General features: G+C 43.2%; 1 long non-coding RNA gene across 1 annotated transcript; it reads right to left on the reverse strand.

Moving 5' to 3' along the window:
• Positions 1 to 24,501: 24,501 nt before the first annotated feature.
• LOC145867274 (uncharacterized) lies at positions 24,502 to 36,307 on the reverse strand. Its single transcript, XR_014383283.1, has 3 exons — positions 36,036 to 36,307; positions 29,756 to 29,967; positions 24,502 to 25,719 (listed from the first exon to the last, which is right to left on the reverse strand). It is a non-coding gene; the product is annotated as an uncharacterized LOC145867274 (long non-coding RNA).
• Between the last annotated feature and the right edge of the window lie 35,782 nt (positions 36,308 to 72,089).

Below are 72,089 nucleotides of genomic sequence, written 5' to 3' on the forward strand. Positions count from 1 at the left end.
CCTCATGGGAATCTGTCCATGGGAGTGAGGTGGGGGAATCTGTCCATGGGAGTAAGGTGGGGGAATCTGTCCATGGGAGTAAGGTGGGGGAATCTGTCCATGGGAGTAAGGTGGGGGAATCTGTCCATGGGAGTAAGGTGGGGGAATCTGTCCATGGGAGTAAGGTGGGGGAATCTGTCCATGGGAGTAAGGTGGGGGAATCTGTCCATGGGAGTGAGGTGGGGGAATCTGTCCATGGGAGTGAGGTGGGGGAATCTGTCCATGGGAGTGAGGTGGGGGAATCTGTCCATGGGAGTGAGGTGGGGGAATCTGTCCATGGGAGTAAGGTGGGGGAATCTGTCCATGGGAGTGAGGTGGGGGAATCTGTCCATGGGAGTGAGGTGGGGGAATCTGTCCATGGGAGTAAGGTGGGGGAATCTGTCCATGGGAGTGACGTGGGGGAATCTGTCCATGGGAGTGAGATGGGGGAATCTGTCCATGGGAGTGAGGTGGGGGAATCTGTCCATGGGAGTGAGGTGGGGGAATCTGTCCATGGGAGTGAGGTGGGGGAATCTGTCCATGGGAGTGAGGTGGGGGAATCTGTCCATGGGAGTAAGGTGGGGGAATCTGTCCATGGGAGTGAGGTGGGGGTTCGTTCTCCCTTTTCATGCTTCGTAATAGGCCCATTCCTTCTTCTTTAAACATTTTTAATATTTCATTTTCTCTTTCCCGTTTGTCCTTTCTTTTCTGTCTTTTGTCGTTTGGTTTATAGTTCTTTATTAAAATCTCCATTTCCTCACACACAGAGACATCCAATGTCCCCACTGCAGGCCACTTAGTGTTCAATTTTCTGGTGCGTTTTTTTCCCATTTTTCAGACGTTTTCTTTATTTCATCTTTACTTAAGGGGTGTCTGGCCCCCAAGGTTTCTACTGGCGTCCTATTCATTTTGAGGGTTATCTATACCTCAGCTTTACTTTATTCAATCCTTTTTTTTTTCCTTATAATGTCTATTCTTTTCTTTTTATATTTATTGCTTCTTATTGCTTCGTTCCTATTTTATTCTGTCTATTTTATTATTCTATTTTATTATTCTGTCTGTTTATTTTATTCTGTCTATCTTAGTCCTGGTTCCTATTTTTCAGGGTTTTTCCAGCTCCTCTCTGTCTCTCCTAGTTATCGTAATCTGATCCTTTTTCCCCTAGGCTGCGGCCCCCTAGGGAACCAGCAGCTCTATGGTATTTTATTCTTTACTAGTGTTTCTACTGCGCTATGCTATAACTTTATATCGCGGTTGGGTGTTTTATCTTAGAATAAAATAACTTGGCTTTATTTAACTACTCTCTGTAGTTTATATTTTATTCTTTACTAGTGTTTCTACTGCGCTATGCTATAACTTTATATCGCGGTTGGGTGTTTTATCTTAGAATAAAATAACTTGGCTTTATTTAACTACTCTCTGTAGTTTATATTTTATTCTTTACTAGTGTTTCTACTGCGCTATGCTATAACTTTATATCGCGGTTGGGTGTTTTATCTTAGCTAGAATAAAATAACTTTATTTAAATCTGTAGTTTATATTTTATTCGTATGTTTTTCCTGCCTACACACTATGTGTATGCGTTTACTGCTTTTTATTGTATCCTATGTATTTCCCAGGTTTATCAGTTCAACATACTTTATTATATCAATGTTCTATTTTTACATATAGCTTTCCTTATCCGTTATCTATTGGTTTTGTCGCCTTTTCCCCAACGAGAGTTTAACCCCACTCTCCCTCCTATATCAAATATCAAGTGGCTGTCACAGCGCCTCACAGTTCCTCCTATGTCCCGAAATAGCGCACACACACACACACTATTTCTTCTTCTTGCTCCACACTTCTGGCTCGCTTGGATATACCTCCTCAGCCTAGAGAAACTTTCACTCATCAGCCTGAAACTGAGGGTTTGTACATTAAGTGTTTAACAAATTGGCCCATAACTTCACCTAGCAACAACATAGACCTGCTGTAGGACCCATAACTTCACCTAACAACAACAACATAGACCTAGAACTATAAATCATTTAATATTTCAGGTGAAACATGGAAACTAAAATGTCTTTGTCATGACAATTCATAACCTGATCACCAGATAATTTTGTGAATAATCCCACTAGGCTACTCTGTAATGTGTTGTCATTCTAAATGTCCTGAATAAAGGAAAATAGCTCTGTGTGTTGTACAATAGCCTATCCACCAAGGAACAGTTCTCTACACATTATGAGCTAAGTATCTCCGTTTCCAAACGGACTAACGAGACCCTACTGTAAATCAAGTAAACAATAACACATTATAAACATCAATTTGTTAGGAATGTTGGATCCAACATGGAGCACGGCATAACTGTCTTTACCAGGGTAATGAATGAAGAAGCACTTTGGTTAATTTTTTATTTCACCTTTATTTAACCAGGTAGGCTAGTTGAGAACAAGTTCTCATTTACAACTGCGACCTGGCCAAGATAAAGCAAGGCAGTGCGACAAAAACACAACAACACGTGGGATAAACAAAAGTAGTCAATAACAATAGAAAAATCTATATACAGTGTGTGCAAATGGAGTAAGGAGGTAAGGCAATAAATAGGCCATAGTAGTGAAGTAATTACAATTTACAAATTAACACTGGAGTGATAGATGTGCAGATGATGATGTGTAAGAAGAAATACTGGTGTGCAAAAGGGAGAAAAAAATATAAATAAAAACAATATGGGGATATGGTAGGTAGTTGGATGGGCTATTTACTGATGGGCTATGTACAGCTGCAGTGATCGGTAAGCTGCTCAGATAGCTGATGTTTAAAGTTAGTGAGGGAAATATAAGTCTCCAGCTTCAGCAATTTTTGCAATTCGTTCCAGTCACTGGCAGCAGAGAACTGGAAGGAAAGGCGGCCAAAGGAGGTGTTGGCTTTGGGGATGACCAGTGAGATATACCTGCTGGAGCGCGTGCTATGGGTGGGGGTTGCTATGGTGACCAGTGAGCTGAGATAAGGTGGAGCTTTTACTAGCAAAGACCTATAGATGACCTGGAGCAAATGGGTCTGGCGACGAATATGTAGCGAGGGTCAGCCGACGAGAGCATACAGGTCGCAGTGGTGGGTGGTATATGGGGTTTTGGTGACAAAACGGATGGCACTGTGATAGACTGTATCCAGTTTTCTGAGTAGTGTTGGAAGCTATTTTGTAAATGACATCGCCGAAGTCGAGGATCGGTAGGATAGTCAGTTTTAGGAGGGTATGTTTGGCGGTGTGAGTGAAGGAGGCTTTGTTCCTCTGAGGAGATGGGAGAACCTTGCAGAAGGACAACCATCTCTGCAGCACTCCACCAATCAGACCTTTATGGTAGAGTGGGCCAGACAGAAGCCACTCCTCAGTAAAAAAACTGTGTTCTGCCCCTCCCAAAAGATAGAATTTGTAGATAATTGGCCCTCTTTCTGGGACTCACCCACAAACAGGACCAAGCCTGGCCTGTTGAGGAGTGACGGTCTCCATCCTAGGTGGAGGGGTGCTCTCATCTTATCTACGAACATAGACAGGGCTCTAACTCCTCTAGCTCCATAATGAAATAGGGTGCAGGCCAGGCAGCAGGCTGTTAGCCAGCCTGCTAGTTTAGTGGAGTCTGCCACTAGCACAGTCAGTGTAGTCAGCTCAGCTTTCCCCATTGAGACAGTGTCTGTGCCTCGATCTAGGTTGGGCAAAACTAAACATGGCGGTGTTCGCCTTAGCAATCTCACTGGAATAAAGACCTCCTCCATTCCTGCCATTATTGAAAGAGATTGTGATACCTCACATCTCAAAATTGGGTTACTTAATGTTAGATCCCTCACTTCCAAGGCAGTTATAGTCAATGAACTAATCACTGATCATAATCTTGATGTGATTGGCCTGACTGAAACATGGCTTAAGCCTGATGAATTTACTGTGTTAAATGAGGCCTCACCCCCTGGTTACACCAGTGACCATACCCCCCATGCATCCGGCAAAGGCGGAGGTGTTGCTAACATAAACAATGACGTTTTCGTCTTTTGAGCTTCTAGTCATGAAATCTATGCAGCCTACTCAATCACTTTTTACAGCTACTGTTTACAGGCCTCCTGGGCCATATGCAGTGTTCCTCACTGAGTTCCCTGAATTCCTATCGGATCTTGTAGTCATAGCAGATAATATTCAAATTTTTGGTGACTTTAACATTCACATGGAAAAGTCCACAGACCCACTCCAAAAGGCTTTCGGAGCCATCATCGACTCAGTGGGTTTTGTCCAACATGTTTCTGGACCTACTCACTGCCACAGTCATACTCTGGACCTAGTTTGTTGTGGATCTTAATGTTTTTCCTCATAATCCTGGATTATCGGACCACCATTTTATTGCGTTGGCAATTGCAACAAATAATCTGCTCAGACCCCAACCAAGGAGCATTAAAAGTCGTGCTATAAATTCTCAGACAACCCAAAGATTCCTTGATGCCCTTCCAGACTCCCTCTGCCTACCCAAGGACGTCAGAGGACAAAAATCAGTTAACCACCTAACCGAGGAACTCAATTTAACCTTGCGCAATACCCTAGATACAGTTGCACCCCTAAAAACAACTGTCATAAGAAACTAGCTCCCTGATATACAGAAAATACACGAGCTCTGAAGCAAGCTTCCAGAAAATTGGAACGGAAATGGCGCCACACCAAACTGGAAGTCTTCCGACTAGCTTGGAAAGACAGTACCATGCAGTATCGAAGAGCCCTCACTGCTGCTCGATCATCCTATTTCTCCAACTTAATTGAGGAAAATAAGAACAATCCGAAATTTCTTTTTGATACTGTCGCAAAGCTAACTAAAAAGCAGCATTCGCAAATGGAGGATGGCTTTCACTTCAGCAGTAATAAATTTATGAACTTCTTTGAGGAAAAGATCATGATCATTAGAAAGCAAATTACGGACTCCTCTTTAAATCTGCTTATTCCTCCAAAGCTCAGTTGTCCTTTGTCTGCACAACTCTGTCAGGACCTAGGATCAAGGGAGACACTAAAGTGTTTTAGTACTATATCTCTTGACACAATGATGAAAATAATCATGGCCTCTAAACCCTCAAGCTGCATACTGGACCCTATTCCAACTAAACTACTGAAAGAGCTGCTTCCTGTGCTTGGCCCTCCTATGTTGAACATAATAAACGGCTCTCTATCCACCGGATGTGTACCAAGCTCACTAAAAGCGGCAGTAATAAAGCCTCTCTTGAAAAAGCCTCTCTTGACCCAGAAATTATAAAAAACTAAATCGGCCTATATCGAATCTTCCATTCCTCTCAAAAATGTTAGAAAAAGCTGTTGCGCAGCAACTCACTGCCTTCCTGAAGACAAACAATGTATACGAAACGCTTCAGTCTGGGTTTAGACCCCATCATAGCACTGAGACTGCACTTGTGAAGGTGGTAAATGACCTTTTAATGACGTCAGACCGAGGCTCTGCATCTGTCCTCGTGCTCCTAGATCTTAGTGCTGCTTTTGATACCATCGATCACCACATTCTTTTGGAGAGATTGGAAACCCAAATTGGTCTACATGGACAAGTTCTGGCCTGGTTTAGATCTTATCTGTCAGAAAGATATCAGTTTGTCTCTGTGAATGGTTTGTCCTCTGACAAATCAATTGTACATTTCGGTGTTCCTCAAGGTTCCGTTTTAGGACCACTATTGTTTTCACTATATATTTTACCTCTTGGGGATGTCATTCGAAAACATAATGTTAAATTTCACTGCTATGCGGACGACACACAGCTGTACATTTCAATGAAACATGGTGAAGCCCCAAAATTGTCCTCGCTGGAAGCCTGCGTTTCAGACATAAAGAAGTGGATGGCTGCAAACTTTCTACTTTTAAACTCGGACAAAACAGAGATGCTTGTTCTAGGTCCCAAGAAACAAAGAGATCTTCTGTTGAATCTGACAATTAATCTTGATGGTTGTACAGTTGTCTCAAATAAAACTGTGAAGGACCTCGGCGTTACTCTGGACCCTGATCTCTCTTTTGACGAACATATCAAGACTGTTTCAAGGACAGCTTCTTTCCATTTATGTAACATTGCAAAAATCAGAAATGTTCTGTCCAAAAATGATGCAGAAAAATTTATCCATGCTTTTGTTACTTCTAGGTTGGACTACTGCAATGCTCTACTTTCCGGCTACCCGGATAAAGCACTAAATAAACTTCAGTTAGTGCTGAATACGGCTGCTAGAATCCTGACTAAACCCAACATTTTTATCATATTACTCCAGTGCTAGCCTCCCTACACTGGCTTCCTGTTAAGGCAAGTGCTGATTTCAATGTTTTACTGCTAACCTACAAAGCATTACATGGCTTGCTCCTACCTATCTTTCCGATTTGGTCCTTCCCTACATACCTACACGTACGCTATGGTCACAAGACGCAGGCCTCCTAATTGTCCCTAGAATTTCTAAGCAAACAGCTGGAAGCAGGGCTTTCTCCTATAGAGCTCAATTTTTATGGAATGGTCTGCCTACCCATGTGAGAGATGCAGACTCGGTCTCAACCTTTAAGTCTTTACTGAAGACTCATCTCTTCAGTAGGTCCTATGATTGAGTGTAGTCTGGCCCAGGAGTGTGAAGGTGAACGGAAAGGCTCTGGAGCAACGAACCGCCCTTGCTGTCTCTGCCTGGCCGGTTCCCCTCTCTCCACTGGGATTCTCTGCCTCTATCCCTATTACAGGGGCTGAGTCACTGGCTTTCTTCCATGCAGTCCCTAGGAGGGGTGCGTCACTTGAGTGGGTTGAGTCACTGACGTGGTCTTCCTGTCTGGGTTGGCGCCCCCCCTTGGGTTGTGCCGTGGAGGAGATCTTTGTGGGCTATACTTGGCCTTGTCTCAGGATGGTAAGTTGGTGGGTGAAGATATCCCTCTAGTGGTGTGGGGGCTGTGCTTTGGCAAAGTGGCTGGGGTTATATACTGCCTGTTTGGCCCTGTCCGGGGGTATCATCGGATGGGGCCTCAGTGTCTCCTGACCCCTCCTGTCTCAGCCTCCAGTATTTGTGCTGCAGTAGTTTATGTGTCGAGGGGGTAGGGTCAGTCTGTTATATCTGGAGTATTTCTTCTGTCTTATCTGGTGTCCTGTGTGAATTTAAGTATGCTCTCTCTAATTCTCTCTTTCTCTCTCGGAGGACCTGAGCCCTAGGACCATGCCTCAGGACTACCTGGCATGATGACTCCTTGCTGTCCCCAGTCCACCTGGCCGTGCTGCTGCTCCAGTTTCAACTGTTCTGCCTGCGGCTATGGAACTCTGACCTGTTCACCGGACGTGCTACCTGTCCCAGACCTGCTGATTTCAACTCTCTAGAGATAGCAGAAGCGGTAGAGATACTCTGAATGATCGGCTATGAAAAGCCAACTGACATTTAGTCCTGAGGTGCTGACTTGTTGCACCCTCGACAACTACTATGATTATTATTATTTGACCCTGCTGGTCATTTATGAACATTTGAACATCTTGGCCATGTTCTGTTGTAATCTCCACCCGGCACAGCCAGCAGAGGACTGACCACCCCTCATAGCCTGGTTCCTCTCTAGGTTTCTTCCTAGGTTCTGGCCTTTCTACGGAGTTTTTCCTAGCCACTGTGCTTCTACACCTGCATTGCTTGCTGTTTGGGGTTTTAGGCTGGGTTTCTGTACAGCACTTTGAGATATCAGCTGATGTAAGAAGATTTGATAAATTGGTTGAGAACTTGTTGGAGGCTATTTTGTTGCAATACCCATCTATGTTTAAAACCTGTTTTCTCTACAGGATGTTTCTGATCTGCCAATGGCCTGGGGGAATGAGAATGGCCAAGACCATTGTGTAAAAGGGGAGGAGTTGTGGTTTGTATGACTAACAATGTAGGCAGAGGAAGGTTGAGACCGGATTGTCATAGGTAACAGTAATGCCTCTGGCTCGGATGTACATGCATGGACGTGTGCATCGTACCCCCTGGTTTAGCACCTCATGAAATACTCACAGGAAGACCCATGAGAATCCTAAACACCCCGTTCCCACAGAACAGGTTGACACTGACGGGTTGCGAGGATCAAATGGTAAGCTACTGTGCTGCACTCAACAATGTTCTGAAATCTATTTTCCCCAGGATAAAAGTGGCTTTGCCTGAACCAAAAGGAGGACAGCTCCACAAATTGCAGCCAGGAGATTGAGTGATCAACAAAGACCTCCGCAGAAAGACTTGGCACCAACAGCGCTGGACTGGTCCATTCCAGGTGCTCCTGATGGTTGCAGATCGGTTGACGTGGGTTCACGCAAGCCACTGCAGGAAAGTGCCCCACAACCCAGACGAAGATGTACCAGCCGATGAATCGTCATATGTGACCCCAGTGGCCATAGAAAGACCAGGACCGGACTCTATCCATCATTTCTTTTGCTTTCGTGGTCAGTCTTTTCATTGTTAGCTGTTGTCTGGGCCCTTGGAGAAGTGACAACAATACAACTGAAGTATACAACACCAGCATAGTCCCACGGTGGGACTTAAATAACAGCCGCTCCAGCTCAAGCCAATGGCTCAGGATGGGAGTCCAGCTAATAATAGCTGCCCGTTGTTTAAGAAGACAGAGATGGATGCAGCGGCTTGATGATTGTCCTCTTTGTACAGATGAAGAGTGTACTTCTGTAGAACTGTTTCATTGTTTAAGAAGACGGAGATTGATGCATCGGCGTGACGATTGTCCTCTTTGTACAGATGAAGAGTGTACTTCTGTAGAACTGTTTTCATTGTTTAATGATTCCCTGTTTTGCACCATGTGAAGGTAAAACACTCAGTGGCTCAACAGAAGCCATTTACACAGATAATGTACAAGTGTAAGAAAAATCCCCCCCAATGCTTTAAGTTTTGCTTAGATTATGGCATAATTGACTTATATTATGAATTATTACTCACATGCTTACTTGTAATTTTGTATTAGGTTGAGATTAGTCTCAAAACTGTGGAATATAGTGGTAAAATTACAAACTCTATTATGCACATCATTTATATAAACCTTAAATCTAAACTTTTCCACTGTCTGTTTCTCTCATGTAAGAAGAAGCCAGTGTTTTCCCTCTCTTGTTTCTCAGTAACTTAGTCACGTGGCCAAAGACAAAAGGGCCATCTGAGAGTGACCAGTTTTTTGGTCCATCCTGTTCTTTCCCTATCTTTCAAGGGTACAGCTGTGTGGAGATATGAAGAGAACAGAGGCTCGCTTGAGCAGCAGCGACAATTCTATCAGCAGAAAGAAGTAAGAAAACTGGCATTATCACTTGTTTGTACGCTCTGCCCCCACCATGATCTCACACACCTGCTAAACTCCCATAGAGACAAAAGAGGTTGTATTTTCCTATAAAGGCTGAGACCCAACTCTTGTTTGTTGGGCTTTTGACTGTTGCACCTGTTGTGCGATTATTATTAACCAGCTCCCTTTCATGCAAATCTTATTTTATTTTAAATAGTTGTTTGGAGGAATCTACTGTCTCTATCTTCCTTTCTGGTTAGAATTTCCACGACAACTTCCTGTGAAGCAACGGAGAAAGAAAAGGAGAGATTAGTCTATATGGCTCCATCTCAAATGATACCCTTTGACACCCCATAGGTCACTACTATTTACCAGAGCCACATAGTACTATGTGTTTACTATATAGGGAATGCAGACCAGAAGCAGTGGTGCTCTCTTGTGGATGACTTATGTGGCTCTGTAAGTCATTTAGGAAATAGAATTTTAACTAAATATACATTTGAGATGAAGCCTTATACAACGCAGGGATTTTTCTGCCACAGAAACCCTTGGGGGGGGGGCCGCCTAAAATTATTTTTGGGACGCTTAAGTCCAAACTGTAATTTTATTTATAATAAAGTATGTAAAAAAGACAATGGACCTACAAGCATGTATGTTTTAATAATATAATATTTGTGAAATTCCAAAAAGAATGAATTTAACAATATTGATATTGTTTTTAAGTTTGAGCAAAATAACACAGCACTTGCCATGGCAAAATGCATAGAATTGCAGGAAATTAACTTTAAAACTGCAAAAATGCATCTTTGCTCCATGCAAATTTGCATGGAAATTGTCTTAAAAATGGCGATAAAAAAAACACAAAGATGGCAGCCTTTAAAAATTCAGCTGTGCCGACTGCGCCAATTGCCGCGCCCTACCACGCCCCCTGTCACACCCCCTACCACGCCCCCTGTCACACCCCCTACCACGCCCCCTGTCACACCCACCACCCTAAGCCCCGTTTTGATCCAGAAAAAAACCCTGCAATGTTCAATCACAGTGAAGTTTCTGCACTTCTTGTGAGGTCACAGCCAAGATTTTTGCACTTCCTGCGAGGTCACAGAGGCAGATGAGCACTTCCTGTGAGGTTACAGTGCTTTCAGTGAGAGCTCTCAGTCATTAGAGGCTCTGGTTTGAATTGTAAACAGGGTACACTGTGAGGACTGCGACGGCCCCTTACCAAGTCCAGCAAACAATAAATAAAACGTGCCTTTGTACCCCACGGGTGAGTAGGGTGGGGGGATGTGACGGTGTTTGGACGAAGAGGAAATATACCATCCCCTAACACTGGAATTACACACACATCAGCTGACAGCAACGTTTCTCTCCGCACGCTTCCCTCTTGCTCACCTGGGATCTGTCCTGCTCTACCCACAAACCACAAGTAATCCAGCGTCATGTACAAAGAAAAGATTACTAGATGAAAAAAACAGATGATTAGTTGGAGGTTCTCTTCCTCCTCCTCCTCTTGGTTCTCCATGTAGCCTCCACAGGCAGGCAGCGCCCTCCAGTGGGTCTGCCAGGCCCTACCACGACATGCAGCGGTGACCCCAGTTCATAAGGGAGCCAGTGGGTCTGCCAGGCCCTACCACGACACGCAGCGGTGACCCCAGTTCACAAGGGAGCCAGTGGGTCTGCCAGGCCCTACCACGACACGCAGCGGTGACCCCAGTTCATAAGGGAGCCAGTGGGTCTGCCAGGCCCTACCATGACACGCAGCGGTGACCCCAGTTCATAAGGGAGCCTGTGGGTCTGCCAGGCCCTACCACGACATGCAGCGGTGACCCCAGTTCATAAGGGAGCCAGTGGTTCTGCCAGGCCCTACCACGACACGCAGCGGTGACCCCAGTTCACAAGGGAGCCAGTGGGGCACTGGAAGTGCTCTACAAAGTCTGGCGAGTTGGAGAGGGTGCCGATGAGGCTGTATTTTGGGGGGGTTGTGGGGTCACGAGTCCCTCGTGGGCGCTCTCCAGGGTTCGCACGGCACACCACAACTGAGAGAAGAAGACACGGTCCACCGATAAATAAGACAGGCAGTAGCTAGATCATTTACATCCCTGTCTTCCTGACGGTATTATACTAATTCTGTTTCTACTGAGTAACTAGATCACCTCTCTGTCTTCCTGACTGAATTATACTAATTCTGTTCCTACTGAGTAACTAGATCACCTCTCTGTCTTCCTGACTGTATTATACTAATTCTGTTTCTACTGAGTGTACGAAAAATTAACAACACCTTCCTAATATTGAGTTGCCCCCACCCACCCTTTTGCACTCAGAACAGTCTCAATTCGTTGGGGCATTGGACTCTACAAGGTGTCGAAAGCGTTCCACAGGGATGCTGGCCCATGTTGACTCCAATGCTTCCCACAGTTGTCAAGTTGGCTGGATGTCCTTTGGGTGGTGGACCATTATTGATACACACGGGTAACGGTTGAGCGTCAAAAACCCAGCAGCGTTGCAGTTCTTGACACAAACCAGTGTGCCTGGCACCTACTACCATACCCCGTTCAAAGGAACTTAAATACACGATATATACAAAAGTATGTGAAAACCCCTTCAAAGTAGTGGATTCAGCAATTTCAGACACACGTTGCTGACAGGTCTATAAAATTGAGCACACAGCCATGCAATCTCCATAGACAAACATTGGCAGCAGAATGGCAGTACTGAAGAGCTCAGTGATTTTCAACTTGGCACCGTCATAGGATGCCACCTTTCCAACAAGTCAGTTTGTCAAATGTCTGCCCTGCTAGAGCTGCCCTGGTCAACTGTAAGTGCTGTTATAGTGAAGTGGAAACGTCTAGGAGCAACAACGGCTCAGCCGCGAAGTGGTAGGCCACACAAGCTCAGAGAACGGGACCACTGAGTGCTGAAGCGCGTAGCACATAAAAAAGCATTCTCAGTTGCAACACTCACTGCTGAGTTTCAAACGGTCTCTGGAAACAACGTCAGCAGAAGAACTGTTAGTCGGGAGCTTCATGAAATTGGTTTCCATGGTAGAGAACCCACACACAAGCCAAAAATCACTGCAAATCAAAGTGTCGGCTGGAGTGGTGTAAATCTTGCCGCCATTGGACTCTGGAGCAGTGAAACATGTATTCTGGAGTGATTAATCACGTTTCACAATCTGGCAGTCCGACGGACGAATCTGGGTTTGGTGGATGCCAGGAGAACGCTACCCCAATGCATAGTGCCAAATGTAAAGTTTGGTGAAGGAGGAATAAGGATCTTGGGCTGTTTTTCAGTTTCGGGCTAGGCCCCTTAGTTTCAATGAAGGGAAATCTTAAAGCTACAGTATTCAATGACATTCTAGACGATTCTGTGCTTTGTGGCAACAGTTTGGGGAAGGCCCTTTCCTGTTTCAGCATGATAATGCCCCTGTGCATAAAGCAAGGTCAATACAGAAATGGTTTGTCAAGATCGACGTGGAAGAACTTGACTGGCCTGCAAACCTCAACCCACCTCAACCCCATTGAACACATTTGGGATGAATTGGAACACTGACTGCGAGCCAGGCCTAATTGCCCAACATCAGTGCCCAACATCAATAATGTTTGTGGCTGAATGGAAGAAAGTCTCCGCAGCAATGTTCCAACATCTAGCAGCAAATGAGGGAACCAACTCCATGTCAAAGCCCATGATTTTGGATTGAGATGTTCTATGAGCATGTGTCCACATACTTTTGTAGTGTATTTTATCTTGCCCATTCACAGTCCGAATGACACACACACAATCCATGTCTCAATTGTCTCAAGACTCCAAAAACCATTTTTTTAACCTGTCTCCTCTCATTTATCTACACTGATTGAAGTGGATTTAAAAAGTAACATCAATAAGGGATCATAGCTTTAACCTGGATTCACCAGGTCAGTCTATGTCATGGAAAGAGCAGGTGTTCTTAATGTGTTGTACACTCAGTTATGCTGTTATAATTACCAAGCAGTTGGATAAAACAAATATTTGTGATGTAAACTGAGTGTACAAAACATTAAGAACACCTTCCTAATATTGAGTTGCACCTCTTTTTGCCCTCAGAACAGCTTCAGTTCGTTGGGGCATGGATAAGAGAATGAACAATTGAACAATTGTTGAAAGTGTTCCATGGGAATGCTTGCCCTTGTTGACTACAATGCTTCCCATAGTTGTGTCAAGTTGGCTGGATGTCCTTTGGGTGGTGGACCATTCTTGATACACACAGGAAACCGTTGAGTGTGAAAAACCCAGTAGCATTGCAGTTCTTGACACAAACCGATGTGCCTGGTAGACTACCATACCTCATTCAAATCACTTAAATCTTTTGTCTTGCCCATTCACCGTCTGAATGGCACACATACACAATCCATGTCTCAATTGTCTCAAGGCTTAAAAATCCTTCTTTAACCCGTCTCTTCTCCTTCATCTACACTGATTGAAGTGGATTTAGAAAGTGACAGCAATAAGGGATCAAAGCTTTCACCTGGTCAGTCTGTCATAATGTTTTGTACACTCAGTGTCTGACAGGATTGGATGTTTATTTTATTAAATGATTTTAGTCATTTAGCAGACGCTCTTATTCAGAGTGACTTGCAGGAGAAATTACGGTTAAGTGCCTTGCTTAAGGGCACACCGGCATGGTTTTTCACCTAGTCGGCTCGGGGATTCGAACCGCTCTTAACCGCTAGGCTACCTGCCACCCTATGCATGCAATGTCAATGTTGTTTGACTTGTTTGTGTATCAGCACATTGACCTAGTCTCACTGCAACACTGCGTCCATGTTGCATGACACAGACGTTTTCAAAGAACCTTTAGTCAAGGTGAGCTTCGCTCCCACTCAGTCTGTCTTATCAGACTTCCTGGTCTAACTGATTAACTTAATACTCAAACCTTATTGGCCGTTGAAAAGATTCAGAGGAACTCACAGGGAGGGTTGGGGCACGTCTTTCAAACTTCCAAAATATTTTATTTTATTTGACTTTTTTTTTTATTAGAACATTCAAAAGTACAACAGTAAGGCTACAATTTATACCATGACATTACAGTGATAGTTCAGCAATTTGAAATATTTTAGATATTTGTTTCCTTACCTTGAAAGCAGACTATGGATAAGGATGCGGAGTGACTGCAATCCACACTCAGAGTGACTGCAAGACCCCCCCCCCCCCCCCCTCTACACACACACACACACACACACACACACACACACACACACACACACACACACACACACACACACACACACACACACACACACACAGGAACATTTACCCTGCACCCCACCACCCACACAGGAACATTTACCCTGCACCCCACCTCCCACACAGGAACATTTACCCTGCACCCCACCTCCCACACACAGGAACATTTACCCTGCACCCCACCTCCCCCACACAGGAACATTTACCCTGCACCCTACCTCCCACACAGGAACATTTACCCTGCACCCCACCTCCCCCACACAGGAACATTTACCCTGCACCCCACCTCCCCCACACAGGAACATTTACCCTGCACCCCACCTCCCACACAGGAACATTTACCCTGCACCCCACCTCTCCCACACAGGAACATTTACCCTGCACCCCACCTCCCACACAGGAACATTTACCCTGCAACCCACCTCCCACACAGGAACATTTACCCTGCACCCCACCTCCCCCACACAGGAACATTTACCCTGCACCCGACCTCCCACACAGGAACATTTACCCTGCACCCCACCTCCCACACAGGAACATTTACCCTGCACCCCACCTCCCCCACACAGGAACATTTACCCTGCACCCCACCTCCCCCACACAGGAACATTTACCCTGCACCCAACCTCCCATACAGGAACATTTACCCTGCACCCAACCTCCCATACAGGAACATTTACCCTGCACCCAATCTCCCACACAGGAACATTTACCCTGCAACCCACCTTCCACACAGGAACATTTACCCTGCACCCAACCTCCCATACAGGAACATTTACCCTGCACCCAACCTCCCATACAGGAACATTTACCCTGCACCCAACCTCCCATACAGGAACATTTACCCTGCACCCAACCTCCCATACAGGAACATTTACCCTGCACCCAACCTCCCATACAGGAACATTTACCCTGCACCCAACCTCCCACACAGGAACATTTACCCTGCAACCCACCTCCCAATGGACATTTATAATTGTTAAAAGGTAAATATGTATTATTATGTTTTATTACTGTTTCATTCACTTCTCACTTCAGCCGCCACCCTGCCCCCACCACCCAATGGAAATTAGACTGTTACCCTGCCCCCACCACCCAATGGAAATTAGACTGTTACCCTGCCCCCACCACCCAATGGAAATTAGACTGTTACCCTGCCCCCACCACCCAATGGACATTACAGACTGTTACCCAACCCCACCACGCAATGGAAATTAGACTGTTACCCTGCCCCCACCACCCAATGGAAATTAGACTGTTACCCTGCCCCCACCACCCAATGGACATTACAGACTGTTACCCTGTTACCATGCCCCCACCACCCAATGGACATTACAGACTGTTACCCTGTTACCCTGCCCCCACCACCCAATGGACATTACAGACTATTACCCTGCCCCCACCACCCAATGGACATTACAGACTGTTACCCTGCCCCCACCACCCAATGGACATTACAGACTGTTACCCTGCCCCCACCACCCAATGGTAATTTATAATTGCTACAGTTGTAAATGTGTGTATATTATTATTACTATTATTATTATTATGTCTCATTCACTTCTCTTTTTATTTATTACATGTTTACCTGCACTGTTGATCCCAGTGTATAAGATTTTCACTGTACCCTGCAATTACATCTCCATCCCAAGTGTACTAAACTCATCTAAAACTTTCACAACTGTCTGACTAAGAACATCTGTATGAAAACCAAATTAAAGATTTAAAAAACAACTGATGATGCAATATGAAAATAAATTGGTGGAGGAGATAAACCATAAACCTAAATTGAGAAACTTGTGTGACAGAAAGGTTATGTCCACCCTACAGCCAGAGATCACTATGTACTCAGGTAAGAACAGGGATATTGCCCCTCCATGTGTCAACAGGCCGGTATTAGAGATCACTATGTACACAGGTAAGAACAGGGATATTGCCCCTCCATGTGTCAACAGGCCGGTATTAGAGATCTGTCACGTCCTGACCAGTAGAGGGTGTAGTTGGGTCAGGACGTGGCAGAAGGGAGTGAGTATTTTATTGTTTCATTTAATTTTGGCCGTGTGACTTCCAATCAAGCACAGCTGTAGAGGGTTGTGGTTGATTGGGAGTCACACATAAGTTGCCTACGTTTCCGTTGTGTTTCGTGGGTAATTGTGCTTGTCACTGTTGTTGCACCTGACAGGACTGTGTTGGCTGTCAGTTTTGTTGTTTTGTGGTTTTGTGAATTGCATAGTGTTCGTAACATTAAAAATGACGAACCCTAACTCCGCCGCATTTTGGTCCACTTCTTCCGTAGACAGCCGTTACAAGATCACTATGTACACAGGTAAGAACAGGGATATTGCCCCTCCGTGTGTCAACAGGCCGGTATTATAATTGTAGAGGAGAGACTTTGTAACTATTGTGACCTCGAAGAGGTAGAGAATGAAATTCACTCAATACTCTATTGCCCTTTAAAAGACGATATACAGGTGTTTCTATTCCAGAAAGCCACTAGGTGGTAGGGCCTAGGAGAACCCTGGTATTATTCTATATACAGGTGTTTCTATTCCAGAAAGCCACTAGGTGGTAGGGCCTGGGAGAACCCTGGAATTATTCTATATACAGGTGTTTCTATTCCAGAAAGCCCACTAGGTGGTAGGGCCTAGGAGAACCCTGGTATTATTCTATATACAGGTGTTTCTATTCCAGAAAGCCACTAGGTGGTAGGGTCTGGGAGAACCCTGGTATTATTCTATATATAGGTGTTTCTATTCCAGAAAGCCCACTAGGTGGTAGGGCCTGGGAGAACCCTGGTATTATTCTATATACAGGTGTTTCTATTCCAGAAAGCCCACTAGGTGGTAGGGTCTGGGAGAACCCTGGTATTATTCTATATACAGGTGTTTCTATTCCAGAAAGCCACTAGGTGGTAGGGCCTAGGAGAACCCTGGTATTATTCTATATACAGGTGTTTCTATTCCAGAAAGCCACTAGGTGGTAGGGCCTGGGAGAACCCTGGAATTATTCTATATACAGGTGTTTCTATTCCAGAAAGCCCGCTAGGTGGTAGGGCCTGGGAGAACCCTGGTATTATTCTATATACAGGTGTTTCTATTCCAGAAAGCCCACTAGGTGGTAGGGCCTAGGAGAACCCTGGTATTATTCTATATACAGGTGTTTCTATTCCAGAAAGCCACTAGGTGGTAGGGCCTGGGAGAACCCTGGTATTATTCTATATACAGGTGTTTCTATTCCAGAAAGCCACTAGGTGGTAGGGTCTGGGAGAACCCTGGTATTATTCTATATACAGGTGTTTCTATTCCAGAAAGCCACTAGGTGGTAGGGCCTAGGAGAACCCTGGTATTATTCTATATACAGGTGTTTCTATTCCAGAAAGCCACTAGGTGGTAGGGCCTAGGAGAACCCTGGTATTATTCTATATAGAGGTGTTTCTATTCCAGAAAGCCACTAGGTGGTAGGGCCTGGGAGAACCCTGGTATTATTCTATATACAGGTGTTTCTATTCCAGAAAGCCACTAGGTGGTAGGGCCTGGGAGAACCCTGGAATTATTCTATATACAGGTGTTTCTATTCCAGAAAGCCACTAGGTGGTAGGGCCTGGGAGAACCCTGGTATTATTCTATATACAGGTGTTTCTATTCCAGAAAGCCACTAGGTGGTAGGGCCTGGGAGAACCCTGGAATTATTCTATATACAGGTGTTTCTATTCCAGAAAGCCACTAGGTGGGAGGGCCTGGGAGAACCCTGGTATTATTCTATATACAGGTGTTTCTATTCCAGAAAGCCACTAGGTGGTAGGGCCTGGGAGAACCCTGGTATTATTCTATATACAGGTGTTTCTATTCCAGAAAGCCACTAGGTGGTAGGGCCTGGGAGAACCCTGGAATTATTCTATATACAGGTGTTTCTATTCCAGAAAGCCACTAGGTGGGAGGGCCTGGGAGAACCCTGGTATTATTCTATATACAGGTGTTTCTATTCCAGAAAGCCACTAGGTGGTAGGGCCTAGGAGAACCCTGGAATTATTCTATATACAGGTGTTTCTATTCCAGAAAGCCCACTAGGTGGTAGGGCCTGGGAGAACCCTGGAATTATTCTATATACAGGTGTTTCTATTCCAGAAAGCCACTAGGTGGTAGGGCCTAGGAGAACCCTGGAATTATTCTATATACAGGTGTTTCTATTCCAGAAAGCCCACTAGGTGGTAGGGCCTGGGAGAACCCTGGTATTATTCTATATACAGGTGTTTCTATTCCAGAAAGCCCACTAGGTGGTAGGGCCTGGGAGAACCCTGGAATTATTCTATATACAGGTGTTTCTATTCCAGAAAGCCACTAGGTGGTAGGGCCTAGGAGAACCCTGGTATTATTCTATTTACAGGTGATTCTATTCTAGAACCCTGGTATTATTTGGCTGTTCTAGGAGAAAAACCTGAAAGGTTTTTTTGTTTATTCAATATTCAAGTTTGCCAATTTGTTTGATAAAGCCTGGAAAAAGAGACAAAGGCCAACCTCTAATTAAATGACATATTTAGTTCAAGGTGTATATCAAGTCCACGTACGTACGGATTGTGCGTAGGCTTATTAATTTGAAGTCGGAAGTTTACATACACTTAGGTTGGAGTCAGTAAAACTCGTTTTTCAACCACTCCACAAATTTCTTGTTATCAATCTATAGTTTTGGCAAGTCGGTTAGGACATCTACTTTGTGCATGACACAAGTAATTTTTCCAACAATTGTTAATGACAGATTATTTCACTTATAATTCACTGTATCACAATTCCAGTGGGTCAGAAGTTTGCATACACTAAGTTGACTGTGCCTTTAAACAGCTTGGAAAATTCCAGAAAATTAAGCTTCCGATAGGCTAATTAACATAATTTGAGTCAACTGGAGGTGTACCTGTGGATGTATTTCAAGGCCTACCTTCAAAGTCAGCTATTTGCTTGACATCATGGGAAAATCAAAAGAAATCAGCCTAGACCTCAGAATTTTTTGGTTGTTGACCTCCACAAGACTGGTTCATCCTTGGGAGCAATTTCCAAACACCTGAAGGTGCCACGGTCATCTGTGCAAACAATAGTATGCAAGTATAAACACCTTGGGACCACGCAGCCGTCATACCGCTCAGGAAGGAGACGCGTTCTGTCTCCTAGAGATGAACGTACTTTGGTGCGAAAAGTGCAGATCAATCCCAGAACAACAGCAAAGGACCTTGTGAAGATGGTGGAGGAAACAGGTACAAAAGTACCTATATCCACAGTAAAACGGGTCCTATATTGACATAACCTGAAAGGCCGCTCAGCAAGGAAGAAGCCACTGCTCCAAAACCGCCATAAAAAAGCCAGACTACGGTTTGCATCTGCACATGGGGACAAAGATAGTACTTTTTGGAGAAATGTCCTCTGGTCTTCGCTTCGCTCCACAGGTAATATTACACTTCATTACATTACAACGGTTTGGTTTGTTTGATCTGAGCAATTTTTCTTAGCTAGCTACATAGCCGTCTTTGTATCAAAGATAATTGTGTAGTTTAGAGTAATTAGAGTAATTATCGAGGCTAGCTATTTTTCGTCCTCCTAACGTAGTCAACACTGCTAGCTAGCTAGTCAACACTGCTAGCTAGCCAACTACTACCGACTAGCAGCACTGTAGAAACTATTACATTACAACGAAACGACTTGATTAGTGTAGTGTTAGTGTTAGTTAGCTAGCTACATAGTTGTCTTTGCTGTCTTTGTATCTAAGATAATTGTGTAGTTTAGAGTAATTATCGAGGTTAGCTAGCCAGCCGCGACGCGACGCCTTGTCCAGACTCCAGACTTAGTCAACACACCTAGTCATCATCAAACCCACTGCTAGCTAGCCAACCGTTACCGACTAGCAGCGCTGTAGATACTAATACATTACAACGGAACGATTTGACTAGTGCAGTGTTAGCTAGCTAGCTACATAGTTGTCTTTGTCATAGCTTGATACATGTGTAGTTTAGTAATTATCGAGGTTAGCTAGCCAGCTATTTACGTCCCCCGCGACGCCATTTTTCCAAACCTAGCCAACTATTACCGACGAGCAGCACTGTAGAAACTAAATACATTACAAAGGAACTTCTTGATTAGTGTTATGTTAGCTAGCTACAAAGTTGCTTTTGTATCATGACAAGGTGTAGTACTGAAACTATCGAGGTTATCTAGCCAGCTACACGTTCAAACAAAGTCAACAACGCAGCCACTGCTAGTTAGCCTACTCCACCAGCCAGCAGTACTGTATCATTTTCGTCATTTTAGTCATTAAGATTTTCGCAATGTAAGCTTAACTTTCTGAACATTCGAGACGTGTAGTCCACTTGTCATTCCAATCTCCTTTGCATTAGCGTAGCCTCTTCTGTAGCTTGTCAACTATGTGTCTGTCTATCCCTGTTGTCTCCCCTCTGCACAGGCCATACAAACGCTTCACACCGCGTGGCCGTTGCCACTCTAACCTGGTGGTCCCAGCGCGCACGACCCACGTGGAGTTCCAGGTCTCCGGCAGCCTCTGGAACTGCCGGTCTGCGGCCAACAAGGCTGAGTTCATCTCAGCCTATGCTACCCTCCAGTCCCTAGACTTCCTGGCACTGACGGAAACATGGATTACCACAGATAACAATGCTACTCCTACTGCTCTCTCCTCGTCTGCCCACGTGTTCTCGCATACCCCTAGAGCATCGAGCCAGCGGGGTGGTGGCACTGGAATCCTCATCTCTCCCAAGTGGACATTCTCTCTTTCTCCCCTGACCCATCTGTCTATCTCCTCATTTGAATTCCTTGCTGTCACAGTTACCAGCCCTTTCAAGCTTAACATCCTTATCATTTATCGCCCTCCAGGTTCCCTTGGAGAGTTCATCAATGAGCTTGACGCCTTGATAAGTTCCTTTCCTGAGGATGGCTCACCTCTCACAGTTCTGGGTGACTTTAACCTCCCCATGTCTACCTTTGACTCATTCCTCTCTGCCTCCTTCTTTCCACTCCTCTCCTCTTTTGACCTCACCCTCTCACCTTCCCCCCCTACTCACAAGGCAGGCAATACGCTTGACCTCATCTTTACTAGATGCTGTTCTTCCACTAATCTCATTGCAACTCCCCTCCAAGTCTCCGACCACTACCTTGTATCCTTCTCCCTCTCGCTCTCATCCAACACTTCTCACTCTGCCCCTACTCGGATGGTATTGCGCCGTCCCAACCATCGCTCTCTCTCTCCCGCTACTCTCTCCTCTTCCATCCTATCATCTCTTCCCTCTGCTCAAACCTTCTCCAACCTATCTCCTGATTCTGCCTCCTCAACCCTCCTCTCCTCCCTTTCTGCATCCTTTGATTTTCTCTGTCCCCTATCCTCCAGGCCGGCTCGGTCCTCCCCTCCTGCTCCGTGGCTCGACGACTCACTGCGAGCTCACAGAACAGGTCTCCGGGCAGCCGAGCGGAAATGGAGGAAAACTCGCCTCCCTGCGGACCTGGCATCCTTTCACTCCCTCCTCTCTACATTTTCCTCTTCTGTCTCTGCTGCTAAAGCCACTTTCTACCACTCTAAATTCCAAGCATCTGCCTCTAACCCTAGGAAGCTCTTTGCTACCTTCTCCTCCCTCCTGAATCCTCCTCCCCCTCCCCCCCCTCCTCCCTCTCTGCGGATGACTTCGTCAACCATTTTGAAAAGAAGGTTGACGACATCCGATCCTCGTTTGCTAAGTCAAACGACACTGCTGGTCCTGCTCACACTGCCCTACCCTGTGCTTTGACCTCTCTCCCCTCTCTCTCCAGATGAAATCTTGCGTCTTGTGATGGCCGGCCGCCCAACAACCTGCCCACTTGACCCTATCCCCTCCTCTCTTCTCCAGAACATTTCCGGAGACCTTCTCCCCTACCTCACCTCGCTCATCAACTCATCCTTGACCGCTGGCTACGTCCCTTCCGTCTTCAAGAGAGCGAGAGTTGCACCCCTTCTGAAAAAACCTACACTCGATCCCTCCGATGTCAACAACTACAGACCAGTATCCCTTCTTTCTTTTCTCTCCAAAACTCTTGAACGTGCCGTCCTTGGCCAGCTCTCCTGCTATCTCTCTCAGAATGACCTTCTTGATCCTAATCAGTCAGGTTTCAAGACTGGGCATTCAACTGAGACTGCTCTTCTCTGTGTCACGGAGGCTCTCCGCAATGCTAAAGCTAACTCTCTCTCCTCTGCTCTCATCCTTCTAGACCTATCTGCTGCCTTTGATACTGTGAACCATCAGATCCTCCTCTCCACCCTCTCCGAGCTGGGCATCTCCGGCGCGGCCCACGCTTGGATTGCGTCCTACCTGACAGGTCGCTCCTACCAGGTGGCGTGGTGAGAATCTATCTCCGCACCACGTGCTTTCACCACTGGTGTCCCCCAGGGCTCTGTTCTAGGCCCTCTCCTATTCTCACTATACACCAAGTCACTTGGCTCTGTCATATCCTCACATGGTCTCTCCTATCATTGCTATGCAGACGACACACAATTAATCTTCTCCTTTCCCCCTTCTGATAACCAGGTGGCGAATCGCATCTCTGCATGTCTGGCAGACATATCAGTGTGGATGACGGATCACCACCTCAAGCTGAACCTCGGCAAGACGGAGCTGCTCTTCCTCCCGGGGAAGGACTGCCCGTTCCATGATCTCGCCATCACGGTTGACAACTCCCTTGTGTCCTCCTCCCAAAGTGCTAAGTACCTTGGCGTGACCCTGGACAACACCCTGTCGTTCTCCACTAACATCAAGGCGGTGACCCGATCCTGTAGGTTCATGCTCTACAACATTCGCAGAGTACGACCCTGCCTCACACAGGTAGCGGCGCAGGTCCTAATCCAGGCACTTGTCATCTCCCGTCTGGATTACTGCAACTCGCTGTTGGCTGGGCTCCCTGCCTGTGCCATTAAACCCCTACAACTCATCCAGAACGCCGCAGCCCGTCTGGTGTTCAACCTTCCCAAGTTCTCTCACGTCACCCCGCTCCTCCGCTCTCTCCACTGGCTTCCAGTTGAAGCTCGCATCCACTACAAGACCATGGTGCTTGCCTACGGAGCTGTGAGGGGAACGGCACCTCCGTACCTTCAGGCTCTGATCAGGCCCTACACCCAAACAAGGGCACTGCATTCATCCACCTCTGGCCTGCTCGCCTCCCTACCTCTGAGGAAGCACAGTTCCCGCTCAACCCAGTCAAAACTGTTCGCTGCTCTGGCACCCCAATGGTGGAACAAGCTCCCTCACGACGCCAGGACAGTGGAGTCAATCACCACCTTCCGGAGACACCTGAAACCCCACCTCTTTAAGGAATACCTGGGATAGGATAAAGTAATCCTTCTAACCCCCCCCCCCCCCCCTTAAAATATTTAGATGTACTATTGTAAAGTGGTTGTTCCACTGGATATCATAAGGTGAATGCACCAATTTGTAAGTCGCTCTGGATAAGAGCGTCTGCTAAATGCCTTAAATGTAAAATGTAAATGGTCTGATGAAACAAAAATAGAACTCTTTGGCCATAATGACCATCGTTATGTTTGGAGGAAAAAGGGGGAGGCTTGCAAGCCGAAGAACACCATCCCAACCGTGACGCCCGGGGGTGGCAGCATCATGTTGTAGGGGTGCTTGCTGCAGGAGAGACTGGTGCACTTCACAAAATAGATGGCTTCATGAGGAAGAAAATTATGTGGATATATTGAAGCAACATCTCAACACATCAGTCAGGAAGTTAAAGCTTGTTTGCAAATGGGTCTTCCAAATGGACAATGACCCCAAGTATACTTCCAAAGTTGTGTCAAAATGGCTTAAGGGCAACAAAGTCAAGGTATTGGAGTGGCCATCACAAAGCCCTGACGTCAATCCCATAGACAATTTGTGGGCAGAACTGAAAAACCGTGTGCCCAGGCCGGCGGAGATACAATCTTCGGCAAAATCATTCGCAAGGAGATTCCTGCAAAAATATTATTTGAAGATAAATATTATTTGAAGAAAAATATTATTTGAAGAAAAATATTATTTGAAGATAATAAACATATAAACATATTCAAAGATGACAAAAAATGTAATGTGATACAATTTTGTATCACTTATTTTCAATTTAAATCCGTATAATAAAATGATAGCAATACCAAGGCTAAACATACAGTCTTGGAACTGTACGTTGACAATGGTTAAGGTAAAATTCAATTACAGTTAATAAAATAATATAGAAAATATTTACACAAGAAGCAACCTATTATCACACAGTCAAACTCTCATTTCATTTAGTAAGTTGACCTGCCGTTCTCACTGTTAAACATCACAGTGTTCAATACAACGGCTCTTTAATTCAAAGGAAAAAATTACTATAAATAGACATCCTAAAGAATACATTTCAATACATTTCTTTAAAAAACAAAACAATAAAATAATATACTGTATTTTGGATATTTCATTTAGTGATTACCTGACTCAGTTACACCAGCTCTGTCAGGAGGAATGGGCCAAAATTCACCTAACTTATTGTGGGAAGCTTGTGGAAGGCTACCCGAAACGTATGACCCAAGTTAAACAATTTAAAGGGAATGCTACCAAATACTAATTGAGTGTATGTAAACTTCTGACCCACTGGGAATGTGATGAAAGAAATAAAAGCTGAAATAAATCAAATCAAATCAAATGTATTTATATAGCCCTTCTTACATCAGCTGATATCTCAAAGTGCTGTACAGAAACCCAGCCTAAAACCCCAAACAGCAAGCAATGCAGGTGTAGAAGCACGGTGGCTAGGAAAAACTCCCTAGAAAGGCCAAAACCTAGGAAGAAACCTAGAGAAGAACCAGGCTATGAGGGGTGGCCAGTCCTCTTCTGGCTGTGCCGGGTGGAGATTATAACAGCACATGGCCAAGATGTTCAAATGTTCATAAATGACCAGCATGGTCAAATAATAATAATCATAGTAGTTGTCGAGGGTGCAACAAGTCAGTAACACAAGAGTAAGTGTCAGTTGGCTTTTTCATAGCCGATCTTTGAGAGTATCTCTACCGCTCCTGCTGTCTCTAGAGACTTGAAAACAGCAGGTCTGGGACAGGTAGCACGTCCGGTGAACAGGTCAGGGTTCCAAAGCTGTAGGCAGAACAGTTGGAACTGGAGCAGCAGCAATGCCAGGTGAACTGGGGACAGCAAGGAGTCATCAAGCCAGGTAGTCCTGAGGCATGGTCCTAGGGCTCAGGTCCTCCGAGAGAAAGAAAGAAAGAGAGAAAGAGAGAATTAGAGAGAGCATATTTAAATTCACACAGGACACCGGAAAAAACAAGAGAATTACTCAAGATGTGACAGACTGACCCTAGCCCCCCGACACATAAACTACTGCAGCATAAATACTGGAGGCTGAGACAGGAGGGGTCAAGAGACACTGTGGCCCTATCCGATGAAACTCCCGGACAGGGCCAAACAGGTAGGATATAACCCCACCCAGTTTGCCAAAGCACAGCCCCCACATCACTGGAGGGATATCTCCAACCACCAACATACCATCCCGGGACAAGGCCGAGTATAGCCCACAAAGATCTCTGCCACGGCACAACCCAAGGGGGGTGCCAACCCAGACAGGAAGACCACATCTGTGACTCAACCCACTCAAGTGACGCACCCTTCCCAGGGACGGCATGGAAGAACACCAGTAAGCCAGTGACTCAGCCCCTGTAATAGGGGTAGAGGCAGAGAATCCCAGTGGAAAGAGGGGAACCGGCCAGGCAGAGACAGCAAGGGCAGTTCGTTGCTCCAGCCTTTCCATTCACCTTCACACCCCTGGGCCAGACTACACTTAATCATAGGACCTACCGAAGAGATATGTCTTCAGTAAAGAATTAAAGGTTGAGACTGAGTCTGCGTCGCTGACATGGGTAGGCAGACAATTCCATAAAAATGGAGCTCTATAGGAGAAAGCCCTGCCTCCAGCTGTTTGCTTAGAAATTCTAGGGACAATTAGAAGGCCCGCGTTTTGTGACCGTAGCGTACGTGTAGGTATGTACGGCAGGACCAAATCGGAAAGATAGGTAGGAGCAAGCCCATGTAATGCTTTGTAGGTTAGCAGTAAAACCTTGAAATCAGCCCTTGCCTTAATTGGAAGCCAGTGTAGGGAGGCTAGCACTGGAGTAATATGATCAATTTTTTTGGTTCTAGTCAGGATTCTAGCAGCCGTATTTAGCACTAACTGAAGTTTATTTAGTGCTTTATCCGGGTAGCCAGAAAGTAGAGCATTGCAGTAGTCCAACCTAGAAGTAACAAAGGTATGGATTAATTTTTCTGCGTCATTTTTGGACAGAAAGTTTCTGATTTTTGCAATGTTACGTAGATGGAATAAAGCTGTCCTTGAAACAGTCTTGATATGTTCTTCAAAAGAGAGATCAGGGTCCAGAGTTACGCCGAGGTCCTTCACAGTTTTATTTGAGACAACTTTACAACCATCCAGATTAATTGTCAGATTCAGCAGAAGATATCTTTGTTTCTTGGGACCTAGAACAAGCATCTCTGTTTTGTCCAAGTTTAAAAGTAGAACGTTTGCAGCCATCCACTTCCTTATGTCTGAGACACAGGCTTCTAGCGAGGGGAATTTTGGGGCTTCACCATGTTTCATTGAAATGTACAGCTGTGTGTCATCCGCATAGCAGTGAAATTTAACATTTTGTTTTCGAATGACATCCCCAAGAGGTAAAATATATAGTGAAAACAATAATGGTCCTAAAACGGAACCTTGAGGAACACCAAAATTTACAGTTGATTTGTCAGAGGACAAACCATTCACAGAGACAAACTGATATCTTTCCGACAGATAAGATCTAAACCAGGCCAGAACTTGTCCATGTAGACCAATTTGGGTTTCCAATCTCTCCAAAAGAATGTGGTGACCGATGGTATCAAAAGCAGCGCTAAGATCTAGGAGCACGAGGACAGATGCAGAGCCTCGGTCTGACGTCATTAAAATGTCATTTACCACCTTCACAAGTGCAGTCTCAGTGCTATGATGGGGTCTAAAACCAGACTGAAGCGTTTCGTATACATTGTTTGTCTTCAGGAAGGCAGTGAGTTGCTGCGCAACAGCTTTTTCTAAAATGTTTGAGAGGAATGGAAGATTCGATACAGGCCGATAGTTTTTTTTATAATTTCTGGGTCAAGATTTGGCTTTTTCAAGAGAGGCTCTATTACTGCCACTTTTAGTGAGTTTGGTACACATCCGGTGGATAGAGAGCCGTTTATTATGTTCAACATAGGAGGGCCAAGCACAGAAAGCAGCTCTTTCAGTAGTTTAGTTGGAATAGGGTCCAGTATGCAGCTTGAAGGTTTAGAGGCCATGATTATTTTCATCATTGTGTCAAGAGATATTGTACTAAAACACATTAGTGTCTCCCTTGATCCTAGGTCCTGGCAGAGTTGTGCAGACTCAGGACAATGGAGCTTTGGAGGAATACGCAGATTTAAAGAGGAGTCTGTAATTTGCTTTCTAATGATCATGATCTTTTCCTCAAAGAAGTTCATGAATTCATTACTGCTGAAGTGAGAGCCATCCTCTCTTGGGGAATGCTGCTTTTTAGTTAGCTTTGCGACAGTATCAAAAAGAAATTTCGGATTGTTCTTATTTTCCTCAATTAAGTTGGAAAAATAGGATGATCGAGCAGCAGTGAGGGCTCTTCGATACTGCACGGTACTGTCTTTCCAAGCTAGTCGGAAGACTTCCAGTTTGGTGTGGCGCCATTTCCGTTCCAATTTTCTGGAAGCTTGCTTCAGAGCTCGTGTATTTTCTGTATACCAGGGAGCTAGTTTCTTATGACAGATGTTTTTAGTTTTTAGGGGTGCAACTGCATCTAGGGTATTGCGCAAGGTTAAATTGAGTTCCTCGGTTAGGTGGTTAACTGATTTTTGTCCTCTGACGTCCTTGGGCAGGCAGAAGGAGTCTGGAAGGGCATCAAGGAATCTTTGGGTTGTCTGAGAATTTATAGCACAACTTTTAATGCTTCTTGGTTGGGGTTTGAGCAGATTATTTGTTGCGATTGCAAACGTAATAAAATGGTGGTCCGATAGTCCAGGATTATGAGGAAAAACATTAAGATCCACAACATTTATTCCATGGGACAAAACTAAGTCCAGAGTATGACTGTGGCAGTGAGTAGGTCCAGAGACATGTTGGACAAAACCCACTGAGTCGATGATGGCTCCGAAAGCCTTTTGGAATGGGTCTGTGGACTTTTTCCATGTGAATATTAAAGTCACCAAAAATTTGAATATTATCTGCGATGACTACAAGATCCGATAGGATTTCAGGGAACTCAGTGAGGAACACTGCATATGGCCCAGGAGGCCTGTAAACAGTAGCTATAAAAAGTGAGTGTGTAGGCTGCATAGATTTCATGACTAGAAGCTCAAAAGACGAAAACGTCATTGTTTTTTTTTTTTGTAAATTGAAATTTGCTATCGTAAATGTTAGCAACACCTCCGCCTTTGCCGGATGAACGGGGGGTATGGTCACTAGTGTAACCAGGGGGTGAGGCCTCATTTAACACAGTAAATTCATCAGGCTTAAGCCATGTTTCAGTCAGGCCAATCACATCAAGATTATGATCAGTGATTAGTTCATTGACTATAACTGCCTTTGAAGTGAGGGATCTAACATTAAGCAACCCAATTTTGAGATGTGAGGTATCACAATCTCTTTCAATAATGGCAGGAATGGAGGAGGTCTTTATTCTAGTGAGATTGCTAAGGCGAACACCGCCATGTTTAGTTTTGCCCAACCTAGGTCGAGGCACAGACACGGTCTCAATGGGGAAAGCTGAGCTGAATACACTGACTGTGCTAGTGGCAGACTCCACTAAGCTGGCAGGCTTACTAACAGCCTGCTGCCTGGCCTGCACCCTATTTCATTGTGGAGCTAGGGGAGAAATCCCTACATCCATAACTAGCGGTTTCCTCATTACCAGATATACTACATCCATAACTAGTGGTTTCCTCATTAGCAGATATACTACATCCATAACTAGTGGTTTCCTCATTACCAGATATACTACATCCATGACTAGTGGTTTCCTCATTAGAATGGAGGAGTTTCTACAACCAAATTGCGTGTGCATCGCTGCAATTTTAGCAAACACAGAAAGGGGCCTATATTGGAGGTCAAAAGTCATCTGGCACACTGCTTAGGTCTTGACTGTCTTAAGATAGTCTTGTCAAATGTTGTACAACTTCATGGGTACTCTCTGGTCATCCCTTTTTACCTCAAATAAACAGTGGATTTCTGCTGTTGTGGGCATTTAACCATCTGTATGACTTTGTTGTTCACACAGGAGAGATGGGACTATCGTGGATCCTCTGGGGAGCCTCAACAACCTCATGATGCTGACGAGGCAGAGAAGAGTCTCTCCAGATCAGAACTCCTCAAGAAACACCTGCAGACATCCACAGGGAAGACATCTCACTGCTGCTCTGACTGTGGGAAAAGATTCACCTCATCAGAAAAACTTAAAATACGTCAAAGAATTCACACTGAAGAGAAACCTTTTGGCTGTTCTCAATGTGGGAAGAGTTTTACCAAGTCAAGAAGCCTGATATCACATCAGAGAACACACACAGGAGAGAAACCTTTTAGCTGTAATCAATGTGGAAGGAGTTATGCCCTGTTAGGTAGCCTGACAGCACATCAGAGAACACACACAGGAGAGAAATCATTTAGCTCTACTCAATGTGGGAAGAGTTTTTTTAGTTCTAGCTGTCTGAAGAGACACCAGAAAACACACACAAGAGAGAAAGCTTTTAGCTGTAATCAATGTGGAAGGAGTTATGCCTTGTTAGGTAGCCTGACAGCACATCAGAGAACACACACAGGAGAGAAACCTTTTAGCTGTAATCAATGTGGAAAGAGTTTTACCCAGTCAAGAAGCCTGATATCACATCAGAGAACACACACAGGAGAGAAACCTTTTAGCTGTAATCAATGTGGAAGGAGTTATGCCCTGTTAGGTAGCCTGACAGCACATCAGAGAACACACACAGGAGAGAAACCATATAGCTGTACTCAATGTGGGAAGAGTTTTTTTTGTTCTAGCAGTCTGAAGGTACACCATAGAACACACACAGGAGAGAAATCATATAGCTGTACTCAATGTGGGAAGAGTTTTTTTTGTTCTAGCAGTCTGAAGGTACACCATAGAACACACACAGGAAAGAAATCTTTTAGCTGTGATCAATGTGGGAAGAGTTTTACTACAACTAGCAGTCTGACTAAACACCAGAGAACACACACAGGAGAGAAACCTTATGGCTGTGATCAGTGTGACAAGAGATACTTTGATAAAAGCTCTCTGATTAAACACCAGAAAATTCATGAAGGAGTTGTTTCATGATATCAATGAAATAATGTCACAATGTAGAATGTTTTAACATTGTAGAAGGAGTATTTTAATGATGTCACAATGTAGAACCCTAAACGTTTGTCCCCTGTTCTATTGATTTCAACATGATATGGATATTAGCCTCAGGGGGAAAATCCAGACTCTGAATTGGAAGAGTTACTATTTATGAGATTTAACAAAAAGTGACAAAAAAAATGTATTACACTTACCATGTTGGTGACCCACTTGAATCAAAATGCAACACTTCGAAATGTTTAGGTTTTCAATATATCACCAACTGTTTCTGCTTATTGGTTATTGATTTGGACACGTTAAAACTGTGTTTTGACATTGGGGATATCCCACCTAGCAACATGTCATTGAAAAGACGTTGAAAATAAGACTATGCCCGACATCCAATATATGTTCGTTGTAGTTGAAAGTGAAAGTTGAAAAGAGGTATTTTCTGGTCGTTTTTTCAATGACTTGAAAACAGCTTCATTTCAACGTACTTGCAGCCTATACACATGGACGCAGTATAATAAATTGGTCTATAATCAATTTTATTAACAATCCTACATCACTCCAGTATTTATTTACAACATTCAAGTGCTAATTGTCTTTATTCCACTACTGAAGAAGCATGACTCAAATCACCTCATATTTATAAAAAATAAAATAAAAAAGTACAATTTTTTTTTAATGAAATATATGCATTCACTACTGTACGTCGCTCTGGATAAGAGCGTCTGCTAAATGACTAAAATGTAAAATTTAAAAAATTTAAAACATTCAGCCTGACAAAATCAGATTTTTTTTATTATTTCATGCCTCACCATTAGGTTCTTTATTGTCAATATGTATTAACAAAGGGGTGTACATTTGGTTTTGATATTTCATATTTACAATTCATGTAATACTTATTCATGCAACCAACTGACAATTTTTGGGTACAATTATATTGACATTGTTATCCTGCTTTTAGAATATCAGGGTTCATTCTCAGATGTGCCAACCCAAATGTACTAGAGCATGACATTGGGGACTGGGCCCCGATCCAACAACATGCCTATCTAGTGAACCCTGAATAGAGAGAGAAGCTCTGCAGTGAGGTGGAAAGTTACTATGGATATTTCAGGAGTTTCCTCTTGAAATCAGACATGTCTGTGGTGAGGACAACTTGGTTGCTGATTGTCTCAAGGGTGGGCAGTTAAAAAGTTGAGTGTTTTGTGTTTAGCCAGTGCATTGCCATGGATCACAATTTATTATGACTGCATGTTTTTCCGTATTGGAGATGAGTTTTGTTTGGGCTCGTTCCAAGGGGACGAGAGTTCTAGAAGCTAGTGAGTTTTAGGAAGACGAGAGTTCTAGAAGCTAGTGAGTTTTAGGAAGACGAGAGTTCTAGAAGCTAGTGAGTTTTAGGAAGACGAGAGTTCTAGAAGCTAGTGAGTTTTAGGAAGACGAGAGTTCTAGAAGCTAGTGAGTTTTAGGAAGATGAGAGTTCTAGAAGCTAGTGAGTTTTAGGAAGACGAGAGTTCTAGAAGCTAGTGAGTTTTAGGAAGACGAGAGTTCTAGAAGCTAGTGAGTTTTAGGAAGACGAGAGTTCTAGAAGCTAGTGAGTTTTAGGAAGACGAGAGTTCTAGAAGCTAGTGAGTTTTAGGAAGATGAGAGTTCTAGAAGCTAGTTAGTTTTAGGAAGACGAGAGTTCTAGAAGCTAGTGAGTTTTAGGAAGACGAGAGTTCTAGAAGCTAGTGAGTTTTAGGAAGACGAGAGTTCTAGAAGCTAGTGAGTTTTAGGAAGACGAGAGTTCTAGAAGCTAGTGAGTTTTAGGAAGACGAGAGTTCTAGAAGCTAGTGAGTTTTAGGAAGACGAGAGTTCTAGAAACTAGTGAGTTTTAGGAAGACGAGAGTTCTAGAAGCTAGTGAGTTTTAGGAAGGATTCTATGGAAAGAAAAAGGACAAAAAATACGATTGTATATTATTATTTAGAAATACGTGTTTTTTTTAATTCTTTTTAATAGTTGACAGCCAGTAGACACCATGTTTATATTGGTGAAGGTGAAGCATTGTAGTTGATTATCATGTGAAATGGAAGTTGTTTTCTGTTGGTGGTAAGCAAACTTGTCCAACAAAAATATAGGACATATTTGTTGTCTTAAGGGGGAAGGTGTTACAGGCTTTGGTTTTTCCATTTATGTTTTGAAGTTGGACTTTAGCACGTCTAGCTCGTTAGCCCGTCTAGCTCGTTAGCATGTAGGACGCACTGATTGGTGTCACCTCGTTAGTCAGTATGTGTTACACCTGTGCTGGCTTGTCCATCTCGTTAGTGGGAAGGTGTTTCACCTGAGCTGGTCCAGGTTCTATTTAAGAGTGTCTGGCCCAGTGCTCCAGTTGTCTTGATACATGTGGAGAGTCAACACCTTTAGTTGCTCCACCTTTTTGGTTTGCTTCCTGTCTTTAAGTTTGGTGTGGGTTTTTCTTTTGTTTTCCTCTTCTTGGGCAGATTTAGTGGGTCTCATGGTGGGTGTCCTTTTAGGTCCCAGTTGTTGTTACTAGTCAACTTTCAGTGGACACCCCCATAGTGTCTTTCAGAACCCCTCCTAAAACCCCACCTGTTTAGTTGTGGTTGTTGTCAGTGAGTCTTTGTTAGTCCCTCTTCTGTTTGAGAAACATTTGAGATTTTTCTTGGTGGGGAACGTAACAACAAACAATGTAGTAAAACAAGCTGGTATTTTGGGTTGGATATTGCATCCAATTCTTAGTATTTTAATCGATGGCATTTCCATCTTTCAGTTGTTAACCTTCTGTTTTTTATCCACTTATGTTTGTTGTGGTAAATAATTGTTTATTTTTGTTTTTTCCTATGAAGCCATTGTGTTGGATCCATGTCTGAAATGTGCTGTATAAATAAAGCTTGATTTGATTTCAACAAATGAACCCAATGACTGGCCAATCAACAGACTCCTGGTCCCTCTTAGTATGAAAATCAGTATCACGTTTCAAGCCTGCTGAAGACCTGGCACCTAAATGTGACTTCTGTCATCTGATCACTCCAAGCTGCATTAGGTTCAGATCTACCAGGATGGGCCTTTGACAGTCTGGATGCAGCCAGGCCACTGAATATAAATAAGCAACGTAAAGAGATGAATGAGTGGGGAAAAAACAATTTCATAAGAAATGAAGTCACATGTGTTTAGCAGTTGTTGTTGCGGGTGTAGTGAAATGCTTGTGTTCGTAGCTCCAACAGTGCAGTAATATCTAACAATTTCACAGCAAATACCTAATACACACAAATCTAAGTAATGGAATAAGAATAAGAATATATAAATATATGGACGAGCAATGTCAACGCTGCATAGACAGATACAGTAGAATAGAATACAGTATATACATATGAGATGAGTAATACATAGACAGATACAGTAGAATAGAATACAGTATATACATATGAGATGAGTAATACATAGACTAAGATACAGTAGAATAGGATAGAATACAGTATATACATATGAGATGAGTAATACATAGACTAAGATACAGTAGAATAGTATAGAATACAGTATATACATATGAGATGAGTAATGCCAGATATTTATAGCCGAGGCCAGATACTTTTTCACAACATTTCCAACCGAGACCATCAGGTTTGTCGGCATGATTAGTGATCATACTGTAGCTCAAACCTACTGTGACTGTTGAATGTCTGACGACGACCTAACTTTATAATAGTTTGTAGCCTACCTACCAGAATCTGCTCGTCTTTCCTTCAAATCATCACATTTATCTGTCTTCTAATGCAGTGGTGTAAAGTACTTCAGTAAAAATACTTTAAAGTACTACTTAAGTCGTTTTTGGGGGTATCTGTCCTTTACTATCTATATTTTTAACAACTTTTACTTTTAATTCACTACATTCAAAAAGAAAATTAAGTACTTTTTACTGCATACATTTTCCCTGACACCCAAAAGTACTCGTTGCATTTTGAATGCTTAGCAGGACAGAAAATTGTCCAATTTGCACAATTATCAAGAGAACAACCCTGGTCATCCCTACTGCCTCTGATCTGGCAGACTCACTAAACACAAATGCTTCATTTTTAAATGATGTCTGAGTGTTGCAGTGTGACCCTGGCTATCCGTAAATTAAAATAACAAGAAAATTGTGCCGTCTGGTTTGCTTAATAAAAGGAATTTTAAACTATCACTTCTTTACTTTTACTATTGATGCTTAAGTATATTTTAGCAATTACATTTACTTTTGATACTTAATTATATTTGAAACCAAATACTTTGACTTTTACTGAAGAAGTATTTTACTGGGTGACTTTCCCTTTTAATTGAGTCATTTTCTATGAAGGTATCTTTACTTTTACTCAAGTATGAGAATTGAGTACTTTTTCCACCACTGTTCTAATATTCTAGAGACATATGAGCCACAGTTTCAACAGACATTTTGTAACTGCGTGGGCTACAAAGTTACTTTCAATTTCATATAAGGAAATAATGTAACGGTCACTGGGTGAATTCGTTTTGCATTGCCCGGCTCCCCGGGTGAGCAGAGTTTACGCATTTTAGACCATTCCATTGTGCCTTAAAATAAAACTCCACTCACCTGTAGCACCGGGCCATGCAAAACGAACTTTCCACTGTCGCAGGGCACTGAGACACAGAGTTCTAAACCCAGATGCGTTTCTTCAAGACATCTCTCTTACATTATTTTTGATAAACATATAATTTACTGGAAACCAATTTTAGCTGTGCTTTTTCCTCCAGAATGTGAGTTACTGTAGGACTATAATAATTGTTAACAGGCCTACAAACCCAAAAGGTTTTAATTATTTGAGAATGTTAATTTGTATGCCTCAAATATTAAACTGTCATAAAATATTTAATGATTAGTTGAATCAGGTGTGTAAGTGCTGGTAAGAACAAAAGGATTGAGAAACCCTGAGATAAACATAAAACCATATAATGTAAAAGCTCCTCCACCATCTTTACCAGACGTTTTACTGATAACATGTAGACCTACTGATTAGTTTCCACTTTGAAAACTGCTGTCTGTCAGCAACTCAGCTCAAGTAGCAGTTCTACTAACTAGTAATATCTCATTCCTGGTATTCATTCTCTTACTCTGTCGATTAGAATAAATTAATGTTCAGAAACACTTACTTTATTTTTCAATAATCTCCATATAGTGTCTTCTGCTCTGTCGTCTCAAAATGGATCCTGAACAAAAGAACAACTTTACTTTCGGTTTCAATCAGCCGTCTCCCCACCCTGAAAATAAAGTGTTTTATTGGTATCATCCACTAGATGGCAGTAAACACCTGCTGAACCTAGACTTTACAACAATGTGTTCTGTTTTATACAGGCAGTGTCCCAGAGGAGGAGTGCTGATCTAGGATCAGGTCCCCCTCTCCATGTAATCTGATTCATTATGATCTAGGATCAGGTCCCCCTCTCCATGTAATCTGATTCATTATGATCTAGGATCAGGTCCCTCCTCTCCATGTAATCTGATTCATTATGATCTAGGATCAGGTCCCCCTCTCCATGTAATCTGATTCATTATGATCTAGGATCAGGTCCCCCCTCTCCATGTAATCTGATTCATTATGATCTAGGATCAGGTCCCCCCTCTCCATGTAATCTGATTCATTATGATATAGGATCAGGTCCCCCCTCTCCATGTAATCTGATTCATTATGATCTAGGATCAGGTCCCCCCTCTCCATGTAATCTGATTCATGATGATCTAGGATCAGGTCCCTCCTCTCCATGTAATCTGATTCATTATGATATAGGATCAGGTCCCCTCCTCTCCATGTTATCTGATTCATTATGATCTAGGATCAGGTCCCCCCCTCTCCATGTAATCTGATTTATTATGGTCTAGGATCAGGTCCCCCTCTCCATGTAATCTGATTCATTATGATCTAGGATCAGGTCCTCCTCTCCATGTAATCTGATTCATTATGATCTAGGATCAGGTCCCTCCTCTCCATGTAATCTGATTCATTATGATCTAGGATCAGGTCCCTCCTCTCCATGTAATCTGATTCATTATGGTTGTTTTGTCTAATGTCTCTTTATATTCATATAGCCTGGGGGCCATGTAGCTGTATTGAAATGACCTTGTTTTATAACCTTCTTTGTTGCTCAGTGGTACTTCAGTTGTCCAATTCTTTCACACAGTAATGCTCCAGCATCCACTCAGAGCTTATGCATCTAATGCATTCCTCAAATACTGCAGAGTTGTTAAGCAAGTCCCTGAGATCGTCATGTTCAACCATATTTATTTGTCAGATGAAACCTGAGGGGATCACTGTAGTGGGTCATAAATGCATCCAAAATGGTTCTGAGGTCCTCAACAATGTTATTCTGTACCGTAGCTGGGATGCAGTGTTCTTTCCTGATTTACTAAATAAAAAGACAGATATTGTTTTAGAGATCTTCAATTAGCTGCTCAGTGTTGATCTCTGTGGCTTGAACATATTCAGCCTCTGGCAGACTCTCTACATCGCTCATGTCATCTTCAATGGGATCAGTCCCAGTCTCAAATTCATCATGAGGGCAATTCTCATCTAAGTTGGCTCTTAAAAGCTCTGTGTGGTTTTGGTAGATGTGTGACTGATAGATGCTGAAACATCTATTTGTTTTCCCCACACCCATTTAACTTCACAGGTCATTACAACATGTGGTTCATGCTGCTGATAGAGGACAATATGTGTGAGTAGTCTGGACACAGAGAAAGGAGGCTCGTTGCAAAGTGGACAGTTGAATAGAGTTGGCATTCTGCAGACAGATTGTGAACCTTGGAATGATGGGATGGAATCATGGAGATCATTGGTACTCAGCCACTTGCAGACATCATCAAGGGACCAGTCTTCCACAGCCACACTCTAATTCAAGTTGACACTAAAAGCAGAAGTGAAATGTATCAGTGTTGAGGCTAAAACAAAACCTCTCCTACTCTTTCCAGACAACCACCTTTCCTCCTAATGTGTATTCATGGTTGTTCTATAACGAAGCAGAGCTTGTCAGGAAAGGTGAAGATGTCCGTCTCTTATTTATCTGACTCCATATTTCTTAGTTTGGGACATGATGGGATTCTGCAGTCCCACATTTAAGTGTTCAGATAATATGATGGTCCAAATGGGGCATTAAGTTCTTCTTTCATGTCGACCCAAGTTGGCCTATTAGAGTTGTCAATAAAGAGCCTATCAGGGCAGTTATAAAGTCTTCTTGATATAATTACATGTTAGGGAGCTTTAATCCTCCCTTCTAAGTCTTTGTCTGTAAAGTAGCTTGGTTCATCCTGGTCCTTTTAATAGTCCAGATGAATCATGTTGTCTCTGGTGTTAAAGGTGTAGGCAGGTATGGACAGTGGAAACATGCTGATGACGTCATTCAGTTAAGGAGCTGTAACCATCTTTATAACATGTGTCCGTCATTCAGTTTAGGAGCTTTAACCATCTTTATAACATGTGGTCATCATTCAGTTTAGGAGCTGTAACCATCTTTATAACATGTGGTCATCATTCAGTTTAGGAGCTTTAACCATCTTTATAACATGTGGTCATCATTCAGTTAAGGAGCTGTAACCATCTTTATAACATGTGTCTTCATTCAGTTTAGGAGCTGTAACCATCTTTATAACATGTGTCCTTCATTCAGTTTAGGAGCTGTAACCATCTTTATAACATGTGGTCATCATTCAGTTAAGGAGCTTTAACCATCTTTATAACATGTGTCCGTCATTCATTTTAGGAGCTTTAACCATCTTTATAACATGTGTCCGTCATTCAGTTTAGGAGCTTTAACCATCTTTATAACATGTGTCCGTCATTCAGTTTAGGAGCTGTAACCATCTTTATAACATGTGTCCGTCATTCAGTTTAGGAGCTTTAACCATCTTTATAACATGTGGTCATCATTCAGTTTAGGAGCTTTAACCATCTGTATAACATGTGTCCGTCATTCAGTTTAGGAGCTTTAACCATCTGTATAACATGTGTCCGTCATTCAGTTTAGGAGCTTTAACCATCTTTATGTCATGTGTCCTACCCCACAATGAGATCTGTAGTTTTTCCCAGTTTTTCAACTGAAGTTGAATTTTGTTCCTCCTTGAGGACTGTCATAGACTGTGACTGATGGTTAACATACCTAGATATCTACCTCTGATGGGAGCAGATCTCACTCCTGGCTGTGGCTGATGGTCAACATACCTAGATATCTACCTCTGATGGGAGCAGATCTCACTCCTGGCTGTGACTGATGGTCAACATACCTAGATATCTACCTCTGATGGGAGCAGATCTCACTCCCGGCTGTGACTGATGGTCAACATAGTCTACCTAGATATCTACCTCTGATGGGAGCAGATCTCACTCCTGGCTGTGACTGATGGTCAACATAGTCTACCTAGATATCTACCTCTGATGTGAGCAGATCTCACTCCTGGCTGTGACTGATGGTTAACATACCTAGATATCTACCTCTGATGGGAGCAGATCTCACTCCTGGCTGTGACTGATGGTCAACATAGTCTACCTAGATATCTACCTCTGATGGGAACAGATCTCACTCCTGGCTGTGACTGATGGTCAACATAGTCTACCTAGATATCTACCTCTGATGTGAGCAGATCTCACTCCTGGCTGTGACTGATAGTCAACATAGTCTACCTAGATATCTACCTCTGATGGGAGCAGATCTCACTCCTGGCTGTGACTGATGGTCAACATAGTCTACCTAGATATCTACCTCTGATGGGAGCAGATCTCACTCCTGGCTGTGACTGATGGTCAACATAGTCTACCTAGATATCTACCTCTGATGTGAGCAGATCTCACTCCTGGCTGTGACTGATGGTCAACATAGGCTACCTAGATATTTACCTCTGATGGGAACAGATCTCACTCCTGGCTGTGACTGATAGTCAACATAGGCTACCTAGATATTTACCTCTGATGTGAGCAGATCTCACTCCTGGCTGTGACTGATGGTCAACATACCTAGATATCTACCTCTGATGTGAGCAGATCTCACTCCCGGCTCTAAGGTGATATACCTTTAGTTCTATCTGCACCTGACTACTGGAGTAATGGATATTTATTATTATTTTTAAAGTTTCTCACTTTTTGCTATTTATATCTGCAGTAAAGGCAGTGAGCGCTTTGTTTCTTGGGCTGGCAGTTATCTTTGAGTGAGAATAGTATCAGCATAACAATCATTTAAATCTATATGGAGGTCTGACAGTTATCTTTGAGTGAGAATAGTGTCAGCATAACAATCATTTAAATCTATATGGAGGTCAGACAGTTATCTTTGAGTGAGAATAGTGTCAGCATAACAATCATTTAAATCTATATGGTGTCCAGCTCTGGTTTCTTCTCAGTTTTACTGGAGGTTGTAATTGTTGTTTATCTCGTAGTACTTCCTGTTCTATATTCCACTTTGTCATTGTCTATAGTTTCACTCAATGCCGGGGGGGTTAAGAAATCATATATAGCGCAATGCCTTATTTTTATATTGCCAAACAGCTTAAAACAGATTTACGTCAACTTCTACAGATCTCAGTGGTGAAATGATTTCTGTCATTCATGGTTCTGAACTCTCTGCTGGAGTTACCACTCTAATGAATCATTTCAATGGTGTCTTGTCATCAACTGTAACAACATCATTATAACCAATATTTATTGGTTCAATTCCAAACTTGAAAATGATCAGTGACTTGAATCTTTGGAAAAGCGTATTCTCCATTGGCTAACCAAGTTCCCTAATGCTTTACTTATAGTAGGTGGGGATTTTATTTATTTGAGGCAGTTTATGGAAAGGTTTGATATGATAGATAATTGGAGAGTAAAGTTTCCTAATGACTTGTCTTCCACTTGGAGTAATAAGACCCGGTCCAGACAATCACCACAGATCTTTGGTTGGTGTCTCAATGTTTTGATAAACAGGCTATTTCTGTTAACATCCTGGTCACTCCCCTTACTGACCATAGAGCTGTTTATATTGACATTACACTGTTTATCTCTGATAATGGCCCTTACTGACCATAGAGCTGTTTATATTGACATTACACTGTTTATCTCTGATAATGGCCCTTACTGATCATAGAGCTGTTTATATTGACATTACACTGTTTATCTCTGATAATGGCCCTTACTGATCATAGAGCTGTTTATATTGACATTACACTGTTTATCTCTGATAATGGCCCTTACTGATCATAGAGCTGTTTATATTGACATTACACTGTTTATCTCTGATAATGGCCCTTACTGACCATAGAGCTGTTTATATTGACATTACACTGTTTATCTCTGATAATGGCCCTTACTGATCATAGAGCTGTTTATATTGACATTACACTGTTTATCTCTGATAATGGCCCTTACTGACCATAGAGCTGTTTATATTGACATTACACTGTTTATCTCTGATAATGGCCCTTACTGATCATAGAGCTGTTTATATTGACATTACACTGTTTATCTCTGATAATGGCCCTTACTGATCATAGAGCTGTTTATATTGACATTACACTGTTTATCTCTGATAATGGCCCTTACTGGTCATAGAGCTGTTTATATTGACATTAAACTGTTTATCTCTGATAATGGCCCTTACTAATCATAGAGCTGTTTATATTGACATTACACTGTTTATCTCTGATAATGGCCCTTACTGATCATAGAGCTGTTTATATTGACATTACACTGTTTATCTCTGATAATGGCCCTTACTGATCATAGAGCTGTTTATATTGACATTACACTGTTTATCTCTGATAATGGCCCTGGCAGAGCATCCTATTGGAAGATTAATAGCTCTATTAAAACATGAGTTGGTCCAGATGGAGATAAACAATGTAATTACACACTTCTGGAACAAAGCTCTAAATAACAATTCATACAGTAATAACTGGGAGCTTTTTAAATATGAGGTTGGAAAATATGCAAGAAAACATGGGAGTATTGTTGCCAAGACCAGGAGAGCTGAAGTAGAAAGTGTTATTACAAAGATCACCTGTCTTGTTCAAAAGCCTGTTGAAAGTGTTTCAGAGGAGGATAAATCTGTTCTGTTTGATCTACAACACCAGTTGGATGATATTTATAGACTGAAAGCAGACGGAACCTTTGTCACATGTAGGTAGAAATGGCTAGAGGAGGGTGGACAAAATTAAACCAGTTTTTCTTTTCAGGTTAGAAAAATACCACTCTAAAAATAATACAATTCAGCAATGAAATATGACTGGTCTCATCACAGATGATCCCATATTAATAATCTCCATCTTTAGTTCAACTTCTACAGTATTGTGAGGTGTCCTCAACTCTTTGTTTTGATTGTCTGGGGGATGTGAAATCAGTTGGTGAGGCTGACAGGGAACAGTGTGAAGACCCTACTATAGTTGAACACATCATTTATTCTATTGAACAACTTAAACATAATACGTCTCCTGGGACTGATGGTGTATCTGCTGAGTTTAACACAACTGTTTCTGTTGGAGGTCTCCTGGGACTGATGGTGTATCTGCTGAGTTTAACACAACTGTTTCTGTTGGAGGTCTCCTGGGACTGATGGTGTATCTGCTGAGTTTAACACAACTGTTTCTGTTGGAGGTCTCCTGGGACTGATTGTGTATCTGCTGAGTTTAACAGAACTGTTTCTGTTGGAGGTCTCCTGGGGACTGATGGTGTATCTGCTGAGTTTAACAGAACTGTTTCTGTTGGAGGTCTCCTGGGGACTGATGGTGTATCTGCTGAGTTTAACAGAACTGTTTCTGTTGGAGGTCTCCTGGGACTGATGGTGTATCTGCTGAGTTAAACAGAACTGTTTCTGTTGGAGGTCTCCTGGGACTGATGGTGTATCTGCTGAGTTTAACAGAACTGTTTCTGTTGGAGGTCTCCTGGGACTGATGGTGTATCTGCTGAGTTTAACACAACTGTTTCTGTTGGAGGTCTCCTGGGACTGATGGTGTATCTTCTGAGTTTAATAGAACTGTTTCTGTTGGAGGTCTCCTGGGACTGATGGTGTATCTGCTGAGTTTAACACAACTTTTTCTCAACAGTTGGTATCTTTTCTGTTGGAGGTCTTTTCTGAAAGCATTGTAAATAATTCTCTCCCTCCCAGTTTGACTCAAGCTCTGACTACATTAATACCTGACCCCAAGAAAGACCTGTAAATGTATTAAACTGTGATAGAGGATCACTCTGTAAATGTATTAAACTGTGATAGAGGATCACTCTGTAAATGTATTAAACTGTGATAGAGAATCACTCTGTAAATGTATTAAACTGTGATAGAGGATCACTCTGTAAATGTATTAAACTGGGATAGAGGATCACTCTGTAAATGTATTAAACTGGGATAGAGGATCACTCTGTAAATGTATTAAACTGTGATAGAGGATCACTCTGTAAATGTATTAAACTGTGATAGAGGATCACTCTGTAAATGTATTAAACTGTGATAGAGGATCACTCTGTAAATGTATTAAACTGTGATAGAGGATCACTCTGTCAATGTATTAAACTGTGATAGAGGATCACTCTGTAAATGTATTAAACTGTGATAGTCATATAGGTTCACTTTGTAAACGCTTAAATCCCCTTTATGTCATTATTAAATCACCTTTATTATGTCATTCGTACAGCACCTTAATTATGTCATTATTAGATCACCTTTATTATGTCATTATTAAATCACCTTTAATATGTCATTATTAAATCACCTTTATTATGTCATTATTAAATCACCTTTATTATGTCATTATTAGATCACCTTTATTATGTCATTATTAAATCACCTTTATTATATAATTATTAAATCCCCTTTATGTCATTATTAAATCACCTTTATTATGTCATTATTAAATCACCTTTATTATGTCATTATTAAATCACCTTTATTATATAATAATTAAATCACCTTTATTATGTCATTATTAAATCACCTTAATTATGTCATTATTAAATCACCTTTATTATGTCATTCTTACAGCACCTTTATTATGTCATTATTAAATCACCTTTATTATGTCATTATTAAATCACCTTTATTATGTCATTCTTACAGCACCTTTATTATGTCATTCTTACAGCATTTGTATCTATTTATAAATGTTGATTTGCGACAAAATGGTTTATCAACTTCCATACTGATGCAGTCTGTTTGTAATTACTGTAGCTATCGAGGAGAAGGTCAATTCTGCTACTTGGCTTCGAGCTCAACTCAATTATAGTTGGATTGTCACGTCCTGACCCTAGTAAGTTGTCATTTTCTATAGTAGAGTGGTCAGGGCGTGACAGGGGCTGTTTTGTGTTTTCTATGTTTTCTACAAGACAAGACCGTGGGACAGGATTCCTGTTATATAAGGACAAGACAAGACCGTGGGACAGGATTCCTATTATATAAGGACAAGACAAGACCGTGGGACAGGATTCCTGTTATATAAGGACAAGACAAGACCGTGGGACAGGATTCCTGTTATATAAGGACAAGACAAGACCGTGGGACAGGATTCCTGTTATATAAGGACAAGACAAGACCGTGGGACAGGATTCCTGTTATATAAGGACAAGACAAGACCGTGGGACAGGATTCCTGTTATATAAGGACAAGACAAGACCGTGGGACAGGATACCTGTTATATAAGGACAAGACAAGACCGTGGGACAGGATTCCTGTTATATAAGGACAAGACAAGACCGTGGGACAGGATACCTGTTATATAAGGACAAGACAAGACCGTGGGACAGAATACCTGTTATATAAGGACAAGACAAGACCGTGGGACAGGATTCCTGTTATATAAGGACAAGACAAGACCGTGGGACAGGATTCCTGTTATATAAGGACAAGACAAGACCGTGGGACAGGATTCCTGTTATATAAGGACAAGACAAGACCGTGGGACAGGATTCCTGTTATATAAGGACAAGACAAGACCGTGGGACAGGATTCCTGTTATATAAGGACAAGACAAGACCGTGGGACAGGATTCCTGTTATATAAGGACAAGACAAGACCGTGGGACAGGATTCCTGTTATATAAGGACAAGACAAGACCGTGGGACAGGATACCTGTTATATAAGGACAAGACAAGACCGTGGGACAGGATTCCTGTTATATAAGGACAAGACAAGACCGTGGGACAGGATTCCTGTTATATAAGGACAAGACAAGACCGTGGGACAGGATTCCTGTTATATAAGGACAAGACAAGACCGTGGGACAGGATACCTGTTATATAAGGACAAGACAAGACCGTGGGACAGGATTCCTGTTATATAAGGACAAGACAAGACCGTGGGACAGGATTCCTGTGAAGACACTGTAAGGACATGGAAGTGTAGTCACCAGCAGACATGGCAGAGGCCTTAGGAGACCCTTTAAGGCATGTCTGTCTGACTGACCAGCTGCACCAGACCAGCCACGATGATGACGCTCTTCAGAAAGTAGAGTTTTAGGGCACAACTTGATACAAAAAAACTCTAATAAAAAACAGAAAGTAAAAAAGGTAAGGTTATGTTAATAGATAATGCGTGTGGTTCTTGTTAGAAAAGAAGGACAAAGCCTTTCTCACTCAGATTTCCTTGGGATATAGTGTAAGCGCAATGGCTCTGTCTCAGCTGTTGAGATCATTGACAATTTATTGTGCAGACCTTATTGAGATAGTGGGATACGGACAGGGTTCCACTAAGGACATTATAAGGACACTAGGGTGTACAAGTACCAGCAGACATGGCTTTATCATCACACTGAAGGGCTTTACTTCAACAGGTGGACATGTACCTTGTACAGTGGCAGCCATTGGAAACACTTTGATGTCATAGCATATGAGGTTTTTTTGGAGACCCTTTAAGAATGGTCTAATGTTCTGTTGGCCATTAGCCCTGTATGGAATGTTTGTGCACATTCCTCAGAGGAAAACAGGAACCAAGTCGTATACTTAGGACAGGATTCAAATGGAGGCTGCGTTGGAGAACACTTGACAGTTAAAGGTAATTTCCGATTCAACCGACATCTGCAGCGTTTACCATAAATTCCATCACTGCTGACACAGGAACATTGCCTTTAAAAAGGTCTAAGGGCCCAGGGATGGGTTTCTACTAAGCTGACATAGGGAATTGTTTTAAGATGGTCATACCAAGTATCATTTAGATAATTCATTTGGACTTTTAGGACCCCTGTAAGTAATGAAAACAGATATTTGATTAGACATTGAATTTGGCCTTACTGCTATTAGCCCACAGAAACACATTGAATAACAACAGTTCTGTAAGGTTATACATGTATATTATGTAGCCTACATAGATAACGCATGCAGACACGTGCACAAAAAACACACATGCAAGCACATGTGTCGGATAGCTACGCACGCACACACACATCCACACACAAACACACCCCAATTAATGATGCGATGGAAGTGAGTCAAATGACCAAATTTCCCTCTAGTGGCCTCATGGGTGGAACCTTATTAATATGTTTCATCATTTCATCATTAATAAACATTATATTGGTTTAAACTGAGAAAATATGGTGTTTCTGTGTCAAATGGTTTTGTTATATTTCAGTCTTCTGTGATGTATATAAAGTGTAATATTGGGAGGCAAACTCAAAATTAAATACACTATATATATATATATATATACACACTATATATGGACACCCCTTCAAATTAGTGGATTCGGCTATTTCAGCCACACCCGTTGCTGACAGGTCTATAAAATCGAGCACACGGCCAAGCGATCTCCATAGACAAACATTGGCAGTAGAATGGCCTTACTGAAGAGCTCAGTGACTTTCAACGTGGCACCGTCATAGGATGCCACCTTTCCAACAAGTCAGTTCATCACATTTCTGCCCTGCTAGAGCTGCCCCGGTCAACTGTAAGTGCTGTTATTGTGAAATGGAAATGTCTTGGAGCAACAACGGCTCAGCCAGGAAGTGGTAGGCCACACAAGCTCACAGAATGGGACCACAGAGTGCTGAAATGAATAGCACGTAAAAATCATCTGTCCTCGGTTGCAACACTCACTACCGAGTTCCAAACTGCCTCTGGAAGCAACGTCAGCACAAACACTGTTCATTGGGAGATTCATGGAATGGGTTTCCATGGCCTGCAGCCGCCACTTTGTAAATGTATTAAACTGTGATAGAGAATCACTATGTAAATGTATTAAACTGTGATAGAGGATCACTCTGTAAATGTATTAAACTGTGATAGAGGATCACTCTGTAAATGTATTAAACTGTGATAGAGGATCACTTTGTAAATGTATTAAACTGTGATAGAGGATCACTCTGTAAATGTATTAAACTGTGATAGAGGATCACTCTGTAAATGTATTAAACTGTGATAGAGGATCACTCTGTAAATGTATTAAACTGGAATAGAGGGTCACTCTGTAAATGTATTAAACTGTGATAGAGGATCACTATGTAAATGTATTAAACTGGGATAGAGGATCACTCTGTAAATGTATTAAACTGTGATAGAGGATCACTTTGTAAATGTATTAAACTGGGATAGAGGATCACTCTGTAAATGTATTAAACTGGGATAGAGGATCACTCTGTAAATGTATTAAACTGTGATAGAGGATCACTCTGTAAATGTATTAAACTGTGATAGAGGATCACTCTGTAAATGTATTAAACTGTGCATTTTACCAGTTCCAGTCCCCTTCCTCCTGGGGATACTTTTTGAGAAGCTCTGTTCTGAGAAACTCAGTTCTGGTGACCAAATAAAAGTACATTCTACTCCAAAATGTATCAAAATAAAATTATGCTGACACCATCTAAAATATAACTTCCACCTCCAGAAATGAGCCCAATAAGATTTTGTTAAAAATGTTAAATTATTTTAACACATTGGACCAAAAACCTGTATGGATGGTATATTATCAGCTATAAGCAATAAACATTATCACCTGCAACCCAACTGATGCAGCATAGTGGCTATAAATACATAGGCTGAAGCATGGGGTTTGTCTATCTATATTATCACCTGTATGAACTGATGCAGCATAGTGGCTATAAATACATAGGCTGAATCATGGGGTTTGTCTATCTACATTATCACCTGTATCAACTGATGCAGCAGTGTCCACATGGTCTGATAAACACTCCTAACAACCCCACCACTAGGAGGTGTCCACATGGTCTGATAAACACTCCTAACAACCCCACCACTAGGAGGTGTCCACATGGTCTGATAAACACTCCTAACAACCCCACCACTAGGAGGTGTCCACATGGTCTGATAAACACTCCTAACAACCCCACCACTAGGAGGTGTCCACATGGTCTGATAAACACTCCTAACAACCCCACCACTAGGAGGTGTCCACATGGTCTGATAAACACTCCTAACAACCCCACCACTAGGAGGTGTCCACATGGTCTGATAAACACTCCTAACAACCCCACCACTAGGAGGTGTCCACATGGTCTGATAAACACTCCTAACAACCCCACCGCTAGGAGGTGTCCACATGGTCTGATAAACACTCCTAACAACCCCACCACTAGGAGGTGTCCACATGGTCTGATAAACACTCCTAACAACCCCACCGCTAGGAGGTGTCCACATGGTCTGATAAACACTCCTAACAACCCCACCACTAGGAGGTGTCCACATGGTCTGATAAACACTCCTAACAACCAGACCACTAGGAGGTGTCCACATGGTCTGATAAACACTCCTAACAACCCCACCACTAGGAGGTGTCCACATGGTCTGATAAACACTCCTAACAACCCCACCACTAGGAGGTGTCCACATGGTCTGATAAAGACTCCTAACAACCTCACCACTAGGAGGTGTCCACATGGTCTGATAAACACTCCTAACAACCCCACCACTAGGAGGTGTCCACATGGTCTGATAAACACTCCTAACAACCCCACCACTAGGAGGTGTCCACATGGTCTGATAAACACTCCTAACAACCCCACCACTAGGAGGTGTCCACATGGTCTGATAAACACTCCTAACAACCCCACCGCTAGGAGGTGTCCACATGGTCTGATAAACACTCCTAACAACCCCACCACTAGGAGGTGTCCACATGGTCTGATAAACACTCCTAACAACCACACCACTAGGAGGTGTCCACATGGTCTGATAAACACTCCTAACAACCCCACCACTAGGAGGTGTCCACATGGTCTGATAAACACTCCTAACAACCCCACCACTAGGAGGTGTCCACATGGTCTGATAAACACTCCTAACAACCCCACCACTAGGAGGTGTCCACATGGTCTGATAAACACTCCTAACAACCCCACCACTAGGAGGTGTCCACATGGTCTGATAAACACTCCTAACAACCCCACCGCTAGGAGGTGTCCACATGGTCTGATAAACACTCCTAACAACCCCACCACTAGGAGGTGTCCACATGGTCTGATAAACACTCCTAACAACCCCACCGCTAGGAGGTGTCCACATGGTCTGATAAACACTCCTAACAACCCCACCACTAGGAGGTGTCCACATGGTCTGATAAACACTCCTAACAACCCCACCACTAGGAGGTGTCCACATGGTCTGATAAACACTCCTAACAACCCCACCACTAGGAGGTGTCCACATGGTCTGATAAACACTCCTAACAACCCCACCACTAGGAGGTGTCCACATGGTCTGATAAACACTCCTAACAACCCCACCGCTAGGAGGTGTCCACATGGTCTGATAAACACTCCTAACAACCCCACCACTAGGAGGTGTCCACATGGTCTGATAAACACTCCTAACAACCAGACCACTAGGAGGTGTCCACATGGTCTGATAAACACTCCTAACAACCCCACCACTAGGAGGTGTCCACATGGTCTGATAAACACTCCTAACAACCCCTCCACTAGGAGATGTCCACATGGTCTGATAAACACTCCTAACAACCCCACCACTAGGAGGTGTCCACATGGTCTGATAAACACTCCTAACAACCCCACCACTAGGAGGTGTCCACATGGTCTGATAAACACTCCTAACAACCCCACCACTAGGAGGTGTCCACATGGTCTGATAAACACTCCTAACAACCCCACCGCTAGGAGGTGTCCACATGGTCTGATAAACACTCCTAACAACCCCACCACTAGGAGGTGTCCACATGGTCTGATAAACACTCCTAACAACCACACCACTAGGAGGTGTCCACATGGTCTGATAAACACTCCTAACAACCCCACCACTAGGAGGTGTCCACATGGTCTGATAAACACTCCTAACAACCCCACCACTAGGAGGTGTCCACATGGTCTGATAAACACTCCTAACAACCCCACCACTAGGAGGTGTCCACATGGTCTGATAAACACTCCTAACAACCCCACCACTAGGAGGTGTCCACATGGTCTGATAAACACTCCTAACAACCCCTCCACTAGGAGATGTCCACATGGTCTGATAAACACTCCTAACAACCCCACCGCTAGGAGGTGTCCACATGGTCTGATAAACACTCCTAACAACCCCACCACTAGGAGGTGTCCACATGGTCTGATAAACACTCCTAACAACCCCACCACTAGGAGGTGTCCACATGGTCTGATAAACACTCCTAACAACCCCACCACTAGGAGGTGTCCACATGGTCCTAAATCACACCGTTTCCTCATTTTGTATCACATTCCAATGATAAAACTGGTCATGTTGCCTAGTGGTTAGAGTGTTGGGAATGTAACTGAAAGGTCACTGGTTTGAATACCTGAGCTGTCAAGGTGTAAATCTGTCTATGTGCCGTTAAGCAAGGCACTTAACCCTAATTTGCTCCAAGGGAACCGTACTACTATGGCTGACCCTGTAAAACAACACATTTCACTGCACCAATATGGTGTTTGTGACAATAAAACATTTTATGTATTTTTCTCTCAATTACAACAATTCATTTAACAATGCTGGTAACAGATCTTGATGACATTCCTCCAAGGACACCTTGACTTGCATTACATTCTCACTGCAGAAAAATATTCTCATGTTATTGAACCATAAATTGTACATATATGTGTTAGATAATAACCCTGGATGATGAATGTGTGAACTATCTTGTCATCTTTTTGGGTAACTACAATGGAACATTCTAGTCTTGAAGGACATGAACTGGCAGAACAGGTTTCAGCAAAGTATGGAGTCATTGTTTTCAGGAAGGTGCAACCATGACGATAGGAGAGACAGGAGGCAGACTAAGGGAAAGGGATAACAAACCAGGGTCACCATACTACTGTCTGACCCTGTACAACAACACATTACACTGCACCTATCATACTACTGTCTGACCCTGTACAACAACACATTACACTGCACCTATCATACTACTGTCTGACCCTGTACAACAACACATTACACTGCACCTATCATACTACTGTCTGACCCTGTAAAACAACACATTACACTGCACCAATCATACTACTGTCTGACCCTGTACAACAACACATTACACTGCACCTATCATACTACTGTCTGACCCTGTACAACAACACATTACACTGCACCAATCATACTACTGTCTGACCCTGTACAACAACACATTACACTGCACCTATCATACTACTATGGCTGACCCTGTACAACAACACATTACACTGCACCTATCATACTACTGTCTGACCCTGTACAACAACACATTACACTGCACCTATCATACTACTGTCTGACCCTGTACAACAACACATTACACTGCACCTATCATACTACTGTCTGACCCTGTATAACAACACATTACACTGCACCTATCATACTACTGTCTGACCCTGTACAACAACACATTACACTGCACCTATCATACTACTGTCTGACCCTGTAAAACAACACATTACACTGCACCTATCATACTACTGTCTGACCCTGTACAACAACACATTACACTGCACCTATCATACTACTATGGCTGACCCTGTATAACAACACATTACACTGCACCTATCATACTACTGTCTGACCCTGTACAACAACACATTACACTGCACCTATCATACTACTGTCTGACCCTGTACAACAACACATTACACTGCACCTATCATACTACTGGCTGACCCTGTACAACAACACATTACACTGCACCTATCATACTACTGTCTGACCCTGTACAACAACACATTACACTGCACCTATCATACTACTGTCTGACCCTGTACAACAACACATTACACTGCACCTATCATACTACTGTCTGACCCTGTACAACAACACATTACACTGCACCTATCATACTACTGTCTGACCCTGTAAAACAACACATTACACTGCACCTATCATACTACTATGGCTGACCCTGTAAAACAACACATTACACTGCACCTATCATACTACTGTCTGACCCTGTACAACAACACATTACACTGCACCTATCATACTACTGTCTGACCCTGTACAACAACACATTACACTGCACCAATCATACTACTGTCTGACCCTGTACAACAACACATTACACTGCACCTATCATACTACTGTCTGACCCTGTACAACAACACATTACACTGCACCTATCATACTACTGTCTGACCCTGTATAACAACACATTACACTGCACCTATCATACTACTATGGCTGACCCTGTAAAACAACACCTATCATACTACTATGGCTGACCCTGTAAAACAACACCTATCATACTACTATGTCTGACCCTGTAAAACAACACCTATCATACTACTATGTCTGACCCTGTATAACAACACATTTCACTGCACCAATCCGCTGTCTGTGACAATAAAACATTTTTAAAGCAAGCTAACATAGAAAATGACAGCATTGATTTTTTTTAAAATATAACAACAGTTAATTTAACAATGCTGGTTATAAATCTTGTTGACATACATCCAAGGACAGCTTGACTTGCATTACACTCTCACTGCAGAAAAAAATATTCTCATGAAATCACATGACTTCTAGTTAGAGAAAAGTATTCCTGTAAACACGGCCTGCTACAAGCAGGAAACAAGTTATGGACCAACTAGAAATGTCACATATCTGTTTGACAGTAAACCTGAAAGATGCATGTTAGAACTATCTTGTCATCTTTTTGGGTAACCACATTGGAACATTCTAGTCTTTAAGGACATGAACTGGCAGAACAGGTTTCAGCAAAGTATGGAGTCATTGTTTTCAGGAAGGTGTACCCATGGCCAGTGGTGTAAAGTACTTCAGTAAAAATACTATAAAGTACTACATAAGTCATTTTTTGGGGGGTATCTGTACTTTACTTTTGAATTTATATTTTTGATAATTTTACATCACTACATTCCCAAAGAAAATAATGTACTTTTTAATCTATACATTTTACCTGACATCCAAAAGTACTCGTTACATTTTGAATGTTTAGACAGGACAGGAAAATGGTCTAATTCACTTATCAAGACAACACATGGTCATCTCTACTGCCTCTGATCTGGCGGAGTCAGGAAACACAAATGCATCTTTTGTAAATTACGTCTTCGTTTTGGTATGTGCCCCTGGCTATCCATACATTTTAAAAACAAGATAATGGTGATGCCTGCTTTGCTTAATAGAAGGAATTTGAAACGATTTATACTTTTAATTTTACTTTTCATACTTAAGTATATTTAGAACCAAATATTTTTAGACTTTTACTCAGGTATGACAATTGGGTACTTTTTCCACAACTGTCTATGATGATAGGAGAGACAGGAGGCAGACTAAGAGCAAGGGCAGCCACCTGAACTACTGCCCTAGAAAAGACAAGGAGCAGTCTACACAAACAGCCACCTGAACTACTGCCCTAGAAAAGACAAGGAGCAGTCTACACAAACAGCCACCTGAACTACTGCCCTAGAAAAGACAAGGAGCAGTCTACACAAACAGCCACCTGAACTACTGCCCTAGAAAAGACAAGGAGCAGTCTACACAAACAGCCACCTGAACTACTGCCCTAGAAAAGACAAGGAGCAGTCTACACAAACAGCCACCTGAACTACTGTCCTACAAAGACAAGGAGCAGTCTACACACACAGCCACCTGAACTACTGCCCTAGAAAAGACAAGGAGCAGTCTACACAAACAGCCACCTGAACTACTGCCCTAGAAAAGACAAGGAGCAGTCTACACAAACAGTGAATCTGAGAAAAATGGTTTCAAGTTAGTTTTTTAGTCCATGCATATCAACCATGACCACTGATCTGACCTATGACCCCTAAAACGCAAAAGAAAAGTTCAATATCTAGAAATCTGAATGTGTTTATCCAGCTTTCTTGTTGTTTTTCTGTTTGATGGAACTAGTTGAGAGTTCTGTGTTATTTCTTATTTTATGTACCTTTATTTAACCAGGTAGGCCAGTTGAGAACAAGTTCTCATTTATAACTGCGACCTGGCCAAGATAGAGCAAAGCAGTGTGACAGAAACAACACAGAGTTACACATGGGATAAATGTCACGTCCTGACCAGTAAAAGGGGTTATTTGTTATTGCAGTTTGGTCAGGGCGTGGCAGGGGGGGTGTTTGTTTTGTGTGTTTCGGGGTTTTGACGAATGTTCTATATTTTCTATTTCTATGTTTATTCTAGGTTTCTCTTTCTATGTTGTGTTTTTTCAATGACCTCCAATTAGAGGCAGCTTGGCTCTAATTAGAGGCCATATTTAATGTGTTCGTTTTCACTTGTGTTTGTGGGTGGTTGTTTCCGGTTTAGTCTGTGCACCTTACTGGACTGTTATCGTCGTTATTTTGTTTGAGTGTGTTTACCTTCAATAAATACGAAGATGAGCAATATACCCGCTGCATATTGGTCCGATGATTTTTCCTCTTCAGACGAAGAAGTTTATGACAATAAACAAACGTACAGTCAATAATACAATAGAAAAGTCTATATACAGTGTGTGCAAATGTAGTAAGATTAGGGAGGTAAGGCAATAAATAGGCCAGAGTGGAGAAATCATTACAATTTAGCAATTAAACACTGGAGTGATAGATGTGCAGAAGATGAATGTGCAAGTAGAGATACTGGGGTGCAAAGGATTAAAAAAAGAACAAAATGGGGATGAGGTAGTTGGTTGGGCAATTTACAGATGGGCTATGTACAGGTGCAATGATCGGTAAGCTGCTCTGACAGCTGATGCACTGTGGCACTGTGATAGACTACATCCAATTTGCTGATTAGACTGTTGGAGGCTATATTGTAAATGACATCGCCGAAGTCAAGGATCGGTAGGATAGCCAGTTTTACGAGGGTATGTTTGGCAGCATGAGTGAAGGATGCTATGTTGCAAAATAGGAAGCCGATTCTAGATTTAATTTTGGATTGGAGATGCTTAGCGTGAGTCTGGAAGGAGAGTTTACAGTCTAACCAGACACCTAGGTATTTGTAGTTGTCCACATATTCTAAGTCAGAACCGTCCAGAGTAGTGATGCTTGATGGGCGGGAAGGTTCGGGCAGCGATCGGTTGAAGAGCATGCATTTAGTTTTACTTGCGTTTAAGAGCAGTTGGAGGCCACGGAAGGAGAGTTGTATGGCATTGAAGGTTGTTTGGAGGTTTGTTAACACAGTGTCCAAAGAAGGGCCAGAAGTATACAGAATGGTGTCGTCTGCGTAGAGGTGGATCAGAGAATCACCCGCAGCAAGAGCGTCATCATTGATGTATGTAGAGAAGAGAGTCGGCCCAAGAATTGAACCCTGTGGCACCCCCGTAGTGACTGCCAGAGGTTCGGACAACAAAGCCCTCCGATTTTACATACTGAACTCTATCTGAGAAGTAGTTGGTGAACCAGGTGAGGCAATCATTTGAGAAACCAAGGCTGTTGAGTCTGCTGATAAGAATGTGGTGATTGACAGAGTCGAAAGCCTTGGCCAGGTCGATGAAGACGGCTGCACAGTATTGTCTTTTATCAATGGCGGTTATGATATCGTTGAGGACCTTGAGCGTGGCTGAGGTGCACCCATGATCAGCTCTGAAACCAGATTGCATAGCGGAGAAGGTACGGTGGGATTCGAAATGGTCAGTGATCTGTTTGTTAACTTGGCTTTTGAAGACCTTAGAGATGCAGGGTAGGATAGATATAGGTCTGTAACAGTTTGGGTCAAGAGTGTCCCCCCCTTTGAAGAGGGGGATGACCGCAGCTGCTTTCCAATCTTTGGGGATCTCAGACGACACGAAAGAGAGGTTGAACAGGCTAGTAATAGGGGTTGCAACAGTTTCGGCAGATCATTTTAGAAAGAGAGGGTCCAGATTGTCTAGCCCGGCTGATTTGTAGGGGTCCAGATTTTGCAGCTCTTTCAGAACATCTGCTGACTGGATTTGGGAGAAGGAGAAATGGGGGAGACTTGGGCGATTTGCTGTGGGGGTGCAGTGCTGTTGACCGGGGTAGGTGTAGCCAGGTGGAAAGCATGGCCAGCCGTAGAAAAATGCTTATTGAAATTCTCAATTATAGTGGATTTATCGGTGGTGACAGAGTTTCCTATCCTCAGTGCAGTGGGCAGCTGGGAGGAGGTGCTCTTATTTTCCATGGACTTTACAGTGTCCCAGAACTTTGTCGATGGCGGTTATGATGTCATTTAGGACCTTGAGCGTTGCTGACCAGCTCTGACACAGACTGTGTGTGTCCAGTATGTGTGTGAATGTGTGTGTGTCCAGTGTCTGTGTGTGTGTGTGTCAGTGTGTGTGTGTGTGTGTTATTTCCAGGGACACTGAGGAGGCTTCATAATAAACCCTAAACCCTGGATAGAGGGGCTCAGTGAATGTGGAGGTGAATGTGATCAGGTGGGTCAGTGTGTCAGAGGAGGCTCTATAGAAGGACAGAGTGCCGGCTGGCCAGTCCAGATACACTCCTACTCTGTGGGAGCTGGAGGAGGGGACGTCTATGGTAGTGTGATTATTATTATGCCAGGCAGTGTAACTGTTGTCAGAGCAGGACAGACTCCAGGAATTGTCATTGTATCCAAGACAACAGTCATCAACCCTTCCTCTCCTGCTGATTCCTTTATATGTCACTCCTATATCAGCCCCTCTCCCTCTCCACTCTACCTCCCAGTAACAGCGCCCAGTCAGACCCTCTCTACACAGCACCTGCTGCCAGTCCTGAAATCTCTCTGGGTGATCAGGATATGGCTTCTTCTCTCTTTTATGTGTCACCTTTCTGTTCGCATCAGACAGAGAGAGGAGTCTGTTTACTGTGTTTAGGTCCAGTGTGAGATCACAGACATCTGATGGATGAAACCAGACACAATATTAGAAATCATCATCATTCACACACACACACACACACACACACAAACACACATTGTTAAAGGAACTCTTTGTAAACGTTGGTGTCCCTGATTTCTGCTTCTGTAGAACTACAGATGATATTTAATATGACCAAGTCAGTAATGATGGTGGTCTTTGACTTAACTTGAATTAAGACTTATTCTTAGTCATATTCTTCACAGCAGTCAACACTCACATTTTCTAAGTCCAGGTTTCATTGTGTACTCTCCACCATGTTCCACACTGTAGCGGAAAGCAGAAGAACAGACAGTCATTGAGGGATACACCTGAACACACACACACACACACACACACACACACACACACACACACACACACACACACACACACACACACACACACACACACACACACACACACACACACACACACACACACACACACACCTTTGTCCAAGTGGTGGTCAGAATGTTTGTCTTAACTAGCCTGAGAAGTCAAACATGTCTGATATGAACATTGACATAAACCCTCTACATACTTGAGTTTCTCCAGTCTGCAGTGTGGATCCTCCAGTCCAGCAGAGAGCAGTCTGACTCCTGAGTCTCCTGGGTGATTGTAGCTCAGGTCCAGCTCTCTCAGGTGTGAGGGGTTTGACCTCAGAGCTGAGGCCAGAGAAGCACAGCCTTCCTCTGTGACTAGACAGCCTGACAGCCTGCAAAGAGTCAAATCATATTAAAATCACACTGCTATTCTTTGGTGGTGAATATAGTGGCAGTATATTTTTTCAACATATTCAGATATATCAGTGTCCTGAAACCTGCCATATCTATTCATAAATTGAATGAATACATTACATGACATATTAATATTAATACAATTGAATAAATCAATGTGTCATTATTTGAAATGACAAATTATCCTTGACCGCAACGATTACATCAAACTTGTGACTCAAACTCGTTGGTTGCATTTGCAGTTTGTTTTGGTTGTGTTTTGCCCAATAATAAAATGGTGGATGTTGACTGGAGTAACATTCTGTCTAAGTGAGTAGATAACATGTTTCTAAACACTACTAAAAGCATCCTGATGATGCCAGGATTAAGAAAAATCATGAATGAATCATGAATAATAATGAGTGAGAAAGTTATAGAGGCAACAACAAAACATGCTAACCTCTCACCATTACCAATAACAGAGGCTACAACAAAACATGCTAACCTCTCACCATTACCAATAACAGAGGCTACAACAAAACATGCTAACCTCTCACCATTACCAATAACAGAGGCTACAACAAAACATGCTAACCTCTCACCATTACCAATAACAGAGGCTACAACAAAACATGCTAACCTCTCACCATTACCAATAACAGAGGCTACAACAAAACATGCTAACCTCTCACCATTACCAATAACAGAGGCTACAACAAAACATGCTAACCTCTCACCATGTCCAATAACAGAGGATACAACAAAACATGCTAACCTCTCACCATTACCAATAACAGAGGCTACAACAAAACATGCTAACCTCTCACCATTACCAATAACAGAGGATACAACAAAACATGCTAACCTCTCACCATTACCAATAACAGAGGCAACAACAAAACATGCTAACCTCTCACCATTACCAATAACAGAGACTACAACAAAACATGCTAACCTCTCACCATTACCAATAACAGAGGCTACAACATAACATGCTAATAACAGGGGAGGTTAGCATTTTTTATGATCTCTGTGCCTCTTTAACATAAATCTTCAATAATACTCCAACCGGACGATTCAAATGTCTTCAAAAATGTAATGGAACACAGCTACCTCTCACGTGAACGAGTGCAACTGAGGCCATGTCATTCTCACAGTCATCTGACTACAGGACCACTTGTTCGCTCTCTGTTCACTGTAAAAGCCTGAAACAACATTCTAAAGACTTGACATCTAGTGGAAGCCTTAGGAAGTGCAAAATGAACCCTAAGTCACTGCATACTGAATAGGCCAAGACTTGAAAAACTATAACCACTTCCTGGTTGGATTTTTTCTCAGGTTTCTGCCTGCCATATGAGTTCTGTTATACTCCCAGACATCATTCAAACAGTTTTAGAAACTTAAGAGCGTTTTCTATCCAAATCTATTAATAATATGCATATCCTACCTTCTGGGCCCGAATAGCAGGCAGTTTAATTTGGGCACGTCATTCATCCAAATTTCCGAATACTGCCCCCGTCACTAAAAAGTTAACAAACAGATCCCCGACCATTTCAAATCCCAACGTACCTTCTCCGTTATGCAATCTGGTTTCAGAGCTGGTCATGGGTGCACCTCAGCCACGCTCAAGGTTCTAAACGATAACATTACCGCCATCGATAAGAGACAATACTGTGCAGCCATCTTCATCAACCTGGCCAAGGCTTTCAACTCTGTCAATCACCGTATTCTTATCGGCAGACTCAATAGCCTTGGCTTCTCTAATGACTGCCTAGTCTGGTTCACCAACTACTTCTCAGAAAGAGTTCAGTGTGTGAAATCGGAGAGCCTGTTGTCCGGACCTCTGGCAGTCTCTATGGGGGTGCCACAGGGTTCAATTCTCGGGCCGACTCTTTTCTCTGTATACATCAATGATGTTGCTCTTGCTGCTGGTGATTCTCTGATCCACCTCTACGCAGACGACACCATTCTGTATACATCTGGCCCTTCTTTGGACACTGTGTTAACTAACCTCCAATCAAGCTTCAACGCCATACAACTCTCCTTCCATGGCCACCAACTACTTTTAAATGCTAGTAAAACTAAGTGCATGCTCTTCAAACGATTGCTTCCCGCACCCTCCCGCCCGACTAGCATCACTACTCTGGACGGTTCTGACTTAGAATATGTGGACAACTACAAATACCTAGGTGCCTACTTAGACTGTAAACTCTCCTTCCAGACTCATATTAAGCATCTCCAATCCAAAATGAATCTAGAATCGGCTTCCTTTTTCGCAAAACAAAGCCTCCTTCACTCATGCCGCCAATCATAGCCTCGTAAAACTGACTATCCTACCGATCCTTGACTTCGGCGATGTCATTTACAAAATAGCCCGCAACACTCTACTCAACAAACTGGATGTAGTCTATCACAGTGCCATCCGTTTTATCACCAAAGCCCCATATACTACCCACCACTGCGACCTGTGTGCTCTCGTTGGCTGCCCCTCACTACATATCCGTCGCCAAACCCACTGGCTCCAGGTCAAAGCCCCGCCGTATCTCATCTCACTGGTCACCATAGCAACATAGCATGCGCTCCAGCAGGTATATATCACTGGTCATCGCCAAAGCCAACACTTCATTTGGCCGCCTTTCCTTCCAGTTCTCTGCTGCCAATGACTGGAACGAATTGCAAAAATCTCTGAAGCTGGAGTCCTATATCTCCCTCTCTAACTTTAAGCTTCAGCTGTCAGAGCATTGTATCGATCGTATCTGTACACAGCCAATCTGTAAATAGCACACCCAACTACCTCATCCCCATATTATTACTTAAATAAAAGTGAAATAAAATAAAAACAATTATTCATAATCATGGTAGCATCCACATGAATGTAAAAGTGTTCAGAAACATCTTCTATTCTTACTGACAATACAAGTGAAGTGACAAATGTAGAAAAATAATATTGGACCAAACACTAAACTTTTGACTAAATTAATTTTTCCAAATAATTAAGACTTCTTCAAAAGGGAGAACTATATACATAGTGCTTTCAATTCTAAAAGGTAAAATATATATGCATTAATACCTTTAAATAAAAGGTGACATTCTGTACATGATATGAACACCATGCTCAGTTGGTAGAGCATGGTGTTTGCAACGCCATGGTTGTGGGTTCGATTCCCACGGGGGGCCAGCAGAGAAATGAAATGTATGAAGTTGTATGAAATGTATGCATTCACTACTGTAAGTCGCTCTGGATAAGAGCGTCTGCTAACTGACTTAAATGTAAAATGTAAATGTAAAAACATTATATCTCAAATCCAAAATGCTGGAGCATAGCACCAAACACATATGGTGTGGACTATGTGTGTCTGGTAAACACATGTGGATCTGGTGAACAGTTATCACTTGTTGACCAACTACAGGAATACTGACCTCAGAGTCTCCAGTTTACAGTGGGGATTCCCCAGTACAGCAGAGAGCAGCTTCACTCCTGAATCCTTCAGGTCATTGTTACTCAGGTCCAGCTCTCTCAGGTGTGAGGGGTTTGACCTCAGAGCTGAGACCAGAGAAGCACAGCCTTCCTCTGTGACTAGACAGTCTGACAGCCTGTAAAGAGTCAAATCATATTAAAACCACACTGCTATTCTTTGGTGGTGAAAATAGTGGCAGTATATTTTTCTAAACGTTCAGATATATCAGTGTCCTGAAACCTGCCATATCTATTCATAAATGGATGTTTCATTATTAGAAATGACAAATGATCAAAGTATTGCTTGTAGAGAGAAAAATGTATAGTACAACTATTTGAGTAGACTGACCAGACCAGTTTAAAAAGCAGTATCAGTCAAAAGACAGACAGTGAGGTATCAGATATAGATTGTATTGAGTATACAGTCCACACCATATCTATTTTGACAGTGAAGCTAACATTTTAAATGTGGCTCTATACTCCAGGATTTTGGATTTACGATCAAATGTATGATATGAGGTGACAGTATATAATGTCACCTTTTATTTGAGGATATTTTAATACATATCTGTTTCACGGTTAAAAATGAAACCACTTTATGTATCTAGTCCCCCTATTTGAAGAAGTCATAAGTATTCTGACCAATTCATTTATAGTGTATTAAAGTAGTCAAAAGATTAGTGTTTGGTTGTAAACTAGTTGGTTGCATTTGCAGTTTGTTTTGGTTGTGTTTTGCCCAATAATAAAATGGTGGATGATGACTGGATAATTTTCTGTCTAAGTGAGTAGATAACATGTTTCTAAACACTAAATGAATCCTGATGATAACATGATTAATACAAATCATGAATGAATCATGAATAATAATAAGTGAGAAAGTTACAGAGGCTACAACAAAACATGCTAACCTCTAACCATTACCAATAACAGAGGCTACAACAAAACATGCTAACCTCTCACCATTACCAATAACAGAGGCTACAACAAAACATGCTAACCTCTCACCATTACCAATAACAGAGGCTACAGCAAAACATGCTAACCTCTCACCATTACCAATAACAGAGTCTACAACAAAACATGCTAACGTCTCACCATTACCAATAACAGAGGCTACAACAAAACATGCTAACCTCTCACCATTACCAATAACAGAGGCTACAACAAAACATGCTAACCTCTCACCATTACCAATAAGAGGATACAACAAAACATGCTAACCTCTAACCATTACCAATAACAGAGGCTACAACAAAACATGCTAACCTCTCACCATTACCAATAACAGAGGCTACAACAAAACATGCTAACCTCTCACCATTACCAATAACAGAGGCTACAACAAAACATGCTAACCTCTCACCATTACCAATAACAGAGGCTACAACAAAACATGCTAACCTCTCACCATTACCAATAACAGAGGATACAACAAAACATGCTAACCTCTCACCATTACCAATAACAAAGGCTCATTCCTAATTATTCACGATTCATTAATGATTATTCATAATCATGGTAGCATCCACATGAATGTAGAAGTGTTCAGAAACATCTTCTATTCTTACTGACAATACAAGTGAAGTGACTCCAAAATGACAGGACATTATTCACCATTAAGTTTCTATTTGGAAAAATTTACTCTAAAACACAACCCAATTTAACCTGTTATGGCTAGGGGGCAGTATTTTCACGGCTGGATAAAAAACGTACCCGATTTAATCTGGTTACTACTCCTGCCCAGTAACTAGAATATGCATATAATTATTGGCTTTGGATAGAAAACACTCCAAAGTTTCTAAAACTGTTTGAATGGTGTCTGTGAGTATAACAGAACTCAAATGGCAGGTCAAAACCTGAGAGATTCCTTTACAGGAAGTGGCCTGTCTGACCATTTCTTGAACTTCTTTGCCATCTCTATCTTTTACAAAGGATCTCTGCTCTAACGTGACACTTCCTACGTCTTCCATGGGCGCTCAGAGCCCGGGAAAAACCTGAATGTCGTCATCCCAGCCCCAGGCTGAAACACATTATCGCCTTTCTCAAGTGGCCGATCAAGGGACTGTGGGCTTAGGCGCGTGCCCTGGCCGCCCCCGTCTTTGTGATTTTTCCTCTGTTTGCCGAAAAGGAGATTCCCGGTCGGAATATTATCGCTTTTTTACGAGATAAATTGCATAAAAATTTATTTTAAACAGCGGTTGACATGCTTCGAAGTACGGTAATGGAATATTTAGAATTTTTTTGTCACGAATTGCACCATGCGCACGACCCTGATTTACCATTTCGGATAGTGTCTGGGACGCACGAACAAAACGCCGCTATTCGGATATAACGATGGATTATTTTGGACCAAACCAACATTTGTTATTGAAGTAGCAATCCTGGGAGTGCATTCTGACGAAGACAACAAAAGGTAATCAAACTTTTATAATAGTAAATATGATTATGGTGAGTGCTAAACTTGCCGGGTGTCTAAATAGCGAGCCCGTGATGGCTGGGCTATGTACTTAGAATATTGCAAAATGTGCTTTCACCAAAAAGCTATTTTAAAATCGGACATATCGAGTGCATAGAGGAGTTCTGTATCTATAATTCTTAAAATAATTGTTATGCTTTTTGTGAACGTTTATCGTGGGTAATTTAGTAAATTGTTAGCAAATTCCCCGGAAGTTTGCGGGGGGTATGCTAGTTCTGAACGTCACATGCTAATGTAAAAAGCTGTTTTTTGATATAAATATGAACTTGATTGAACAAAACATGCATGTATTGTATAACATAATGTCCTAGGTGTGTCATCTGATGAAGATCATCAAAGGTTAGTGCTGCATTTAGCTGTCTTCTGGGTTTTTGTGACATTATATGCTAGTTTAAAAAATGGGTGTCTGATTATTTCTGGCTTGGTACTCTGCTGACATAATCTAATGTTTTGCTTTCGCTGTAAAGCCTTTTTGAAATCGGACAGTGTGGTTAGATAAAGGAGAGTCTTGTCTTTAAAATGCTGTGAAATAGTCATATGTTTGAAAAATTGAAGTTTTTGTATTTTTGAGGAATTTGTAATTCGCGCCACGCCTATCATTGGATATTGGAGCAGGTGTTCCGCTAGCGGAACGTCTAGATGTAAGAAGTTAAAACTGTAGGCTTCACTGTCCAAACACAGGACTATGTGTGTCACGACTCCCGCCGAAGCCCCTCTCCTTGTTCGGGCGGCGTTCGGTGGTCGACGTCACCGGCTTACTAGTTGCCACCGATCGATGTTTCACTGTTCGCTTGGTTTTGTCTTTATTGTGTACACCTGTTTTGATTTTCCCTAATTATGTTCATTATTTAAACCTCTGCATTTCCTGTTTGTCTTGTCGGTGATTGTTTGTCTGTTTTATGTAGTTGGAGGTGTTTCTCCAAACTATGTATTTTTCGATGAGAAGCTTTATTGATAATTTTAGTAAACACGTTTGTTTACCTTTATCCCTGTGTCCTGCGCCTGACTCCTCCACTTCTCTAAGAAATCCATTACAGAATCACCGACCACGCAATGGAATCAGCAGGAGAAGCCAGTTCTCCTATTCATATGGAGGAGCGCGATCAGCTGCAGGCGAATATGATCCAGAACCTTATGACTGCCATGGATTGCGTGCTGCTGACCATGGAGAGAGTGGAGAGGAAAGGATGTCCAGTCGACGCAGCCACACCACCGCCCTGCACACCTCTGGATCATATCCAACCGCCGTCTAGATCCAGTGGGATTCGGCTCTCGCTCCCGGGAGTGTATGACGGAGCAGCTGCCGGGTGTCAGGGGTTCCTACTCCAGCTGGAGCTCTACCTGGCGGCTGTCCAGCCACCGCCCTCGGGACGCGAGAGAGTGAGCGCCCTCATCTCCTGTTTGACTGGTAAAGCCCTAGAGTGGGCCAACGCCATCTGGGAGGTGGAAGATCCGACTCGGGATAACTACGAGGACTTCTCCCGCCGCTTTCGGGCAGTATTTGATCATCCACCAGAGGAAAAGCGGCGGGGGAGCGCTTGTTCCATTTAAGACAGGAGATCGGGAGCGCTCGGGAGTTTGCACTGGATTTTAGAACTCTGGCGGCTGGTGCAGGATGGAATGAGCGGGCCCTGATCGATCACTACAGGTGTGGTTTGCGAGAGGACGTTCGTAGGGAGCTAGCCTGCAGGGACACCACCCTCCACCTGGACCAGCTGGTGGACTTATCTATCCAGCTGGATAACGTGCTGGCCTCCGGCGGACGTCCGGATCGGGGTCCGTTGGTTCCATCCTCCAGTCCCTTAGACCCAACACCGATGGAGTTGGGCGGGGCTGGTACTAGGGAGACCGGAGGGGAAACCGTTCCATGCACCAGAGGTGACCGCAGAGGACACACTGCTGGTCGGTGCTGGGGAGGTTTTCCAGGTAGTCGAGGTGGTAGGCGGAACACTGGTGGTTCATCTCAGGTGAGTAGGCACACGACTCACCCAGACCCCCCTGTTGCTCACATGTGGTTGTCTATAAGATTTCCGGGGTTTTCCCTGCATTCCCAGCATAAGGCGCTAGTAGATTCAGGCGCAGCTGGGAACTTTATTGATCGGTCTTTGGCCAATAGATTAGGGATTCCTATTGTTCCCGTTGATGTTCCCTTCCCTATACATGCCCTAGATAGTCGTCCTTTGGGGTCTGGGCTGATTAGGGAGGTCACAGTTCCCATTACTATGGTGACGCAGGAGAGTCATGAAGAGAGTATTAGTCTCTTTCTGATTGACGCTGCTGCGTTTCCCGTTGTGTTGGGGCTTCCCTGGTTGGCTTCTCATGATCCTATTATTTCCTGGCAACAGAGGGTTCTCAAGGGATGGTCCTGTCAGTGTTCAAGAAGGTGTTTAGGTGTTTCCTTAGGTGCCACTACGGTGGAAAGTCCAAACCAGGTTTCCACCATGCACATTCCTCCTGAATATGCCGATTTGGCAATCACCTTCTGTAAAGGAAGGCGACTCAATTACCACCCCATCGACCGGGGGATTGTGCGATAAATCTCCTGGAGGGTGCTGCACTTCCCAGGAGTCACGTGTGTCCTCTGTCACAGAAGGAGACGGCGGCTATGGAAACATATGTCGCTGAATCTCTGGGACAGGGATACATTCGACCCTCCATTTCACCTGTCTCCTCGAGCTTCTTTTTTGTGGAGAAGAAGGATGGAGGTTTACGCCCGTGCATTGACTATCGAGGTTTGAACCAGATTACTGTGAAATACAGTTACCCGCTACCTCTGATCGCCAGTATGACAGAGTCATTGCTCAGGGCGCGCTTCTTCACAAAATTGGACCTCAGGAGCGCGTACAACCTGGTGCGTATCAGGGGAGGGGATGAGTGGAAGACGGCATTTAGCACTACTTCTGGGCACTATGAGTACCTCATCATGCCGTATGGGTTAATGAATGCTCCATCCGTCTTCCAATCATTTGTGGATGAGATCTTCAGGGACCTGCACGGGCGGGGTGTAGTGGTGTGTATATAGATGATATTCTCATATACTCCACCACCCGCGCTGAGCATGTGTCCCTTGTGCGTACGGTGCTTGGTTGACTGTTGGAGCATGACCTTTACGTCAAGGCAGAGAAATGTCTGTTCTTTCAACAGTCCGTCTCCTTCCTTGCGTACCGTTTGTCCGCGTCAGGGGTGGAGATGGAGACTGACCGCATTTCAGCCGTGCGTAATTGGCCGACTCCAACCACGGTAAAGGAGGTGCAGCGGTTTTTAGGGTTTGCCAACTACTACCGGAGGTTTATCCGGGGCTTTGGCCAGGTGGCGGCTCCCATTACCTACTTACTGAAGGGGGGACCGGTGCGGTTGCGGTGGTCGGCTGAGGCGGACAGAGCTTTTGGTAACCTGAAGGCTCTGTTTACCACGGCTCCCGTGCTGGCGCATCCTGATCCCTCCTTAGCGTTCATAGTTGAGGTGGATGCATCCGAGGCTGGAATAGGGGCTTGCTATCTCAGCGCTCGGGTAACCCACCAAAACTCCGCCCCTGTGCTTTCTTTTCGAAGAAGCTCAGCCCGGCGGAGCGAAACTATGACGTGGGGGATAGGGAGTTGTTAGCTGTTGTCGGGGCTCTGAAAGCGTGGAGACATTGGCTTGAGGGGGCTAGACACCCTTTCCTCATTTGGACTGACCACCGAAATCTGGAGTATATTCGGGCAGCGATTCTTTCACTCTTTCCTATAAACCAGGTTCCCAGAACGTCAAGGCAGACGCACTGTCCCGGCTGTATGATACAGAGGAGCGGTCCACAGAGCCCACTCCCATAATTCCAGCCTCATGCCTGGTGGCACCGGTGGTATGGGAGGTGGACGCGGACATCGAACGGGCGTCACGTGCAGAACCCACTCCCTCCCAGTGTCCCGTTGGGCGCGTGTACGTGCCGTTTGATGTTCGCGATCGTTTGATCTGTTGGGCCCACACATCACCCTCCTCTGGTCATCCTGGTATAGGTCGGACGGTGCGCTGCCTTACAGGGAAGTACTGGTGGCCCACGTTAGCCAAGGACGTGAGGGTTTATGTCTCCTCCTGTTCGGTATGCGCACAGTGCAAGGCACCTAGACATCTGCCCAGAGGGAAATTACAACCCCTTCCCGTTCCGCAACGACCGTGGTCACACCTATCGGTGGATTTCGTGACGGATCTTCCCCCGTCACGGGGTAATACCACGATCCTGGTCGTTGTGGATCGGTTTTCTAAGTCCTGCCGTCTCCTTCCTTTGCCCGGTCTCCCTACGGCCCTACAGACTGCGGAGGCCCTATTCACCCATGTATTCCGGCACTACGGGGTGCCTGAAGATATAGTCTCTGATCGGGGTCCCCAATTTACGTCTAGATTCTGGAGGGCGTTTATGGAACGCCTGGGGGTCTCGGTCAGTCTTACCTCAGGGTTCCACCCCGAGAGTAACGGGCAGGTGGAAAGAGTCAACCAAGAAGTGGGTAGGTTTCTGCGGTCCTATTGCCAGGACCGGCCGGGAGAGTGGGCATCATTTATCCCTTGGGCGGAGATGGCCCAAAATTCCCTACGCCACTCTTCCACTAACCTTACCCCTTTTCAGTGTGTGCTAGGGTATCAGCCGGTCCTGGCAACATGGCATCAGAGCCAGATCGAGGCTCCTGCGGTGGATGAATGGTGTCGGCACTCGGAGGAGACATGGAACGCTGCCCATGTACGTCTTCAACGAGCCATCAGGCGGCAAAAGGCGAGTGCCGACAGCCACCGCAGTGAGGCCCCGGTTTATGCACCGGGGGATCGGGTCTGGCTCTCGACCCGAAACCTGCCCCTTCACCTGCCCTGCCGGAAGCTGGGTCCGCGGTTTGTGGGGCAATTTAAAGTCCTGAGGAGATTGAACGAGGTTTGTTATAGGTTACAACTTCCCCCTGATTATCATATTAACCCCTCGTTCCATGTGTCTCTCCTCAGGCCGGTGGTGACTGGTCCGCTCCAGCAGTCGGAGATACGGGAGGTTCCTCCGCCCCCTCTGGACATCGAGGGGGCCCTGGCATATACCGCACGAGCCATTATGGACTCCAGACGTCGGGCGAGGGGCCTTCAGTACCTCGTGGAGTGGGAGGGGTATGGCCCGGAGGAGCGAAGCTGGGTACCGGCGGAAAACATCCTGGATCCGTTGTTAATCCAGGATTTTCACCGCTTCCGTCCGGATCGCCCTGCTCCCCGTCCTCCGGGTCATCCCCGAGGCCGGTGTCGGCACGCTGCTGGAGCCGCGCGTCGGGGGGGGGGGGTACTGTCACGACTCCCGCCGAAGTCGGCCCCTCTCCTTGTTCGGGCGGCGTTCGGCGGTCGACGTCACCGGCTTACTAGTTGCCACCAATCGATGTTTCACTGTTCGTTCGGTGTTGTCTTTATTGTGTACACCTGTTTTGATTTTCCCTAATTATGTTCATTATTTAAACCTCTGCATTTCCTGTTTGTCTGGTCGGTGATTGTCTGTTTTGTGTAGTTGGAGGTGTTTCTCCAAACTATGTATTTTTCAATGAGAAGATTTATTGATAATTTTAGTAAACACGTTTGTTTACCTTTATCCCTGTGTCCTGCGCCTGACTCCTCCACTTCTCTAAGAAATCCATTACAATGTGTGTCTGGTAAACACATGTGGATCTGGTGAACAGTTATCACTTGTTGACCAACTACAGGAATACTGACCTCAGAGTCTCCAGTCTGCAGTGGGGATTCCCCAGCCCAGCAGAGAGCAGCTTCACTCCTGAATCCTTCAGGTCATTGTTACTCAGGTCCAGCTCTCTCAGGTGTGAGGGATTTGAACTGAGAACTGAGGCCAACACTTTACAGGATGTGTCTGTGAGTTTACAGCCAGTGAGTCTGCCAACACAGAAGAAATACAATGACAGACAGGTTGTATTAAAATGATACGCTTAGCTTTCTGTTTACGCTGTTACCCTGCACAAATAATGTGTTGGGTTTGACCACCGAGCTGAGACCAGAGAAGCACAGCCTTCCTCTGTGACTAGACAGCCTGACAGCCTGCAAAGAGTTAAATCATCTTGTAGAGAGAAAAATGTATAATACAAATATTTTAGTAGACTGACCAGACCAGTTTTAAAGCAGAATCAGTCAAAAGACAGACAGTGAGGTATCAGATTTAGATTGTATTGAGTATACAGTCCACACCATATCTATTTTGACAGTGAAGATAACATTTTAAATGTGGCTCTAAACTCCAACATTTTGGATTTCAGATCAAATGTTTCATATGAGGTGACAGTATATAATGTCACCTTTTATTTGAGGATATTTTAATACATATCTGTTTCACCATTTAGAGATATAAAAGCACTTCATGTATCTAGTCCCCCTATTTAAAGAAGTCATAAGTATTCTGACCAATTCATTTATAGTGTATTAAAGTAGTCAATAGATTAGTGTTTGGTTGTAAACTAGTTGGTTGCATTTGCAGTTTGTTTTGGTTGTCTTTTGACCAATAAAAAAATGGTGGATGATGACTGGATTAATCTTCTGTCTAAGTGAGTAGATAACATGTTTCTAAACACTAAATGAATCCTGATGATGCCATGATTACTACAAATCATGAATGAATCATGAATAATAATCAGAGAGAAAGTTAGAGACTACACAAAACATGCTAACCTCTCACCATTACCAATAACAGAGGCTACAACAAAACATGCTAACCTCTCACCATTACCAATAACAGAGGCTACAACAAAACATGCTAACCTCTCACCATTACCAATAACAGAAGCTACAACAAAACATGCTAAGCTCTCACCATTACCAATAACAGAGGCTACAACAAAACATGCTAACCTCTCACCATTACCAATAACAGAGGATACAACAAAACATACTAACCTCTCACAATTACCAATAACAGAGGCTACAAAAAAACACGCTAACCTCTCACCATTACCAATAACAGAGGCTACAACAAAACATGCTAACCTCTCACCATTACCAATAACAGAGACTACAACAAAACATGCTAACCTCTCACCATTACAATAACAGAGGCTACACAAACATGCTAACCTCTCACCATTACCAATAACAGATGCTACAATAAAACATGCTAACCTCTCACCATTACCAATAACAGAGGCTACAACAAAACATGCTAACCTCTCACCATTACCAATAACAGAGGCTACAACAAAACACGCTAACCTCTCACCATTACCAATAACAGAGGCTACAACAAAACATGCTAACCTCTCACCATTACCAATAACAGAGGCTACAACAAAACATGCTAACCTCTCACCATTACCAATAACAGAGGCTACAACAAAACATGCTAACCTCTCACCATTACCAATAACAGAGACTACAACAAAACATGCTAACCTCTCACCATTACCAATACCAGAGGATACAACAAAACATGCTAACCTCTCACCATTACCAATAACAGAGACTACAACAAAACACTTGTTGACCAACTACAGGAATACTGACCTCAGAGTCTCCAGTTTACAGTGGGGATTCCCTAGTCCTGCAGAGAGCAGCTCCACTCCTGAATCCTTCAGGTCATTGTTACTCAGGTCCAGCTCTCTCAGGTGTGAGGGGTTTGAACTGAGAACTGAGGCCAACACTTTACAGGATGCGTCTGTGAGTTTACAGCCAGTGAGTCTGCCAACACAGAAGAAATACAATGACAGACAGGTTGTATTAAAATGATACGCTTAGCTTTCTCTGTTTACGCTGTTACCCGTTTACAAATAATGTGTTGGGTTTGACCACAGAGCTGAGACCAGAGAAGCACAGCCTTCCTCTGTGACTAGACAGCCTGACAGCCTGCAAAGAGTCAAATCATATTAAAATCACACTGCTATTCTTTGGTGGTGAAAATAGTGGCAGTATATTTCTTCAACATATTCAGATATATCAGTCATGAAACCTGCGATATCTATTCAGAAATTAATGTATCATATTATAAATTACAAATGATCAACGTTTTGCCTGCAGATAGAAACATTTATAGTACAAATATTTGAGTAGACTGACCAGACCAGTTTAAAAGCAGTATCAGTCAAAAGACAGACAGTGAGGTATCAGATTTAGATTGTATTGAGTATACAGTCCACACCATATCTATTTTGACAGTGAAGATAACATTTTAAATGTGGCAATAAACGCCAACATTTTGGATTTCAGATCAAATGTTTCATATGAGGTGACAGTATATAATGTCACCTTTTATTTGAGGATATTTTCATACATATCTGTTTCACCATTTAGAAAAATGAAAGCACTTTATGTATCTAGTCCACCTATTTAAAGAAGTCATATATTCTCTGACCAATTCACTCATAGTTGCTTAAAGTAGTCACAAGTTGAGTATTTGATCC

The sequence above is a fragment of the Salmo salar genome, unplaced genomic scaffold (genome assembly GCF_965601325.2).
Source record: "Salmo salar unplaced genomic scaffold, fSalSal1 ptg000257l, whole genome shotgun sequence".
Lineage (NCBI taxonomy): Eukaryota > Metazoa > Chordata > Actinopteri > Salmoniformes > Salmonidae > Salmo > Salmo salar.